Source organism: Carica papaya, chromosome 4, assembly GCF_054855325.1.
Source record: "Carica papaya isolate Zhongbai chromosome 4, ASM5485532v1, whole genome shotgun sequence".
NCBI classification, from domain to species: Eukaryota; Viridiplantae; Streptophyta; class Magnoliopsida; order Brassicales; family Caricaceae; genus Carica; species Carica papaya.
In genome coordinates, this window is record NC_142312.1 from 17,882,938 (window position 1) to 17,955,026 (window position 72,089).

General features: G+C 35.4%; 1 protein-coding gene, 1 long non-coding RNA gene and 2 pseudogenes across 2 annotated transcripts; 2 read left to right on the forward strand and 2 right to left on the reverse strand.

Moving 5' to 3' along the window:
• Window positions 1-8,974: 8,974 nt before the first annotated feature.
• Window positions 8,975-9,574, forward strand: LOC148266345 (uncharacterized). The gene is made up of 2 exons (XM_088219091.1): window positions 8,975-9,004; window positions 9,257-9,574. Exons 1-2 carry the CDS (start codon window positions 8,975-8,977, stop codon window positions 9,572-9,574), a joined length of 348 nt encoding a protein of 115 aa, XP_088075217.1.
• A 5,673-nt stretch (window positions 9,575-15,247) lies between these two features.
• LOC148266346 (uncharacterized) lies at window positions 15,248-17,762 on the forward strand. The gene is made up of 3 exons (XR_015818768.1): window positions 15,248-15,345; window positions 16,656-17,459; window positions 17,567-17,762. It is a non-coding gene; the product is annotated as an uncharacterized LOC148266346 (long non-coding RNA).
• Window positions 17,763-18,221: 459 nt separating this feature from the next.
• Window positions 18,222-35,537, reverse strand: LOC148266347 (uncharacterized; annotated as a pseudogene).
• Window positions 35,538-39,975: 4,438 nt separating this feature from the next.
• On the reverse strand, window positions 39,976-43,461 carry LOC148266348 (uncharacterized; annotated as a pseudogene).
• Window positions 43,462-72,089: the final 28,628 nt, after the last annotated feature.

Sequence of the window (72,089 nt, forward strand, 5' to 3'; positions counted from 1 at the left end):
CAAGGTCAATTGTGGACGAAAGGAAGTTGTCTTTGAACCCGCAGATTGGGTTTGGGTTCATATGAGGAAGGAAATATTTCCCAACAAAAGATAGACAAAGTTACACTCTCATGGAGATGGTCCATTTCAAGTCCTTCAAAGAATCAACAAGAATGCCTACAAGTTGGACTTGCCCGGTGAGTTTGGAATTAGTAATACTTTCAATGTTTCTGATCTCTCTCCATTTGAAAATGATGCAGGACACGATTCGAGGTCGAATCTTTTTAAGGGGGAGGGAACTGATAGCGATCAAATGCACAAAAGCTCAAATGTTGCTAATCAGGAAGCTCAAGTTTGTGAAGATGATAATTTGATCAACATTGCTGGTCCAATAACACGTTCAAGAAGAAAGAAAATGCAAGCCTTGAAGAATTTGATTAGCACAAGTCTTTCACTAGAATGCTCCAAAGCCCACAATGCGAAGTCCAGAATTGTGAATTTCATGACCATTTTAGATCATGGGCCAATAAGGGCTAATGGATCATATTGGGTTGATCAAGATAATCATTTTGGCCCATAATATGGCCTAAAATTAGTGCAAAAGCATGGCTGGTTCAAGACTGCACTCTTTTATCAATTCTAGTCAACAATAATGGCTTGACTTTGAAGTTGAAGGACATCAATAAATCTGATCATTTATGAACAAGATTGGTGTCTTCAAAAGCATTAAAACTCCTCATTGGATGATGGAAAATCAGCATGGAGTAAAAAGAAGTCAGCCTTGGAAAAATGAATTCAAAGAAGACTAGAATCCCAAGTCATTAATTAGTCTTGAATTTTTCTTTATTAGTTTCTATTTCCAAAGTTAATTTTAAGTAATTTACTTTTGAATTTCATGCTCCCTATGACCTATAAATAGGGATGCATTCTACTTGTAAAAATCATATTGAAATTACATACTTGTTAAAGGTTTTCCTTAATTTGCTAGTCTCTTTAAGCTAGTTTGGGTCTTGCAAGTTGCTTGTAAAACTTAATAGGTTTATCAACTAGGATTCTTCCTCCTAGTTGTGGCACCTTGGCCTTTTCTTCTTTCTCTTCTGTGATTCAAAGGTGATAGGTTTAATATACCTATTATTGTTGGGTTCATTAGATTTAGGGGTGGGTAACAGTAATTCAATTTTTCTACCTTTTTGTTATTCAAAGGTGGTAGGTTTGATATACCTACTGTTGTTGGGTTCAAATAGGTTGGGTTGGGTTGCTTAGAAGATTTCTATAATTCTTTCTTTTGGTGCAATTCAAAGGTGTTGAGTTTGATATGCTCAATGTTGTTTAGTTCATCCAAGATTGAAGATTGGCTGAACTAGATCATCAAGGAACAATCTTAATCAACGGGTAACCGTTGCTATCAGATGAAAATGCCTTCCCTGGAGATGGTAGGAGATGAGATTTGGGGTGTGAAGGATTAACTTAGGAAGCTTGTAAAACTAGAGGGTGGTGTAAAATTCCTAACCAGTTCGCATAAATGGGTACGTCCATTAAAAAAATGTTGGCCCTGCCAATGGTATAATCAGTTACAAAACGGTCGTTCTGATGTTGAGAGTGTCGAGAGTGGGGTCATGAGCGGATTTACCTAGAATAATGGGTAGATTGTAGATGTTCTCATACCGTTCTTTCTCTAAATCATCTTTGAAGATGAGATGTCTGCAGAGGTTTATTTATATTGGTTGGTGGACGGGTTCGCCTCGTCGAACCCGGGCCCTCTTTGGTATTCTTTCAAGAGTTCCTTCTTCTTCAACGACTACACTATAGGAGGTGGTGGAGGGTCTTGGGATTCAGTTGGTTGACTCGATCTGCCTTCTAGAGTGGTGGTGCGGGGTGATAGGGAGTCAAAAACATCTATAATGGGGCTTCAAGTTGGTGAGCTGGGGGGTAGTGGAGCTATTATAATTAGTTGGTGAATATGGAATTTAAAGCACGAAACTTGTAATTCTATAATAGAACCACCAATTATCACCCAAAATACTCTAATTAAGTGAAACAAACAATTTTGGATGAAAACAAACTCAATTGAGGTGAGTTATTTCCAAACAGCCCCAAAAATTACATAAACAATCTCAACCAAATAAACAGCCTTGAAACGAGTTTTTCTTTTAAATTTTAAATGTATTTGAATGTTATATGAGATAAATAAAAAGAAAATAACAGCAGCTGTGTCAATTACACAAGGTAGAATATGTGGAAATTTGTTTTGCACAATTAAGTAAATTAAGCTAATCTGATTTTTTTTTTGCTGAATGCAAATTTGTCTCTTTTTTTTTTTAAGAAATAATGAAAATAAAGACAACAAAATAAGGATAGACTAATTTACTTGATGAACCAATGCTCTGATACCAAATGATGCGGAACCCCAAGACCCTTGCTTGAACCTTAGAACTCTTCAATCGGTTTAGAACGGAATTTAGATCACAAGTAAAAAAGGAATCAAATTTGTTCAATCACCCAAATGGTAGAAGTTAAAGAAATCCCAAGAAAGATAAATGATATCTCTTGAACCCAATCCAAACAAGCACCAAGAAAAATTGGAATAGGAAATCAAAATTGAAATACAAGTGATAACAATTGTATTCCAAATCAACACCTTGTGCATAAAGTGAAAAGAAAGCCAAAACACTCTCAACTCAATTCTGAAATATTTGATTACAACTCTTGATGTCCACAAAAAAGAGTTCCTTTGGTATTTATAGCCAAAGAAATCAATGATAAGTTATAATACAATAACTACAATTGTAACTACCACAATGACTAGGTTAATTATGTGGTAATTACAATTGTAACTCCAACAATAACTGGGCTAATTATAGGCATGTAATTGTTATGTAACTCCTGATAACTCCAATCTTCTTAACCAACGCCACTAATTGTTTGTGGCACCATATAGTTATGGGTTCATTCTTGTTATTAACTAAGATAAGACTTAAGCCCAAAATGAGTTATACTTAACTATATGGGCTTAATTAACTTAAAATAAAATAAAACAATCTAAAGTACTTAAAACAACTCAACTAATCCAGTCCATACATAAGGCTTATTTATCCATTATCAATAAGACTCAAACAAGCCCAAATTATCCCAAATCACTTGAATCCAATTAGAGTTACGAATTTGGGCTGTTCAAAAAGCTCATATTTGAACTTTCCACAATTGGCCAGCCCATCATCCACATGTTTTTGAGTAAAAACTTGGAGCAACTCTTTAAGCTTCTTTGCCCAAAATCTTGTTACTGGTCCGCTAAAACTTTCCAGGTTTGGAACTGTATTTGTGTTTACATCATTTGAAATTTGCTCCAAGTCACCTTCTGATGCTCTTTGAGTATCTTGAGTGTTTTTAGCCTTGTTTGCATCACCCAACTTAGTGGGAGCTATGTTGTGACGAATATATCATACTGTATGTGCTATATGACGATCGATATAGGGAGTGATAGAATAATTCCCTACTTTGTCACTGTGTGAAACCTATAGACTCTTGTGTCCTCCTTGTATGATACCCTTCGACTTGGAGCTATCACATGAAGTCAATATTTGGTGTTTCTACTTTAATATGTTTCTAAGGGCCATGACCTATACGGTCTAGCAGAACATATTAGGAAAGCAGTTAAGTTGTGATGGATTATCATCAGTGTTTAAGGAAGAATTTTTCTGACATCGTCACATAAGCCCGGACAGTTATATTTTGTATATAACCAAATAATATTATTATAGCATAGAGGGATAATGTATGCTAACGATGATGTTCAAATGATCTAGGGTATTATAAATATGAAAATGTTATATTAGTTAGATGGTGACTTAATATAACACTACTTGCTGCCTTTTGGTCGCACACCGCATATCCTGTATGAAGCGTGAGAGATATGTTGATGTAGTAGTATATTTTGGTTAGTGTGGTTAAGTGGGAGATGTATAAAATTAGAAATGTCCACAACTATTCGTAAGTATTTAAGAGAAATCCTTATTGTAAAAAGATGACTCTTGGTGGGTATATAAGAGAGAAAAATTATTTCAATTTAATTAAGGAAGTAGATAACATCCAGAAAAAAAAGCATATTACCATTGTCTCTCTCACGTTTAGTTAACCCATAAACAGACTTGGATTTTGGGTGGAATATTACCCGGAACTCTAGCAGCATCTGGGAGAAAATAAAAGGCATCAACAAATAAGGATCATGAGCAGAAAAGCAAACATCTTGTCCTATTGCTTCCGCATTAAGATTAATCCTAATTTTCCAACAAATCAAAATATTAATAAGGTCTCCTAAGTCCCCCAAAAAATAAAAGAATGACCTTAATTAAAAAATTTAGAGTTTAAAACCATATATCCTTTATACAATCAAAAGATAAAACAGTAACCTTTGAGAGTTGTAGTGTTCATCTCTTTCCATATAACTCAAGAAGTTGCCAAAAGATAAGACCAAGTTGTCTATTTTGCTGCTTAGCATTGGGGATACGTCGTGAAGCCTAAGTTCCTCTTTGATCAATGTAGCCACAACCTACTTATCCCCAGCAAATTGTGAACTAAACTCCAAAATTTATTAACTCCAGGAAACTAGAGTAAGACATGATTGACTGTCTCTATAGCTCTTTTGCATATGTAGGACCTATTCAAAATCACCTTCCCTTTTCTGATGAGATTGTTAAGAGTTTAGATACAACCCCTAGCCGCCTCCCAAGCACAAAAAGCCACTCTTGGAGATGCCTTAATCTTTCAAATTAAATTCCATGAGAAATCTTCCTCATTCCTATCATTCCTCATCAAGAAGGCATGATAAAACTTAACTCAGAAGACCTACCTGCACTAATCTTTCAAGTAGGATCATCCAAGGCTTTTAAAGAGCCTAGTTGTACCAAGCTTACAAACTCTTTAATCTCCAAGTCATTAAGGAACCTTAATGACTACATGGCTTGAACTCTTTATTGCAGATCAAAGTAAAAAATAGAGGGAAAATGTTGATCCAAGGATCTGTCCTAGCCAATCATCCAACCAGAATCTCACTTTTCATCTATGAATCATTAATTACTTTTGGTCATTTCTTCCTTACTTTCATATGGTAAGAAAAACTTTTAACGATGTACTTTGAGAAATCATTAGATCTTAAGCTACATAGAGCACAACCAGCAGCATCCGTAGGTATATATATCACCATTGCATTATATGAAATTTGACAGCAGTGGTAAGTAACACTCAAGAAAACTATAGTGAAATCTTAATTTAAAGTTTCTTTAACAATCACAAAAGAGAAGGAAATAATAAATAGGGAAAACATGCTAACCTGTTGTAGAATGAGAGAACAGTGCACAGAGGAAACTGCTCTTTGTAATAACTTGTCACATGTTTAGTGACCTTACCAATTCCCCTAATCTTGGCATATATTTGGTAGTACAAATAATCAGAATTGCATATTACTAAAATAATTCCATAGCCATGTAGTCATAATAATCATAATAATACTAATAATTCAAAAAAGTATATTTCTTTTGAGAAAAGATATGTATATCTGATGCAACTAATAAATAGCATATAATACCTTTCTTATGGGAAGAGAAGATATAAATGTCATGACAGCTATTCGGTCATTTGGCAAAAGAACTGTCCATTTGGCTTGTTTATATCAGAAGATACCTAAGTGAGAGAATAACGAGTATAAAATTAAAAGTCCTCAAAAAAGACAATCTATACAACAAAAAACATTGTAATTCACAAAAAGCAAAGTAGAAACTTATATTTGACAACAACTAAAACTTATAAGTGGCCGTTAAATAATAGTCTCCAAAAAAGAAAGAATAAGAAGTATCAACATCAAGTAGGATTTGGAGGAAGATTGATGGAATTCTATGAAAAAATGCAAAACATATATAGATCACATGCACTAGGTATTCTTTACCCATTTTCTCAATTTCAAAAAGAGAAAAATTCACAATGTTTAAACGATCAAGAACATATGTCCTTGCAAGATAAACTTATTTTACAAGATAGAAAGTTATATGTATCTAAGGCAAGTGTGACATCCCAAGTACTAATTAAGGCAAATAGGTGTCAGATACTGATTCAGAATAACAAGTGCATGATAAAATTTATGCAGCAGAATAAAATTATTATAAATCCCTTATAAATGGATATGAGTTCTAATACAAACATATATTGAGGCCAAAAGTGGCTCCAAAATACAAAACAAAACATAAGAGCCACTTTTTTTACTATGCTATTGGACTCATTAGAGTGCGGGAACAGTCATGCACTTAGACTTGTGGATCCACGGGTTCCACATGACTTCCAAGGATAGGTCAGCCTGCCATTCTTCACTTTCTTCCTCATTTGGAAGGGGCATGGAAAGAGTGAGTTCCATATGCTCAGTAAGGAAAATAATATTAAATTAACATCGTAAGATTTAAAAAGTTAATTATTTTAACTTACCATTTAACCTCATCGTCTACCTATGTCACATTATAGAAAATCATTTATTTGTTAAGAAAACAATACATTAATACAAACAACCAAACATATCATGCCAAATAATAGAAAAAATTAAATAAATCATGAAATGCTCAGATTTTTATGTCATGCTTCACAAAGTCATTACAACTTCCATCTCTGAGAGTAAATACAGATTTCTAACTACTTAAGTGGAATGACCAGATTATATACAGATACGACAATTTGCTCAGGCTCATTTTCAGTTGGCCAAACCATGCTACGATCTATGACCACGGTCGTACCAGCTATAGTGGCCCTAATATATATCTACAATCACGACATTACTTGGCCACAGGTGACACCTACAGATAGTGTAATACCACTCTCATCAGAGGGTATGCCATCATCCATTAGGACTAATCCTCTCACGTCTTTCTAAAGCAGATAGGGGAGGAAAAAACAGATACCCCAAAGAGAAAGGGAACAAATATTCGTTAGAGATAAAAAGCCTAACGAGACACTTGATGCAATATGCATGTCAATACAGATACACTTCAGACCATACAGGCTTTATTCCACTTTTCTCTTTTTCTTTTCTTTTATACTTTTTACTGTTACCGATTACATATTATATTTATTACATGTAAATTCATCAAGTGTTTGCAATTCAAATAGCATGCTTGAAAACAAGAACAATTTGACTTATCTGAACACAGAGGCATACAAAACAAAAAAAACAACAATCATATTAATTTAGTTTATCTAAAAATACTCCTTAAGATGTCAAAAAAAATACTAGATTCATTACTGAAACCTTGATGTTTTCTCCTTCACCATTCTTCTTTCTTTCTCATCTTCTCTCACTAGACTACTATGTCTCTCTCTCTCTCTAAATTTTTTAAAAAATGGAAGAATAGAAGTGTGGAGAGGAAGAGAAGGGGAAGGGCAATTTATAGAGTTTTGGAAATGTCGGATTCATGCCAAGTGGCGAAATCCCGTAAAGAGAGGAGAAAAAGATGCTCAGTATGGAAAATGAGGGAGGAGGGCCTCCTCCACCGGCGATGGTAGCACGCCTCCTGAGGTAGTGGTAGCGCATTGCAGGCTAGCCTGTAGGCGCACAAGCCTCCTATCGCGTGGACGACGAACACACAGTGTGCGACGCTTGTCTGCGCACGAAGTGACGCACAGACGCCTGTCTGCGTGCAACCGAATGCGCACAGGTCCTGACCTTGCGTCGTGCACGCTATGCGCACATTCGCGCGCGCATAGTGCTTAGCATCCGTGTGGGCAATTTGACTCCACGCAGGATTTTCTTCTCGATCTTCGTAGTTTTTGATTTTTTTCTCAATATTTATATTTGATTTAAATGAGTTAGACTTAAAATTAAATTAAATAAATTAAAATAAGATTAATTAAAATAAAATTAAATAAATAAAAAAATCAACCAAAATTACGAAATATGATAAATATCAAGTAGCGTAAATTAATTAAGTTTAACGTGGCCAAAGGCCCGAATAAGAATTTCTAAATCATTTAAGAATAGTGATTGGCGGGGTGTTACAGCAAGCAAGCAATTTGGTGCTACTCAAGCATTACATGTGATGCAGAACCTGAGATGAACAATGCCATCCAAAACCCCGCATATACATCAACAACCAGAAACTAAAAACTAAGTAAACCCCCCTTACCTGAATATATGACATGATAGGATAAAACAATCCCCCTTCAAACTTACAATAAAAAATCTAGACCTCATAATTGGTTGTGGAGATCATAGACCAACAACATTGGTTTGCCATTTAAAAAAGGGATTACTCAAAGTTTCCACAACTAATAAAAAGCATCCATATCTACATGTAGCCAAATCCTCGAAAGATCACATGTAGTTTCTAGCTCTAAAATTTTTAATCTCCCACCTGATGATGAATCTTCCTCATAGACTCGAGAAATAATGTAAGGATTTAATGTTAGATGTTATTTGGTAATAGGATTATAAATTTTAGTGATTAATATTGTTAAGCCAATTAAACCAATAATGCAATCTCTATTATGCATTTGAGTTCTGTATATTTCAACTTCTAAAAGAAGCTACTCCCTTAAGCCATTGACAGAGAGAATTCATATGATGAAAAACAAAAGCTAAAATAAAATAAATAGAAGAATGATTTTATTATGTATTTAAGAGTTATTAGTAATGGATTATTGGGGGTTTAGTTAGCAATTATAGAGTAGTGGATTAGTGGTGTCTTAATCATGAAGTAGTGGCTATAGAGTAGGCGTCTCTTAATTTCAACAATTATATATCAATGGGTTAGTGGTTTTCTTTGTGAGTTAGTGTTTATTTATTTTTTGTAACGTTTGTTTATTTTTATCATATTTAAGTTGACTAATTTCATCAGTAAAAATCATTTGAGTTCAGATCAATTTTTCTATACAATTTGCCTTACTCTGTTTCTACATCTAGTATCATAGTAAAAAAAAGAAAAAAATGGCAGGTTTTTTTGTTGTGCAATAGCAGTAGACATCCATGGCGTTAGAGAATAGTTATGTGCAACTGGCAAACCCTCGTTTCGATGCTATTATGATCATTGGAGCATGTTGATGGAGAATTTGCTCTAATCCAAAGAATACCGAAGTGTCGTGGAAAGAGGAGTGCTTGAACCAACCCCTCGAGTGATGTTGATGGAAGCTCAACAGAAAAAAAATAGAAGAACAAAAACTAAAGGATCTCAAGGCAAAGAATTATCTATTTCAAACAATTGATGTGCTATTTTGGAGATGATTTTTTAAAAAAGATATTTATAAATAGATTTGGGATTCTATGAAGAAAAAATATCAAGGCACAACAAGGGTGAAACGACAGCAGCTTCAAGCCCTTCACAAACAATTTGAAATTCTTCACATAAAGCACAAAGAGTTTATTGATGAATATTTCTCAAGAACGCTAAGCATAGTAAACAAGATGCGTATTCATAGTGAAAAAATCAAAGATGTTGCTGTGGTGGAAACGATTCTTAGATCAATGGCTCCAAAATTCTCTTATGTTATATGTTCTATTGAGGAGTCAAAAGACCTTGATGAGCTTTCAATTGATGAATTGCAATGTTCATTATTGTTGCATGAGTAGAGAATGACAATAGGTTCAACTGAGGAGCAAGCCTTAAAAGCTTCAACTCGTAGTGAAATTTTTACAAAAAGAGGATCAAGTAGCCATAGTTGAGGTCGTGGACGAGGAAGAGGTAGAGTTCTAACACATCAGAATCTCGAACTAGAGGCAAAAGAAATGATCACTGCAATGAAACAAAATTTAACATGTCCAATATTGAGTGTTATCACTATCACAAATTTGGTCATTACAAGCCTAAATGCTCTGCAAACTTATATTCCAACAAAAAGGAGTAGTCCAACTTTATAAAGAAAGAAGAACAAGAAACCCTTTTGATGAATTTCCATATCAAGGAGGACAAGCATGAACCAGATGTCTGGTATTTGGACACAGGATATAGCAATCATATGTGCGGTAGTAAGTCATTTTTCTCTTATTTAAATGAATATTTTCATACTAATGTGAGTTTTGGTGCTCATTCTAAAGTTAGTGTCATGGAAAAAGGTGATGTTCAAATCAGGACTAAAGAAAACAATATTGAGACAATATCGAATGTCTTTTATATTCTTGACTTGAAAAGCAATTTTTTAAGTTTGGAACAGCTGCAAGAAAATTGTTATGAAGTTACAATCAAAAGAGGAGCTTGTGAAGTCTAACGATCCTAGAAAGGGTCTAATTGCACATGTCAAGATGAAACTAATAGGTTATTTCTATTGTGAATCCAAACCATCCAGACTTGCTTTATGACCAAGATGAACAATCCAACATGGCTTGGGCATTTTCGTTATGGTCATCTAAATTTCAATGGATTGAAGACTCTTTTTCATAAAAACATGGTGATTAGCTTGCCTTAGAGTGTTCCCCCTTCTAAAGTATGTGAAGCATGTGTTGTTGGCAAATATCACCGAGAGCCATTCCCAAAAAGAAAGGCACGGGGAGCTAAAAAAATCACTAGAGTTGATTCACTCTGACATTTGTGGTCCTATTAATCTTGTATCAAATGACAAAAAGAAATATTTTATTTCTTTTATTGATGATCATTTTCGAAAGACATGGTATGCTTTTTGCAGGAAAAATCTGAAGCTTTAATGACATTTAAATTTTAAAGCTCAAGTAGAGAATGAAGCTGGGATAACCATTAAAACACTATGCACTGACTGTGGTGGTGAATACATGTACCATAAATTCACAAAATTTTACAATGAGTAGAGAATTTGGAGGCAAATGACAATAGCTTATACACTTCAAAACAATGGTGTAATAGAGAGGAAAATCGAACCATTCTAAACATGGTTAGAAGCATGGTGGCAGATGAAAGAGTTCCAAAGCAGTTCTGGCTAGAAGAAGTAAATTAGAGTGTTCATATTTTGAATATCCACACCACACTTATTGTTTAAAATATGACACCTAAATAAGCTTGAAGCAGACATAGACCAACCGTTGATTATTTTTAAATTTTTGGGTGCATAACATATGCACATATTCCATATGAGAAGAGAAAGAAGTTAGATGAAAAAGGCAAAAAATGTATCTTTCTTCGAATAAGTGAACAATAAAAAGCTTACAATACTGTTCAATCTAATCATAGGTCACCAACAAATACCTGTGAATTTTGAAGAAGAAAAAGAAGCAAAAATGTAGGGACAAACTACTCTCTCTAATGTTTACCAACTGCAATAGCAGCTATGATAATAATGATACCCAAATAGTAGGCGAAAGTTCACGATCTAAAAGAATTAGAAAGAGACCAGTGTGGATGTAGGTTAGTGGTGTTCAATTTGATGATACTCTTGCTCATTATGCTTTATTATTAGAGTGATCCAATAACATTATAAGAAGTTGTCAAAGATACAAGATGACAAAAGACAATGGATGAAGAGATCAAGTCTATTGAGAAAAACAACACATGGGAACTGACAAAACATCCGAAATGGAAAAAATCTATTTGGTTGAAAAGAATACTCAAGTTTTTGCATTATTTCAAGTAGAGGCCTATATAGATTTATTGTGACAATAACTCAGTTAGTAAACTCTCCAAGAATCCAGTTTTACATGTTAGAAGCAAACATATAGATGTGAGATACCATTTTCTTCGTGATCTCATAAATGAAGGAGTCATTAAATTGGTTTATTGTCAAAGTAAAGACCAGATTACAGATATTCTAACCAACCTTTTAAGTTGGCTACATACATGAAGCTACATATTCTACATGGTATTTGTTCGATTTCTAATTTAAACTGGTTGTATAACATTCAGTTTAAGGGAGGGAATGTTAAGATTTTATTATATACTTAAGAGTTATTAGTTATGGATTAGTGGTGATTTAATTTAGTAGTTATGGAGTCGTGGTGTTTTAATCATGGACTAGTGGCCATGAAATAGTGGTCTCTTAATTTCAGCAATTATAAATTAGTGGGTTAGTGGTGTTCTTTGTGGGTTAGTAGTTATCTATTTTTTGTAACATTTGTTTATTTTTATCCTATTTAACCTAACTAATTTCATTAATAAAAATCATTTGAATTCATATCAACTCTTCCATACAGTTTGCATTGCACTATTTCTACACATAATCCATGCAGCTAAATGATTAACAGTTCAGACATAAGGCACATATGTGAATCCATTTAATTAGAAATAGTAAAATAAATTTACATCAACCACTAAGGCAACACATAACTTAAGGAAGAAGTAAGTCCATCCAACTTAACATTTCTATACAATATATTACTTGCTTAAACATGAAAAAAATTACATTTGATTCCAATGCCTGAAGTGCCAGAGGTTTAATGAGGTAGCCACAAAACCTTTGTTCCCTCTTTTAGAGTTATAAGAGTTTATCATCTTCAATAATGAATTAAAAATGCCAAATTCCTTCTGTTTCATTTGGTTCTCTTTGTTTGTTAAAATAATGGTAGTGTAAACGGAAGCATGGCAGGAATTATGCTCAATTGAACTTTACCTTTTGATAATGAGAAATGTCAGCTGTTGTAAGTTTCGCACACCTGGCGTGCGTGTCCTCTATTTTATGCCTTTAAAAGTTGTCAACACCATATATTCCTAAAAAATCCTAAATCGACTCAGCAAACCTTAATGTTCAAGACCCAGGGGAAAAGTTAAAATTAAAAAAGAAGCCATGGAAACATGTAGAACAAATTCGAGTTAATTTAGCCATTGTGTTATCAAATGTGTTTTACTCAATTTTTGGGGATAACTAAGCAATCATTTTTTTTTTAATTTTGTAGGAAACCAAATTGTAACCTAAGTTACACTTTGTACCCACTTGTAGAGCACTTCCTTTAGAGCAATCACCCAAACCATATTAGGGAATGAAAAACATAGATAAACAAATAAAATAGAAATCAAATTGCAGAAATTCTCAACCAATATCAATAGGGCCTTTATCCACTAATTGATAGCCTTTCATTAGAAAAACCACCCAACCTTTATGGAGAAGTGCAAATAAACAAATCAAGTGGTATAAATTCCAAACCAAGATCAATAATGTAATTAACATACTAAGGCAATCTGTTGACAACATACTAATATTCTTTAGTCGAGGAATTCATTAATTAAAAAGATTCACTATAGTTTTTTAAGAGGAAATGAGATAGTCATTAGTGTGACGATTTACAATATTTTACATGTCTTGTTCCGGAGAGCACCAAGAAGATTACATTGAGAAAGAAAGAGAGTACATTTGTCTTAAACAATTTCCATGCTCGAAAACTTCCTAAATACTTTATTATAAGTATCAAGCTTAGTGACTATATAATTTATCAAATAGCATGAGAAGAATTATTTTTCAAGAAATATTGTTCAGCTACACATAGACCAAAACTAACAATGCCATTAGCAAGATAAAAGAAAAATAGTAAAGCACTTATACTAGATGCAGAGAGGCCATTAGAACCAAATTAATGCTCACTTATACTAGGCTTTGGAGCTTTCCTAAGGCTAAATAAAGCTTTCTTTGATTTGCAAACATAATGAGGAAAATCTTTATTAACAAAATTTTGATATCAAGACATGTAAACAACCTCTTAAAGATCACCATAAAAGATGAATCTAAATTTCTTTTTTTTTTTTTTCTGTTTCCTAACTCGTAGAAATTGCGTTGCACAAAATAAGTTAAACAATTGTAAGTTTCCAACTGGATTATAAGTATTAACGTAATCTATACCTTTAATTGATTTTCTTGAGAATAAGCCTTGTCTTGTGCCTATCAACATAACTATAAGGATTTCTTTTAATTTTGTAAACTATTCATTTCCAACTAAGTCACACTTGAAAGAACAAGGAAGTGCATCCCATGTTTGGGTTTCTTTTTTTCTTCATTTTATAGAAAGATATGGGTTCAATAGGTGTAATAATGACTATATGGGCCGGTCATTTTGCTACTGTACAAGGGTGGGGGGACATGGAATGAGTGTAGGCATATGGATCAAACGTAATTGGGAGAGAGCTTGTAATATGTAAGATCCGTAAATAGCTTAAGGTATGGACTTACCATGGGAGAGGATGTTTTCAATATGGCACTACGAGTTTGAATAGTATTTAAGGGCACAGTGATAGGAGAAAAAAATACTATTATAATTAAGACCATAACTAAGAAATAGTATAGTACTTGAATAATTGCAATATAATAGTTATACAGAAAAGCTTGTAGTAGATAGTCAATCTTGGGGGTCAGCTACGTTTGGGCTAGGAAACACAAGTTCGACAATGTAGATGACAAATTGGAAGACTACCTTATTTAGGAATAACAATGGACTCAACTTTAAGTTATATATTAGTCAACCCAAACCTAACATCCAACCCAAGCTCAACATATTTATTTAATTTTATATGCTCCACTCAATTAATCCAAGACGTGTAGGAAAAAAGATATGCCTAACCTAACATGAAATCAATATTTAAATTACCATACCTTTTCTAGATTAAAAAGCTATACATTGTAAATATCTATAACACATAAAAAAATCTCTAATAATATTCTTATACATGCATATGAACAAAATAGGTCCAAGAATTAAACTTTAAAACATGACTCCATTTGATGAAAGATTCATTTTCCCATAATTTCCACTTGACCAGAATTTACATACAAACTTTTATTGAGGAATGATGAAATGAGGTAGTATAACCAAGCTAGTACTATTGGAAGAAAAGAAGAGAGCCAGCACTAATAGCTTCTTGGGAATTATAGGAACTACTCCCAAATTGAGAGTTCTCAAGATGAATCTATCCCAGAACAAGTCTAAAACAATGACAAATGGATGGGGGTCTCAGCCTAGGAAGAGATGATACCAAAAGGTACCAAAAAAGATAGGATATCGAGCCTCACTCTTGAGGAATGACCTGACCCAAGAGTCCCAACCCAAGAAGAGTTCTAGGATGTCACCTAAGTTTGGGTACTCATGGGTACGCATTGTTGGATTTTTCTAATGTGTGGGCTTAATGTGGACCTTAGTATGTGTATCAGGCTGTCAATTTAATGAGCTCGTTTAAAAGTGATCAAATATGGTTAAAAAATATTGGACTTTAATATATCTAGTTTAAGTATGGGCTTGTAATGTGCATATACTATTTTTGTAATATTCTCATTTTATGATGGGCGAAATAGAAATTGCAAAAGTTAGTCGATATAAAAGGAGATTATGGTTCTCGAATCAAAAGGTGATAATTTTATTTTTTTGAAATCCCGTTACAAGAAAAAACTAGTTTCAAGGCGTCATATTGATTCAGAAGATCCTACCGCCGGACATGAACAAATCTTTTGTGATGGATTTAGGTACGCTTCCGATTATATTTCTCTTTAATTCAGTACGAGGATGTATGTTTAATTTTTACAGATCTACGAATTTGAAAAGAAATATTGTTCTAACAATTGGTATCAGAGTCATTTCTTTTCTCTTATTGAATTTTTTTGGGAAGGTTTTTTTTTTGTTATGTAATTTTGGATTTTAGATTCAAAACTTTAGATTTTGGATTCAAAATTTTAGAGTTTGGATTCGATTTTTGTTTAGTTGAATAAATATATATATATAACAAAATTAAGAAATATATATATTAAGAAATTAAGTATTGTATATGTATATATATAGATATATTTTAAGCATGTTTGTGTGTATATATAAATATATAAAATAAAATAAAATAGAGCAGTGGCTGACCACCACTGCATGAGGAAGACAATCCGGTGGTTTACAACCATTCGACTGCCAAATTTAGTCCGTAACGGCTAAATTATATATTTATATAATTTAAAAGGCAGCCATTATAGATTGTATGAATTTAATTTACTATTTAATTTTCTATTCAAAATTAAAAGGGTAAAGGTTTTTTGGTTGATGGATTGTTTATATTTAAGTTTTAAAAGTTATAATTATGTGGGCTTGGTCCACAAGAAGAGAAAAGGTCTAATCGGCTGGCCCAAAAGCCTGGCCCATTTGGGATGGGCCAACCAGTCCAGACTCAACCCAGTTCGAACCCAACGGGTGTTGACCCAACCCGGTTAATGGTCAATGCTTGACCAGTCAACGGTCAACTTTTGAAAAAAAAATATTAAAGAGTGTTTTTTGGTCATTTTATGGTTGATTTTCTTCCTAATTTAGTTTAAATTTGGTTTTAATTTTGAATTTTAATATTGGTATGTGCATATATATATTGAAATAACTTAATTTACACAGCATGTCACCAAAGTGACCCCTCTTGTAGATAATTTAATTTATTTTATAATGTAAACAGTTATATGGGTGTAATTTATGTAAATGTTAATCGGCCTAAAGGAATGTCAATATTTAACATTATTGCATTCCATTTTTGTGATAATGAATATGTGGCAGTTATTTAGTATGACATATGAACTTTAAATCAGCCCAAATGAAGGTTTATTGTTTGATGTATTTCTACTGTCTGTATTTAATTACTATTACAGCGTACCACTTACAAGTTAATATTCTATTCAAAGATAGAGTGTTAATGGAGTGCTCGGTATCTTGATATGGAAATATACTTTTATTTAAAATTCATTATTAAATTTTATAATATATAGTTTTATGTGAGTATTAATTAATTTATTTTGATATGTTCTATGTTCAGCTTTCTCTTTTACTGGAAGAATCACCGCAAATGTTAATTTCATCCCAATGTTGAACGACACAAATTTCAAGCAATGGAAGAATAGTGTTCGACTTGTACTTAGAGTTATGGATCTAGATTGGGTTTTACGGTTTGATCAACTCAATCCGATTACTCCTTAGCACCCCTAAGGAAAAGGAGTTTAAAATATGAGATTGGTCAAACCGTACGAGTATATTGGTTATGGAACATGCAATTCTAAAGGTTTTTCGGGACACTATGTCTGATGAGATCACAATAGCTAGAGATTTCTATCATTCTCTAGAACAACATTTCGCTAGAAGTAATAAGGCCGAAGCATATACACTTCTGTCGACTCTTGTTTCCATGAGGTATAAGGGAAATGGAAATATTAGAGTACACATAATGGAGATGTCACATTTGCATGCAAAACTCAAAGTGCTTAGAGTGGAATTGTCAGAAGAAGTACTTGTGTACTTTGTTTTGATTTCTCTTCCACCATAGTTTAATCATTTCAAAGTGACATACAACTGTCATAAAGAATCTTGGAATCTGAATGAACTCATTTCACATTGTGTTCAAAAGGAGGAAATGCTCAAGTTTGAGAGGACAGAGAGTACTCATTTAGTAGTGATCTCAAAGAATAAAAAGAAGAAGAAAAAGCAAATAGGTAAATTTGTTACGGTTCTAGTACAACAAAAAAAACAACAAAAGGCTCAGACGAAAAATGTTGTTTTTTCTGTAAAACTCCAGGACACCAAAAGAAGCAATGCACTAAGTATCATGCATGGCGCGTAAAGAAAGGTATGTGTCTTAATTTTGTTTGTTCTAAGGGTAATTTAACTTTTGTACCAACATACACCTAGTGGATAGATTCTGGTACCACAACTAACATTAGTGTGTCTATGTAGGGTTGCCTCCATTGTCGCAAGCCAAGTGATGGTGCTAGATTCATTCATGTGGGTGGTAGCAAATCAGTTGAGGTGGAAGTAATTGACAAATTTAGATTGTTGTTAAGGACTGGATTTTATTTAGATTTAGAAGAGACTTTTATTGTACCATCATTTAGATGGAATGTAATTTCTATTTCTGTATTAGACAAATTTGGTTATTCATGTTTATTTTGGAAATGGAAAATTTAGTCTTTTTCTGAATTCAAATTTGGTTGGTTCTGGTTCTTTATCAGTGCATGATAATCTTTATTTGCTTGATACAATTGCTTCTTATAATGAATCCTTGTATGTTGGTACAAGAGGTATAAAGAGAAAAGTAATCAAGGAGGATTTTACTTCTTCATGGCACAAGAGATTAGGTCACATTTCCTATAGAAGAATTGAGAGACTTGTGTCAGACAGAATTCTAGCGCCCCTTGATTTTTCAAATTTTGAAAGATGTATTCATTGTATCAAGGGGAAATAGAAAAACATTAAGAGATTAGGTGCTCATAGAGTTATGGACGTATTAGAACTCATTCATACAAATATTTGTGGACTGTTCCTTCTGCCTTTTTGGAATGGTCAACAATATTTCATAACTTTTATATATAATTATTCAAGATACAGCTACCTATATCTCATTCATGAAAAGTCTCAATCCCTGGATGTGTTCAAAAGTTTTAAAGCAGAAGTTGAAAATCAACTCAATAAAAGGATTAAGGCTGTTGATTTGACCATGATGGTAAATACTATGGTAGATCTGTCGGATCAGGTGAACGGTGTCCAGGGCCGTTTGCTTGATTCCTAAAGGAATGTGGTATTGTCCCACAGTACACCATGCCAGGTTCTCCTAGCATGAATATTATTGCTAAACAGAAAAACAGAACACTTAAGGATATGGTCAAGAATATAATCAGTCATTTTACAAGCCTGAATCACTATGGGGAGAAGCATTAAAGACCGCAACATATTTACTCAATAGAGTTCCAACTAAAGCAACTACAAAGATCCCTCATGAGCTTTGGACGGGCAAGAAGCCTAGTTTGAGACATTCGCACATTTGGGGATGTTCAACTGAGACTAGGCCTTATAGGCCACAAGAAAAGAAATTGGATTTCAAAACTATTAATTGTTATTTTGTTGGTTATTTTAAGCGATCCAAGGGTTACAAATTTTATGATCCCACTATTAAGATAATTTTTGAGATGGGAAATGCCTAGTTCTTTAAGGATGTTGAGTGTGTTGGGGGGAGAAAGAGTTCGTGACCTTGTTTTTGAAGAGGAATTAATCGATATTCTTATTTACTCAGGTGCTCTTGACAATGATTAGGATCAGGTCCTTATACTTAACAATGTCATAGTATTTCCCGTTTCTATTCAGAAAACTATTCCTAAAGCATAAACTTCACACCCTCAAGAACTTATGTCATTAAGAAGATCCACAAGAGAGAGGCGAAGTGCAATATCAGATGATTATATTATATATCTCCTAGAACATGATTTTGACATTGGCACAATGGAAGATGATACTATCAACTTCCATCAAGCCATGAAAAATTCTAACTCTAGTAGGTGGATTGATGTCATGAATGAAGAGATAAAATCTATGAAGGACAATGACATTTGGGATCTTCTCCCATTGCCTACGGATGCGAAACCTATTGGTTGTAAATAGATATTTAAGACCAAATGGGATTCGAAAGATAATGTGGAGAGGTACGAGTCACATTCTGATGCTCTTTGAGTATCTTGAGTGTTTTTAGCTTTGTTTGCATCATTCCCCCTCCCCTCAAAAGGATTCGTCCTCGAATCAATTCCTGCATCAATTTCAAAAGGGGATAAATAAGATATGTTAAATGTAGCCGAAACACTATACTCACCTGATAGGTCCACTTTGTAGGCATTTTCATTGATTTTGGCTATGATTTGAAATGGACCATCCCCACGAGCATCCAACTTAGATTTCCGTTTTGATGGAAATCGTTCCTTGCGCATATGGGATGCTACTTGTTCATTTTTCTTTTCAATGTTCTGCCTTGCTTTTTCATGAATTCCTTTAACCATTTTTGCTTTTCTTATATCCATCCAAATTAGAAATGTCACTTATAGGAATAGGCAACAAATCAAGTGGAGTTAACGGATTAAAACCATACACAATTTCAAAAGGAGAAAACCCAGTAGAAGAATGTATACTCCGATTATAAGTAAATTCAACAAATGGTAGCATATCTTCCCAAGTTTTAACATTCCTTTCAATTAAAGCACGTAATAATGTACCAAGTGTTCTATTTACTACTTCAGTTTGACCACCCGTTTGTGGATGTGAAGTAGTAGAAAATAAAAGTTTGGTCCCAAGTTTGGACAACAAAACTCGCCAAAAGTGGCTTAAAACTTAACATCCCTATCGGACACAATGGTTTTAGGAATGCCATGCATTCTAACAACTTCGCGGAAAAATAAATTCGTTATGTGTGTGACATCATCTGTTTTATGACATGTATAAAGTGTGCCATTTTGGAAAAACCATCAACAACAACAAATATTGAGTCTCTGCCTTTTCTAGACCTACGCAAACCCAACAAAAAATCCGTAGAAATATCATCCCAATGATGTGTAGGAATGGGTAATGGCATATATAATCCATGTGGTTGAACTCTAGACTTAGCTTGCCTACATGAGATGCACCGCGCACAAATTTTCTCAACATATTTGTACATATTAGGCCAAAAGAAATTTTCATGTAAAATGCTCAAAGTTTTACCAATCCCAAAATGTCTCATTAAACCACCACTATGTGCTTCACGAACAAGCAACTCCCTAATAGAACTATTAGGCACACATAAAAGTTTTGAAATACCGCATGTTCACAAGCCACATAAACATTTGAAAAATCACTATCATACACATACAATTCTTTGAAATGCTCAAATCCCAACAATTTTGTAGAAAGAGTAGAGATAAGACTGTACCTTCTTGAAAGCGCGTCAGCTACCGCATTTTCTTTTCCTTGCTTATATTGGATCACATATGGGAAGGACTCTATGATTCTACCTATTTTGCATGTCGTTTATTAAGCTTGCCTTGCCCTTTCAAATGCCTCAAAGATTCATGATCGGTGTGAATCACAAATTCTTTTGGTAACAAATAATGTTGCCATATCTCTAATGCTCCTACCAAAGCTTTAAAAACTCTTTGTCATAGGTAGAATAATTCAATTGTGCACCATTGAGCTTCTCACTAAAGTAAGCAATGGGTCTTTTATCCTGCATAAGAATAGCACCTATCCCAAGCCCAGAGGCATCACATTCAATTTCAAAAGTTGAATCAAAATTAGGCAATCTTAATAAAGGCGCATTACATAACTTTTCTTTCAGTAAGGAAAACGCATGTTCTTATTCTTTTCCTCAAACAAACCCCTTATCTTTTTTCATGATTTTAGTTAAAGGGGCAGCAACGACACTAAAATCTTTTACAAATCTCCTATAGAAACTTGTCAAACCATGAAAAATATGCACCTCACTTACACTTTTAGGTGTCAGGCACTCTTGAATAGCCTTTACCTTTTCACTATCTACCTCGATTTCTTTTGCACTCACGACATATCCTAAGAAAATGATGCGATCAATGCAAAATGTACATTTCTTCATGTTAGCATATAGTTGAAATTTGCGCATTGTGTCAAACACTTGCCTCAAATATATGACATGTTCATCAATAGATTTGCTATACACAAGAATGTCATCGAAGTAGACAACCACAAACTTTCCAATAAATTCACGTAAAAACATGGTTCATTAAACGCATGAAAGTACTTGGCGCATTAGTTAAGCCAAATGGCATAACCAACCACTCATATAACCCTTGTTTGTTTTAAAAGCCGTTTTCCATTCATCTCTTGGTTTCATTCTTATTTGGTGATAACCACTTTTAAGATCAATTTTAGAAAATACACAAGCACCATGCAACTCATCTAACATATATCAAGTCGAGGTATTGGGTGTCGATATTTTAACGTTATTTTGTTGACGGCTCTACAATCAACACACATACGCCAATTACCATCTTTTTTGGGTACTAATAAGACGGGCACTGCGCATGGACTTAAACTTTCTCAAATGTGCCCCTTTTGTAAGAGCTCCTCCACTTGCCTTTGAACCTCTTTGGTCTCCTCGGGATTGTTCCTATAGGCTGGTCTATTTGGTATGGCAGCCCCGGGAATGAAGTCAATTGATGTTCAATCCCTCTCAAAGGTGGTAACCCTGAGGTAGATCATTAGGAAAAACATCGCTAAATTCTTGCAAAACTTCAACCACAACACTTGGCAAAGAAGGGTCAAGTTCGTTAGTTGAGAAACAAGCTTCCTTGTACATGAGTACAATAATTGGCTTGTTAGAAAATAAAGCTTTCCTCACATCTCTCATTTTAGCATAAAAGCTCATTTTCTTTCCCTCATTCTTTTCTATGGTCAAATGCATCTCTCTTTCTTTTTCCTTTTGATCTTCATTTTTCCACTCTAATTTTTTCTCACTCTCTTTTCTTTTCTCTTTTTCTTTTTCTCTCGGTCTCTCTTTGTGCAAATTCATCATGGGACTTTTCAAGTTGCATTTGGTCTTCAAAAACTTGTTTAGAAGTTAAAGGAAGAAGAGTATACTTTTTGCCCTATTTTCCTACCATGTACCTATTGAGATACCCATCATGCATCACTCTCCTATCCCATTGCCATGGTCTACCCAACAAAATATGACTAGCTTGCATAGGAACTACACCACAATCACCTCATCACTATACTTCCCAATAGTAAAAGGCACCCTCACTTGCTTATTAACTCTCACCTCCCCACTATTGTTAAGCCATTGCAGCTTATAAGGTTTATGATGTTTTATAGTTTCCAAACCCAGTTTATCAACAAATAAGGTACTAGCCACATTTACACAACTACCCCCATCAATAATCATGCTACACAATTTTCTATTCACTAGACATCTAGAATGAAAAATATTCTCTCTTTGCAACTTAACCCCCTCATCATCAATCCTTATTTGCATATTCAACTTAACCCCCTCATATAGTTATGGGCTCATTCTTGTAATAACACTAAGACAAGACTTAAGCCCAAAATGAGTTATACTTAACTATATGGGCTTAATTAACTCAAACTAAAATAAAACAATCCAAAATACTTAAAACAACTCAACTAATTCAGCCCATACACAAGGCTTATTCATCCATTATCAATATGACTCAAACAAGTCCTAATTATCCCAAATCACTTAAATCCAATTAAAGTTACGAATTTGGGCTGTTCAAAAAGCTCATATTTGAACTTTCAACAATTGGCCAGCCCATCATCCACATGTTTTTAAGTAAAAACTTGGAGAAACTCTTTAAGTTTCTTTGCCTTTGATCTTGTTACTGGTCTGTTGAAACTTTCCAGATTTGGAACTGTATTTGTGTTTACATCATTTGAAATTTGCTCCAAGTTACCTTCTGATGCTCTTTGAGTATCTTGAATGTTTTTAGCCTTGTTTGCATCACTGTCTTTATGATTGATAGACGGGACTGTTTGGTGATACATTCAAGTATTGATAACGTAGTTCTAAGTACTCCTATGGTTATTAACGCATAGTTAAGTGTCACATAAAGCTCAAATGGGAGATTGTTAGATTTTTCTAACGTGTGGGTTTAATGTGGACCTTAGTATGCGTATCAGATTGTTAATTTAGTGGGCTCTTTTAAAATGATCAAATATGGTTAAACAATATTGAGCCTTAATGCATCAGGTTTAAGTATATGCTTGTAATGTGCAGATACCATTTTTGTAATATTCTCATTTTATGATGGGAAAAATAGAAATTGTAAAAGTTAGTCGATATAAAAAGCAGTTATGGTTCCTGAATCAAAAGGTTGTCATTTTATTTTTCTAAAATCCCATCACCAGAAAAAACTAGTTTTAAGGCACTGTATTGATTTGGAAGATCCTACCGCCGGACGTGAACAAATCTTTTGGGATCGATTCAAGTACGCTGTCGATTATATTTCTCTTTAATTCAGTACAATAATGTATATTTAGTCTTTAAATATCTACGATTTGAAAAGAAATATTGTTCTAACACGCATGTGTCACCCTTCACACATACGAAACATAGCCTCTGACACGCTGGCATTCCACCAACATGGCCAAAACTATGGAATGCACGAATCGCGACATCCGTATGCCCCACAACAAAGCACGGAGCAAGAAAGGTCTTCGTCATGTGTGTAAAGCCTCCCACATGGGGACGTGCTCACCCGCACATGCGGGAACACTACCCGTGTGACACAGCACACCGATCGTGTGGACGAACAACTCCGCATGCCCCTCGCATTAGCTAGCATGTGCACAACATGCACAAATGCACAACAGGTCGGGTGCCCAATGCCCGTGCCCATTTAAGGCATCTAACACAAGCACACATCCAGAGCACAGATGCCTAGGCCTAGCACACGCCCACGCCTACGAATGTCCAAGCCAAGAAGGTCAAACGCATGCCAGCACCTAGTCTGCGTGGATCCAACCAACGTAGTAGGCTCACTCATGCGACCCACGCAAGCTCTTGGCGTGACCCGTGTCTCCCACCTAGGTCGACCCGCAGGCCTATCCTAGCTCAACCCGCACCCCCCAGCGGATTGACTCGTGCACCCGAGTTCGGTGAGCCCGCAACTTAAATTCTTCTTGGATTCTCCCTCTTCAATTCACCATGTGTTTTTCATGGAAAACATATGGGATAATTTTTTTTAACCTTTTTTAATATTAGTTTATTATTATTTTAATATACAATCTATCCCCTAAGATTATTTAATTAATTATTTAAACTTTAGATTGGGATAGATTAATATTTTATTATTATTTTAGGATAGAATTTTATCTTTCAATTATTTTATTAATTTCTTAATTATTTATAATCGTTTAAAACTATCCTGCGAAAAGCCTATATAAAGGCATTTATCGATAGGTTGTAAACATATATTAAGAAGAATAAAAATTGAAGCTTTTGCTTTCTTGAAGAATTATCTTAGCTAATTTCTTTAGCATCTTTAAGTTCTTCAGAAGGTAAGGAGCTTTCAGAAGTCTTGTTAAGCCAATAAGTGGGGATTGGCTTATCGGGTAAGTATGTGGTTTCTTTCTTTTCCTTATTTTTACTTCCCTAGTTGCACCTTTAGGTGTTGTAGATTTAAGTAGAGTCAGGGGTAATTTAGGCAGTTAAGTTTCTATATTGCATGCGTTGGTGAAGGTTATAGGAGTTGATTTGATCTTCCTCGTTCCCTCCCGCATCAAGTTGTATGTTAAATTGTCATCTCTAGCCTCATCAAACTTAGCATGGTGCACAATGTACAGTTTACTCATTCTACTCTCCCGACAATGATATAATGGTAGTTATTGGGATAGATGTAGGGAGAAGATGTGAAAGAAATTTTGTAATTTTTGTAAGGTTTAAGAGAGAAAGAACTTGACATCCAAAGACATAAAAGTTAGAACAACTAGGGGATTGTTTAAAGAGCATTAAGTGTGGTGGAATTCATGTTTAAAATTAGGAAAAGGTGAACATTGATAATGAAAACAACATATTGATAACTCACACTATTGTTATTATTATTATTATGATGATGTAGCCAAAAGTCCATTTTGAACTTAATTTGAAACTAGATACAAACCTTTTTTGTTAATTTTAATTCTCAAACCATATTGATAGCTCACACTATTTTTGTTCTAAAACTCCCAAACTAACCTAATCCAACCATTCTTTAAACTCAATGGAAGTCAAAAGTCCAAATTCAAATTAACCGAGCCCAAACTCCTTTTGTTTTTTATTAATCAAATACCAGAACCCAGTCCAATTAAATAACCCAAAAGTCTTAAACCCAATTCCTTGTAATTATAAACCGAATAAAGAAAAATCAACCCTAGCCTATTTCTTCTACTCAGCCTAGCTGTTACCCATCATTAAACCACTAAAACGACTCCATTTAGGAGACTTCCCTTTCTTCTTCTTCTTCTTCTTCTTCTTCTTCTTTGCTTCTTCATGAAGAGGATGGAAGACAACGAAAGAAGGAGATCCAAAGCTTCAAACGAGGAAGTCAAATGAACCAAAAGTTTTTGAAAATATTGTGTAATAGTTCTTAAGTTCTCTTTTTCCTTTTTTATTTTTTAAATCTTCAAAAGAATCTTAAGTCCTTTTCTGATTTAGTTATGAATTTAATGTAAGAGACTTATTCTAGCTCAAATTTTTTGAATATTTACTATACTTTAACTGGGTTATTTCATGTGGAGAAGTTGATTTATTCATGGTTTAAAATTTAAATTTAAATAATACTTACAATATTTAATTTGAATAACAATTAATACGATATTATATAACAAAAAAAGTTCTACACAATAACGTAACAAATAATATATAAACTATGAAGTACCTACTAATTGACAATATTTTAATGTACAAATAAAATATATATTACCATAACATATTACTTTGATTAATTAACTAAAACAAATGTTTATCATGACATATAAACAAAACATAATAATATATTATCATTGTTATCTAAATCTTTTATGCCTATTTAATTAAAGTTTGTGACAAACTAATGGTTTTGTTTCTAAAATAAATGGTCAAGTGTATTTCTATTATTTGAGATAAAAGAATTGATCATTTATAAGAAGTACAAAAATTTAAGAGTCCAATATGCAATTAATTTAATGTATAAAGTTAAATTAAATATAGAAATTTATAAAATAAATTTAAACGAATCATTTTTCTATGATTAAGTCTCTTTAACTCAAATTTTAGTTAATTATACCTTTGAATAAATTAAAAAAATATAAATACAGATATTGTAAAATTGTTAAATTTACATTTAGTGGTATATAATTAACTTAAATTTGTGTCTTTATTTTTTTATGCATTATATGCAACTGCTGTTATTTTTGGTTTACAACAAATGCAATTAATAGATAATGTGGATGTTAAAAAATTAGGACCAATTTTAATGCGGAAGCAATAGGATAAGATGCTTTCTTTTTTGCGCAAGGAGAACGATCCTTAATTGTTGATGCTCTTTATTGGCTCTATATTCTACCACAAGCTATTAGAGTTCAAGATAATCTCCACACCCCAAAGCCCAAGTTTGTTTATAGTTTAACTCAATGTGAGAGAGAGAATGATAGTATGTTATTTTTTGGGTGTTCTATTCTTTTTAATTTTTCAAAAATAATTTTTTCTCCCTCATATGCTCACCAAAAGTAATGTTTTTCATAAAGGGTTTCTCCCTTATAGGCTCACAAAGAGTTGTGACTTTTTACAAAGGGTATTGTGGTCATTCCCAATTTTATGCAACATCTCTCACTCAGCTACACAAGCCATACTAATCACAATATACTACCACATCAACATATCTCTCACACTTCATACAAGAAAGTAGGTGTGCGACCAGAAAGCAACAAGTAGTGTTATATTAAGCCACCATCTAACTAATACAACACTTTTTTATTTATAGTAACCCAGATCATTTTAACATCGCCATTAACACACATTGTCCCTCTATACTATAATTATATTACTTGGTTATATACAAAATATAACTACCTGGGCTTATGTGATGATGTCGGAAAGATTATTCCTTAGACACTCATGACAATCCATCTCAACTTGACAGCTTTCCTAACATGCTCCGCTGGACCGTATAGGTCGTGGCCCTTGGAAATATATTAAAGTAGCAACACTGAATCTTGACTTCATATTATAGCTTTAAGTCAAAGGGTATCATACAAGAAGGACACAATAGTCCATAGGTTTCACATAGTGATAAAGTAGGAAATCATTTTGTCACTCCCTATATCAATCGTTATATAGTACATACAGTATGATATGTATGTCATAACATAGCTCCCACTAAGTTGGGCATGTCATAGGTTTCACACAATGATAAAGTAGAAAATCATTTTGTCACTCCCTATATCAATTGTTATTATAGTACATACAGTATGATATGTATGTCATAACATAACTCCCACTAAGTTGGGCATGTCACTCTTTTATGTCATGCAAATCATAATTCCAGATACTACTCAAGTATCTAACTCGAGCCACTTGATCAACATACTTAATGTGTGACCTGACACTCGATATTCAGCTTTAAGGCTTTAGTATGAAATCGAGTATATTTCATACTCGATTCTCTAGAGTCTCATCTTACACTAACTAAGGCAACTATAAAATTTTAATATTTTGTCATTAATACAACACAGGTATAAAGACAATCCATATTACACATACTTAATGCCAATATGATTTAGTCTTATCCTACCCATTACTCAAGTGTTAGGGAGATCACCCATACGATAGATCGATCATAAAGCCTGGTGACATTATTACTTGCCTAATCATGTAATTATGCTCATGAACATTTCATAAGAAAACAACAACTTTTATTTCATAAATGATCAATACACAAAAATATATGTCCATTACATATCAAATCCTAATAAAAAACTGAAGCCTATGCAAACCTAAACTCTTCACATGACCTCGAAAAACATCGCTAAGTATGGGCTTAATAAAAGGATTAACAACCATTTTGTTAGTGGATATATACTTAACATCAACCTCCCATTTCTTGATGGTGCCTTGAATAAAGTGATAATGCCTCTTATTATGCTTGGTTTTCCTATGGAATTTCATATCTTGAGCATATTGGATAGCTGCAATATTGTCATAATGCATTTCTACAAGTTCATCAACTTTAGGAGCGATGTTGAGATCCTGCAAAAAGCTTCTTAACCAAATTGACTCTTGTACAACAAGACAACTAGCATCATACTTTGCTTCCATTGTAGATAAAGTAATGCAATCTTGTTTTTTACTACACTAAGGTATGACACCTCCACCAAAGACAAAAACATATCATAAGATCGACTTAGACTCATCCCAGTTGTCGCCTTAGTCTGCATTTGAATATTCTTTTAACCTTAAGTCCCCTCATTGATAACAGAGGACTAGGTTACTTGTACCACGAAGGTAGTGCAAGATTCTCTTGACTACTTGCCAATGAGTAAGTCCAGGGTTGCTTTGATAACGACTTACCAAACCAACCACACAAAAAATGTCTAGTTGTGTACATAACATGACATAAATCAAACTACCTATTATATTAGCATAAGGAATGTTGCTCTTTTTCTTTTTCTCTTCATCTATCTTTGGGCACTGGTCAAGACTTAAGGTTACACCCTTCTCAATAGGAGTATTAACGGGTTTGGAGTAACGCATCCAAAATCTTGCCAAGACTTTCTTAATATATGCTTCCTGACACAATCCTAGAAGTTTCTTGGGACGGTCTCTCATTAATTCCACGCCAAGGACAAATTTGGCTTCACCCATGTCCTTAATCTCAAAAACGAAGGACAACCACTACTTAGTGGCATTGATCATCTCCATGTTATTTCCAGCCAATAGTATGTCATCAACGTGTAAATAGAGAAACATAATCTTCGTCGTTGTTTTCTTAGCATACACACAATGGTCTTCATCTACCATGGATAAGCCAAACAAAGTAATGGCTTCATGGGATTTGAAATACCTTTGTCTGGAAGACTGCTTGAGCCCATATATGGATCTTTTAAGATGACAAACTTTGTTTTCTTGACCTTTAATGACAATCCTAATAGGTTGATTCATATATATCTCTTCCTCAAATGTACCATTGAAGAAAGTAGTTTTAACATCCATTTGACACAACTCCAAGTCCAAATGGACAACCAGGGCTAGAAGGAGGCAAATAGAGGCAAATCTCACCATAGAAGTAAAAATCTCTTCATAATCTATACCTTCAATTTGGGTAAAACTTTTCGCCACTAGTCCAGCCTTAAACTTTTTAATTGATCCATATGCTCCATGTTTTATCTTGAAAACCCACTTGTTTCCAATTGATTTATGTTGAGGCAAGAGATCAACTAGTTTCCAGACCTTATTTCTCATCACTGAGTCCATCTCATCCCTCATGGCATCAATCCACTCTTTACTATTTGGTAATTCATAGCCTCCTCAACGGAGGTGGGTTCCTCAATTTCTAAAGGAGTGTAAAGTAAAATTTCTCCTTCGATTTAAAAATATCGTCGGAGAATTTTTTCATGTTCACTCCTTCAAATTCTAGGATCTTTATCACCTACCTGACTAGATGATAAATCTCTCCCATTGTTCCTTATTGGCTTGGGATTTGGAACTTTAGGACTAACCTCATGTTCCAAGCTCGGATCTTGATGACTAACCCCTATTTTTTAGTGGATTATCATTTATAAAATTATCTAAGATAGTTGGATCACTCCCACTATCTCTTTTATTTGGTGGAATATCACTATTATTCGTGACTTGCTAGGTTCTTAATACCTCCCTCTCACCAATATGTAATTGCATGTCTTCCTATAATCCGTACAATTTGAGATTTCCTTTTATTTCATCAGTGATTGGGAACTCATCCTCAAGAAAATAACATTACGAGAGTCAATTTTGGTCATGCCACCATTTGGGTGTTCTCAAAACATTACATATCCTTTTGAATATTCGGGATATTTAATGAACACCATTTTAGTTGCTTTTGAACCTAGTTTTTCGTGCTTGTGAGTTGGGTTATACACATAGCCTGCCGATCTCCAAGGACTTAAATAATCCAAAATGGACTTCTTGCCATTCCATAACTCATATGAAGTGACGGGTATACGGTTAAGAATGTAGGTTGTTGTAAGCAATGCATCTCCCTAAAAATTATTAGAGAGGTTGACATGTGCCATTATCGATCTAACAATGTTTAGTAGTGTATGATTCCTTTGCTCTGCAACATCATTTTGTTGCGGAGTATGGAAAATTGTAAGTTGCCTACGTATACCATTTTTCTCACAATATTTTTGAAACATATAAGAAAGATATTCACAACCACGATCAGTTCAAAGAGTCTTTACTTTTTGATCCATTTGATTTTTTACTTCCGCTACAAAATGTTTAAACATATTTAGTGCTTCATAACAATGAGATATTAAATACACATACTCATATTGTGAATAGTCATATAAAAAAGTGAGAAAGTATATGCCATTATGATGTGAATAATGGCAGAAGGAATCCTTGACTAGTGTTGTGAATCATCGACCCATTCCTGGGTCCTTATAATTTCCCATCTATATTATAACCACAGCCATGGTGCTACATATACCTAACGAGTATCCTCTCTCGTAAGAAGGAATGTCGATCATCACAGGGAGGGGTTCGCTAACACTTATTCAATTGGGAGAAAAATAAAAAACCCCTCAGAGATAGCGGTCGAATGGATTCCTTCCTTCCTTTCACTTGTTTAACTCATGTTGATAACAATATTATGTTTCTTTCATATGCATACTACATGTTTAATGCAATCACTTCTGAATCCATTCAGGATTCCACATCTCACCAAGCTCGAAGGCTCATATCCAACCCGAAGGCTCACCTCACATATCCGGCCCGAAGGCCCATTTTACTCGAACTTGACCTTCAGGTCATCCTCTTTGATGCGGAATCCCAAGATCCTTGCTTGAACCTTGGAATTCTTCAATTGGTTTAGAACGAAATTTAGATCACAAGTAAAAAAGAATCAAATTTGTTCAATCACCCAAATGGTAGAAGTTAAATAGAACCCAAGAAAGATAAATGATATCCCTTGAACCCAATCCAAACAAGCACCAAGAACAATTGAAATAGGAAATCAAAATTGAAATACAAGTGATAATAATTGTATTCCAAATCAACACCTTGTGCATAAAGTGAAAAGAAAGCCAAAACGCTCTCGACTCAATTCTGAAATATTTGATTACAACTCTTGATATCCATAAAGAAGAGTTCCTTTAGTATTTATAGCCAAAGAAATCAATGATAAGTTACAACATAATAATTACAATTGTAACTCCCACAATAACTAGGCTAATTTTATGATAATTACAATTGTAACTCCAACAATAACAGGCTAATTATAGGCATGTAATTGATATGTAACTCCTTGTAACTCCAATCTTGTTAACCAATACCACTAATTGTTTGTGGCACCGTATAGTTATGGGCTCATTTTTGTAATAACGCTAAGACAAGACTTAAGCCCAGAATGAGTAACACTTGACTATATGGGCTTAATTAACTCAAACTAAAATAAAACAATCCAAAATATTTAAAACAACTCAACTAGTCCAGCCCATACATGATAGCAATAGTTACCCGTTGATTAAGATCGTTCCTTGATGATCTAGTTCAGCTAATCTTCAATCTTGGATAAACTCAACAACATTGAGCATATCAAATTCAACACCTTTGAATTACACCAAAAGAAAGAATTATGAAAATCTTTTAAGCAACCCAATCCAACCTATTTGAACCCAACAACCGTAGGTATATTAAACCTACCACCTTTGAATCACAAAAAGGTAGAAAAATTGAATTACTGTTACCCACCCTTAAATCTAATGAACCCAACAATAATAGGTATATTAAACCTATCACCTTTGAATTACAGAAGAGAAAGAAGAAAAGGCCAAGGTGCCATAACTAGGAGGAAGAATCCTAGTTGATAAACCTAATAAGTTTTGCAAGCAACTTGCAAGACCCAAACTAGCTCAAAGAGACTAGCAAATTAAGGAAAACCCTTAACAAGTATGTAATTTCAATATGCTTTTTACAAGTAGAATGCATCCCTATTTATAGGTCATAGGGTTCATGAAATTCAAAAGTAAATTACTTAAAATTAACTTTGGAAATAGAAACTAATAAAGAAAAATTCAAGACTAATTAATGACTTGGGATTCTAGTCTTCTTTGAATTCATTTTTCCAAGTCTGACCTCTTTTTACTCCATGATTTTCCATCATCCAGTGAAGAGTTTTAATGCTTTTGAAGACACCAATCTTGTTCATAAACGATCAGATTTATTGATCTCCTTAACTTCAAAGTCAAGCCATTATTGTTGACTAGAATTGATAAAAGAGTGTAGTCTTGAACCAGCCATGCTTTTGCACTAATTTTAGGCCATATTATGGGCCAAAATGATTGTCTTGATCAACCCAATATGATCCATTAGCCCTTATTGGCCCATGATTTGAAATGGTCATGAAATTCACAATTCTGGACTTCGCATTGTGGGCTTTGGAGCATTCTAGTGAAAGACTTGTGCTAATCAAATTCTTCAAGGCTTCTTGCATTTTCTTTCTTCTTGAACGTGTCATTGGACCAGCAATGTTGATCAAATTATCATCTTCACAAACTTGAGCTTCCTGATTAGCAACATTTGAGCTTTTGTGCATTTGATCGCTATCAATACACAAGGCTTATTCACCCATTACCAATAAGACTCAAACAAGCTCAAATTATCCCAAATAAGTTAAACCCAATTAAAGTTACGAATTTGGGCTGTTCAAAAGCTCATATTTGAACTTTCCACAATTGTCCAGCCCATCATCCACATGTTTTTGTGTGAAAACTTGGAGCAACTCTTTAAGCTTCAGAGCTTTTGATCTTGTTACTGGTCCGCTGAAACTTTCCAGGTTTGGAACTCTATTTATGTTCACGTAATTTGAAATTTGCTCTAAGTCACCTTTTGATGCTCTTTAAGTATCTTGAGTGTTTTTAGCCTTGTTTGCATCATTCCCCCTCCCCTCAAAAGGATTCGTCCTCGAATCAATTCCTTCTTGAAAGTGCATCAGCTACCATATTTTCTTTTCCTTGCTTATATTGGATCACATATGGGAAGGAATCTATAAATTCCACCCATTTTACATGTCGTTTATTAAGCTTGCCTTACCTTTTCAAATAATGCTGCCATGGCTCTAATACTCTTACCAAAGCATAAAACTCTTTGTCATAGGTGGAATAATTCAATTGTGCACCATTGAGCTTCTCACTGAAGTAAGCAATGGGTCTTTTATCCTGCATAAGAACAACACCGTTATTTTATTGATGGCTCAACAATCAACACATACGCCAACTACCATCTTTTTTGGGTACTAATAAGACGGGCACTGTGCATGGGCTTAAACTTTCTAGAATATGCCCCTTTTGTAAGAGCTCCTCCACTTGCCCTTGAAGCTCTTTGGTCTCCTTGGGATTGTTCCTATAGGCTGGTCTATTTGGTATGGGAGCCTCGCGAATGAAGTCAATTTGATGCTCAATCCCTCTCAAAGGTGGTAAGACATCGCTAAATTCCTGCAAAACTTCAACCACAACACTTGGCAAAGAAGGGTCAAGTTCGTTAGTTGAGAAACAAGCTTCCTTGTACATTAGTACAATCATTGGCTTGTTAGAAAATAAAACTTTTCTCACATCTCTCATTTTAGCATAAAAGCTTATTTTCTTTTCTATGGTCGAATGCACATCGCTTTCTTTTTCCTGTTGATCTTCATTTTTCCACTCTAATTTTCTCTCACTCTCTTTTCTTTTCTCTTTTTATTTTTCTTTTCTTTTTCTCTCGGCCTCTCTTCGTGCGAATTCATCATGGGACTTTTCAAGTTGTATTTGGTCTTCAAAAACTTGTTTAGGGGTTAAAGGAAGAAGAGTATACTTTTTGCCCACTTTTTTACCATGTACCTATTGAGATACCCATCATGCATCACTCTCCTATCCCATTGCCATGGTCTACCCAACAAAATATGACTAGCTTGCATAGGAACTACATCACATGTCACCTCATCACTATACTTCCCAATAGTAAAAGGCACCCCACTTGCTTATTAACTCTCACCTCCCCACTATTGTTAAGCCATTGCAGTTTATAAGGTTTAGGATGTTTTGTAGTTTCCAAACCTAGTTTATCAACAAATAAGGAACTAGCCACATTTACACAACTAACCCCATCAATAATCATGCTACACAATTTTCCATTCACTAGACATCTATAATGAAAAATATTCTCTCTTTGCAACTTAACCCCCTCATCATCATTCCTTACTTGTGTATTCAAAGCATGCCTAGAAACCAACAATCTACCTTCCATAGGTGTTTCCCCATCACTACAATCCTCCAAAGGAGGTATTTTATCCTCCACATCACTCTCATAATCGGTTTCAACACCATCACCATGCATCACCATTACCTTTTTATTTGGGCATCGAGATGCAATATGACCAAAACCCAAGCATCTGAAACACTTGATATCTCTATTTCGAGGAGTTTGGGAGTTAGAAATACCTTTGTTTTTATTATCATTAGCATCTTTTGGCTTGGTTTTATCATCTTTTTTGAATTGGAGAGCCTTGTTATCTCCCTTCAATTTCGGCCTCCAATTGGGATTTTGGGCCGAATAAGTGTCAGCTTGCATTGTGTTCCCCTTTCACTTTAATTGTCTATCAATCTTTATAGCCATATGCACCATATTATCAATCTGCACATAATGTTGAATCTCTACAATGTTGGCTATGTCTCTGTTAAGGCCATTTAAGAACCTTGCCATAGTAGCTTCCCTATCATCTTCAATATTACCCCTTATCATGGCTATCTCCATCTCTTTGTAGTAGTCTTCTACACTCTTGTTCCCTTGTATAAGGCCTTGCAATTTTTTATGTAAGTTCCTATTAGTAGTGAGTAGGAACAAAGCGCCTTCTCATGATAGCCTTCATTTTGGCCCAAGTGGAAATAGGTCTTTCTCAATTTCTCCTTTTACTTATGATGAGTTGATCCCACCACACAATGGCATACTCTCCAAACTCCACAGCCGCAAGCTTTATCTTTTTCTTATCAGAATAATTGTGGCACTAAAAAATAAGGTCCACCTTGCTCTCCCATTCAAGATAAGCATTCAGATCATTCTTGCCTAGAAACGAAGGGATTTTCATTTTGAAGCTCCCAATGTTTTTATCAAGATCGTTTCGACCCCTACCATAATTTCGACCCTCATTGACCAAAGTAGCTTGGTCATCAATTCTTCTTCCACTTCCTCATCAAAAGGTGGTTTTGGAAGTCTTCTTGCTCATGGATTGGTTTGGGAAGCTTCCCCTCTCATGGAATTTAACTCACGTTGTTGTTTCTCTAGTTTCTCATTCATGTTGCTAATAGCTAGTTGAATCCTCTCAAATTGTTGTTGCATTGCTTTGAGGATGAATTCTTGATCTTTTGATGCCCTTTCACTCCCTTGTGGCTCCATCTTCAAATCTGAAATTTTAATGACAAACAAAATAGATTGCAACCTCACAAATCACTCAATTTTGGCTTTTACCCTCTTTTGAGCTCACACTTTCTTGCTTTTTACCGCTCAAGCAATCTTTTATAACTTTATACAAAAGGACCAAATCAAACAACAACTAGTTATCACTATGTACTCAATTTAAATTAGAGATAACAAAGAATTCCTAAAGAAACAAGATACACGAATTCAACTCTAGAAGCAAACTAGAACAATTTAAACAATGAAGAGCATACACTTGATATAGAAATAAGTGTATGATAATTTTTATGTTAATTAGGAAACAATGAATCAATATTATTACCTCAATATGTAATAAGAAGGAAATGGGCAGAAATATTAAATAAAAACTAAAAATGCAAGAAAAAAATGGTGAATCTGAAATTTAATGCACGAAACTTGGAATTCTCTAATAGAACCACAAATTATCATCCAAAACACTCAAATTAAGTGAAAGAAATAGTTTTGGATGAAAACAAATTCAATTGAAGTGAGTTGTCTCCAAATAGCCCCAAAAATTACACAAACAATCTCAACCAAACAAACAGCCTTGAAACGAGTTTTCCTTTCAAATTTTAAATGTATTTGAATGTTATATGAGATAAATAAAAGGAAAAAAACAGCAGGTGTTTCAATTGCACAAGGTAGAATTGGTTGAAGCGTGTTTTGCACAATCAAGCAAATTAGGTTAATCTGATTTTTTTTTTCTGAATGCAAATTTGTCTCTTTTTTTTTTTGCAAGAAATAATGAAAATAAAGACAACACAATAAGGATTTACTTGGTGAACCAATGCTCTAATACCAAATGATGCGGAACCCCAAGACCCTTGCTTGAACCTTTCTAACTCTTCAATCGGTTTATAACGGAATTTATATCACAAGTAAAAAATGAATCAAATTTGTTCAATCACCTAAATGGTAGAAGTTAAAGAGAACCCAAGAAAGATAAATGATATCCCTTGAACCTAATCCAAACAAGCACCAAGAACAATTGAAATAGGAAATCAAAATTTAAATACAAATGATAACAATTGTATTCCAAATTAACACCTTGTGCATAAAGTGAAAAGAAAGCCAAAACACTCTTAACTCAATTCTAAAATATTTGATTACAACTCTTGATATCCACAAAGGAGTTCCTTTGGTATTTATAGCCAAAGAAATCAATAAGTTACAACACAATAATTACAATTGTAACTCCCATAATAACTAGGCTAATTATGTGATAATTACAATTATAACTCTAACAATAACTAGGCTAATTATAGGCATATAATTGTTATATAACTCCTTGTAACTCCAATCTTGTTAATCAACACCACTAATTGTTTTTGGCACCATTAGTGTGGAAAAATGAAGATCAAAAGGAAAAAGAAAGAGAGATGCATTCGACCAAAGAAAAGAATGAGGGAAAGAAAATGAGCTTTTATGCTAAAATGAGAGATGTGAGGAAAGCTTTATTTTCTAACAAGCCAATTATTGTACTCATGTACAAAGAAGCTTGTTTCTCAACTAACGAACTTGACCCTTTTTTGCCAAGTGTTGTGGTTGAAGTTTTGCAGGAATTTAGTGATGTTTTTTCCCATGATCTACCTCAAGGTTTACCACCTTTGAGAGGGATTGAGCATCAAATTGACTTCATTCCCGGGGCTGCCATACCAAATAGACCAACCTATAGGAACAATCCCGAGGAGACCAAAGAGCTTCAAAGGCAAGTGGAGGAGCTCTTACAAAAGGGGCACATTCGAGAAAGTTTAAGTCCATGCGCAGTGCACGTCTTATTAGTACCCAAAAAAGATGGTAGTTAGCGTATGTGTGTTGGTTGTAGAGCCGTCAACAAAATAACAGTAAAATATCGACACCCAATACCTCGACTTGATGATATGTTAGATGAGTTGCATGGTGCTTGTGGATTTTCTAAAATTGATCTTAAAAGTGGTTATCACCAAATAAGAATGAAACCAGGAGATGAATGGAAAACTGCTTTTAAAACAAAACAAGGGTTATATGAGTGGTTGGTTATGCCATTTGGCTTAACTAATGCGCCAAGTACTTTCATGCGTTTAATGAACCATGTTTGACGTGAATTTATTAGAAAGTTTGTGGTTGTCTACTTTGATGACATTCTTGTGTATAACAAATCTATTGATGGGTATGTCATGCATTTGAGGCAAGTGTTTGACATATTGTGCAAATTTCAACTATGTACTAACATGAAGAAATGTACATTTTGCATTGATCGCATCATTTTCTTAGGTTATGTCGTGAGTGCAAAAGGAATCGAGGTAGATAGTGAAAAGGTAAAGGCTATTCAAGAATGGCCGACACCTAAAAGTATAAGTGAGGTGCGTAGTTTTCATTGTTTGACAAGTTTCTATAGGAGATTTATAAAAGATTTTAGTGTCATTGCTGCCCCTTTAACTGAAATCATGAAAAAAGATAAGGGGTTTGTTTGGGTAAAAGAACATGCGTTTTCCTTATTGAAAGAAAAGTTATGTAATGCGCCTTTATTAAGATTGCCTAATTTTGATTCAACTTTTAAAATTGAATGTGATGCCTCTGGGCTTGGGATAGGTGCTGTTCTTATGCAGGATAAAAGACTCATTGCTTACTTCAATGAGAAGCTCAATGGTGCACAATTGAATTATTCCACTTATGACAAAGAATTTTGATTTCCTATTTCAATTGTTATTGGTGCTTGTTTGGATTGGGTTCAAGGGATATCATTTATCTTTCTTGGGTTCTCTTTAACTTCTACCATTTGGGTGATTGAACAAATTTGATTCTTTTTTTACTTGCGATCTAAATTCCATTATAAACCGATTAAAGAGTTCTAAGGTTCAAGCAAGGGTCTTGGGGTTCCGCATCACATGTCTTAAGGGTCTGGCACATGCCTTGGGTAAGGCTTATTTAGCAGCTTCAAAATTTGGCCTTTTCTTTTTCTCCAACACATGAATTCCTTGTTCCAGCACTCCAATCACTACAAAACTCATGTTAACTAAGAGAGAAATGCTATAAATGGATTGGAATAAATAATGCTTAATAAATTCAAGAGAAAAAGAAATGGGTTGCCTCCTATTAAATGCCCTTCTTTACTGTCCAAGGCTAGACTGTGTTTTGCTGCTGGCAGGTGTGTGCCTCGGGTAAGTCCAGGGTTATTTCTTCAATATAATTTGTGTGGAAAACTCCTCATAAAAAGGCTTAAGGTGGTGTCTGTTCACTTTAAAGATTTTTTTGGTGTCAAGACTTTTGATTTCAATAACACCATAAGGAAAGATGTTGGTGTCAATGAACGGACCTATCCATCTCGACCTTAGCTTCTTCGGGAAGAGCTTAAGTCTAGAATAAAATAGAAGGACCTTTTGCCATATTGAAAACTGTTTCTTGGAAATATTTGGTCATTGAATGTTTTGGTCTTCTCCTTATAAATTCTGGAATTTTCTTTGGCCTCATTCCATATTTCTTCCAGCTCTTGCAGTTGATACTTCTGATGCTCACAAGCTTCTTCCAACTTCATCTTACAACTTTTGATAGCCCAATATGCTCTATGTTCCAGCTCAATAGGCAGGTGGGATGCTTTTATGAAGGCTAGTCGGTATGAGAACATCCCAATATATGTCTTGAATGTTGTCCGATATGCCCATAGAGTGTCATCTAGCCTTATACTCCAATCCTTTCTGTTTGGTTTGATAATCTTCTCTAGAATGGATTTGACTTCCCGATTGGAAACTTCTGCTTGTCTGTTGGTAGGTAGTGGATATACAATGAGTGACATGGTATTTTTTAAAAAGAGCCTCCACCACCTGATTATGAAAATGGATTTTTGAATCACTTATCACTACCCTTGGAACTCTAAACCTCACAAAGATCTACGTCTTTAAGAATTTAATGATTGTTTTAGCATCATCGGCTCTTGTTGCTTTTGCTTTGACCCATTTAGAGATATAGTTTACTGCCAACAAGATGTAGGTATTACCGAATGAAGATGGGAACAGTCCAATAAAGTCAATGCCCCACACGTCAAAGATATCGCACACTAAAATGAGTGTTAGCGGCATCTAATCTCCGCGGCTGATGTTTCTAGTATGTTGGCAATTCTCACATGTCTTGCAGTAGGTGTATGCATCATGGAATAGGGATGATTAGAATATACCACACACTAGCACCTTCTGAGTCATTCATTTAGGTCCGAAGTGCCCCCCACATGCATGCAAGTGGAAACATTTGAGGACAAAGACAACTTCGATTTCTAGAATACATCTCCCGATCACCTAGTATGCATAATGCTTCCATAAGTAGGGGTTGTCCCATACGAATCCCTTGCTTTTTTTTTATCTTTTCTTTTCTAGCCCTTGCATCAGCTGTTAGCACATGGGTAACAAGAAAATTAATGATGTTCGTGTACCATGGGGTTTCTTGTTGAACTAAAAAAAATGTTAATCCAGAAACTCATTATCCAACGGGGAAGATTCCCTATTAATGGCAATCAGCTAAGGTGGTATGCTACTAAATTCCCCATTCCCTTTTTATCCCTTATCTCAAGATCAAACTCCTGGATAAGAAGTATCCATCATATCAACCTCAGTTTTGCCTATTTTTTCTTCAGTAAGTATTTCAATGTTACATAGTCAGAGAACACAATCACCTTTGTTCCCAGCAAGTATGATCAAAATTTTTCTAAAGAGAACACAAAAGCAAACAGTTCTTCCTCTGTAGTAAAATAATTCATTTGGGCACTGTCAAGGGTGTAGGAGGCATAGTAGATTACGTGTGGATCTTTACTCGTTCTTTGCCTGAGTACTGCACCCACTACTTAGTTGTTTGCATCACACATTATTTCGAATGGTAGATCCCAATTTGGCGACTGCAAGATGGGTGGTGTCACTAACTTCTCTTTAAGCACTTCAAATGCTTCTTTATAAGATCCATTAAAGGTGAATTCTGCTTCCGTTTGCAACAATCGACATAAGGGTTGTGTTATCTTTGAGAAATCATTGATGAATCTCCAATAAAAACTGGCATGCCCAAAGAATGAGCGTATTTTTCGTACACTTTTTGGTTAAGGCAGCGATTTGAGGACATCCACCTTTGCCTTATCAACATCTATTCTCTTTAAATACACTACATGCCCCAAAATTAGTCCTTAGTCCACCATAAAGTGACATTTTTCATAGTTGAGCACCAGGTTGGATTCAATGCATTTTTTCAACACCTTTGTGAGGTTGTCAGGGCATCATCAAAGGAATCTCCATAAATCATGAAATCATCCATGAATACCTCTCTGCTTCTTTCAACAAAATTAGAAAATATGCTGACCATGCATCTCTGAAAAATGGTAGGTGTGTTACAAAGGCCGAACGACATCTGCCAGTAAGCAAAAGTCCTAAAGAAGCATGTAAAAGTGGTATTTTCTTGGTTTTCAAATGCGACTGGAATTTGGTATCTAGAATATCCATCTAGATAGCAGTAATGGGTTCTACCAGCCAATTTTTCCAGCACTTGATCAATGAAAGGCAAGGGGAAGTGGTCTTTTCTTGTAGAGGCATTCCACTTGCGATAATCAACGCAAACTAGCCATCTATTCTACACTCTTGCTAAAATTTTCTCTCACTCTTAATTTTCTATTATGGTGACCCCTATTTTCTTTCACACAACTTGAATCGAACTCATCCAGCAGTTTTAGAACTTCTTTCTTCACTACTTCCATCATTGGTGAGTTCGAGTGCCTTTGTGCCTATCTATTGGGTTTACCATTCTTTTTTAGTAGAATTTTGTTCACACAAGTGGAAGGTGAAATCCCTTTGATATCAGCAATCATCCAGCTATCTATTTCCTTGTGCTCACAGAGTACCCTTACCAGTTTTTCCTCCTCTACTTGGTTGAGTTTGTTGAAGGTTTTCACCGGAAGAGTCTCTCCCTCGTCTAAAAATATGTACTTGAGGTGTTTGGGCAGTAGTTTTAAATGTACCTTGGGAGCCTGCAAAACTGAGAGTGGAATTTTTGCGTGAGCAATTGGGAGATCTAATTGAGGAGTCATACCTTTTACTTACTTAAAGGATTTCAACTCAAACATGGCTTCTTGCAAATCTTGGCCAGCTACATGGTTTTCTTCCAGTATCCTTAAGTTATCAGCATTTAAATCATTGCAAAGTGTAATGTTCACCTCATCCCCATGGCTTAGATTGAAGTATTTTTTATTTAGGACATCCATGGTATCAATGCTACCTACACAAGATAAATCACAAGGATATTTCATTGCATCATACATATTAAACCTTACCATTTCACTGTTGAATTCCATAGTAAGGCTTCCATCTTGATCATCTATTTTTGTTCTAGTGGTACTGAGAAAGGGCCTACCTAGTAGGAGATCAGAAGAATTTGGAGACTTATCATCCTCTATATCCAACACATAGAAATCAGCCGGAAAGATAAAGTTGTCCACTTGAACTAACACATCTTTTAAGACTCCTTTAGGGTAGACAATAGATATGTCCTCCAGTTGGATGATGACTCCAGTTTTTTTCAGTTGTCTAACACTAAAATTGGAGTGGATGGACATGGGCATCACATTGATAGAAGTTCCAAGATCGCAAATGGCCTTCCTTATGCTTAAGGTACCTATTTTACATGAAATGGAAAACATACATTGGTCTTTGCATTTGGGAGGAAATTTTCTCTATACGATAGCTGAAACGTTCTCCCCCACACTTACCCTTTCGTTGCTACACAATTTCCTCTTGTTGGTGCACAATTCTTTTAGGAATTTGGCGTATCTGAGTATTTGTTTGATAGCATCAAACAGGGGAAGATTGACTTCAACCTTGTGAAATGTCTCTGAGATCTCTGTCCTCTTTTTCTATATTTGTTTTAGAAAATCTCTGTGGGAATGGTGGTTGGATTGGATACAAATTGGGCTAATCAAAACCTGTTTCAACTGGAAGGTTACTGCCATCTATTGTTGCCTTAGGAGCCTTACCCAAAGCTTCTGGTTCTCTTTCCTTTTCTAAGCCTCGACTAAGGCTTGTTTTGACAGGGGTCTTTTACAGTCCTTTCCAACTTTGCAAGGTGATTGCACTAACATTTGGCCTCGGGTTCACTTCTATATGGGAGGGTAATTTTCCTTAGGATTCCAACCTACTCATGGAAGTCACTAATTGGCTTACTTGAGTCTCCAAATTTTGGATGCTAACTCTTGTTTCCTATTGAAATCATTGGGTGTTAATAGTAAGTGATTTAACAATTTCTTCGAGAGACATAATATGTTTTGGAGGTGTTGCTTGTGGTGGCGAGGGTGGCCTATTTGGATATTGTTGGTAGTTTTTTTGTTGTGCTCCATAGCTAAAGTTTGGGTGGTCTCTCCATCCGAGGTTATAGGCGTTGGAAAAAGGGTCATATCTTCTTTGTAGTTGGTTTGGGAAACCACTCACAGCATTGACTTGCTAGTGATTGTCTTCTTGGAGTGTAGGACACATGCATGTGGGGTGTCTTGAATGTACACAAATTCCACACACTCTTACTCGTTGGGTGCTCTCTGTAGCCATGTTCCTCATCAAATGAGTTAATTCAGAATTTAAGACTCAAGGGGAGAGATACTTACTTTATTTACTCTCTGATGATTGTCACGAGTGGAGCTGAATTGCTGGGAAGTAGCTACCATGATTGCTATCAAATCTTTGGCTTCTCAAGGTGTTTTGTTCACTATGACACCGCCACTAGCTGCATCCAACATTTTTTTTCGTAGGTAACAACCCTTCATAAAAGTAGTGGATGAGAGATTATTTAGAGATGTCATATTGTGGGTAACTCGCACACAATCGCTTGAATCATTCCTAATAATCAGGGAGGATCTCTGATTCTCTCTCCTTGATTTTGCATATTTCTCTCCTTATTCCAGCAGCTCTAATGTGGAAAAAATTTATCTAGAAAAATGTTTACCATATCATTCCAAGTAGTAATCGAACTAGGAGCTAAATAAAACAACTAATCTTTAGCTGCATCATCCAAAGAAAAGGGGAACGGTCTCAATTTTATTTGTTCTTAAGAGATTCCTTGCGTCTTCATGCTCAAAGCACACAATATGGAATTCCTTGAGATGCTTGTGCGGGTGTTCAATCTCCAATACTTAAAAATTAGGCAGCAAATGAATCAACCCAGATTTTAACTCAAACACAGGTTCCAAGGCTGAAAAAGTAATGTAAAGGAGTTGTTAGTTGATAAATGGTGCTGCTAGCTCCCTCAAAGTGCATTCCTCGGTCATTTACTCTATTTCTGCTTCTCTTTTGGCGACTGCACTGTTGTCTGCAAAGATAGTGTCCTGCTGACACGTTTGTCTCTTTAGCTAGGTCTGTTTCTTTAAACCTTTTGCAGTTTTCTCAATTTCCAGATTGTAAAGAGAGGTTCTTCACAATCGGTCCTGATCATAAAAAGGAAAAGAAAGTAATTAGTTAATCACAATTCCTTGGCAACAATGCAAAAATTTGGTGGGTGTTGAATCCACCAAAAATAAATTCTTAATTAACTAATAAAATAATATTGTAGTAGTGGTAAGAAGGGTCGAGTCCACAGGGAATTGGAAACAAATTTTTCTTTCTTAAACAACGAATAAAAAAATAAGGGGGGTTTTTATAGAATCTGATATACAAAATATAAAATAAACAATAAGCAGTATTATATTAAACAAACTCTTGGCTATAAATTAAAAATTAAAATAATTATAAAAAGAATTCCTATTCAACAAAATAACTAGCTTATGTAACGTAATTAATCATAGATGAAAGGATTCGTTTTACCCAAAATATGAAAAATTAGTTATAGTTGTCGGAAATGTTCCAACAACTAATCTTTATTTCTAAACCAACCAAGAAACGTTCATTAGTTGGGTTTTCATTGCCAAGTAGTCCTGAGAATGTCCATAGGATTTAACTTGTTAACAGCCTTGAGAGATAGAAGGACATAATTCAAGGTGTCATATTCATCCATGTGAACTAGTCAACTAGATTACTTACCTCCTCAATGCGGCACTGATCGCTAGTTGATGCTGGAACCACTCAAATAATTATAAATTTAAGGGTTCGACTAGCTGCTTGCAGCTTCTCTTCTTGTATGATGGGCCTTGTTCAAATGGATTCAAAATAACAAATATATAGGTGTAAGAAGTAAATAAATACCAGCTCTTAAGTAAAACTAAAATTAATTCGATTACATCTCATAAATACATTGCTGAAGTTCGTTAAATCTATCAACTAGAAAATGAGTGAGTTAAACTCAGGGTGGGCTTTTTAATACAAAAGAGTTCTTAGGAATTAAAAAAGAGAAGAGGTATGAAGAAGAAGAGGTGCAACAGCAGGGAAATCTACCTTGAGTGGCATTTGGCAGAAGGGAAGATGCCTGTTCTGCTTGGCAACCCATTTTTTTATATCCCAAGAAAGGCTAGGGTTTCTTTTTTTTTTCTTCATTTCTAGTTTTTCCTTTATTTTTGGCACATCCCTAGCTTTCCAGATTGATCTCCATGATTTTATGTCCTCAAATCTTGGCATGAGTAAGATCTATTTTGATTTTAAATACGTGCCTTTTTTTTTAAATCGACTACTACACGCGACTCTTATCTTTGCCCAAGGCTAAGTTATCTGGGGCAGGACACATGCCTTTTCCAAGGCTTGTTTATGGACTGATGACTCTTTTCACGAACTCTTCATCTGTTTATGTTGTTTTTTCTCTTTTTGTCCTTATATTTTGTCCTGCAACAAAACATAGAAAATAGTTCATATTCGATAGTATACCATCAAGTTTAATAACTTATAAATGGGTGATAATAATGTCTTTTTATGCACTATCACCTTAACATAATTGATCACCCAAATTGGGCGCTCCACCACAAGACCCTGCCACAGATGAATACCAAGGGAGTCTTCTATTCCTTCTCTTTACTTTTCTCCTATTTTTTTACTATTATTTTGTTCTCTATTTCTATTTTCTACGTATTGATTTTCTTTTCCTTAACTTGCATCACATTAGGGACAATGTGTAGTTTAAGTGTAGGGGAGTAGCGTCCTGCATTATGCATTATGCATCCTAACTAGTTAGTTTTCCTATCTGTCACATCATTTCAAGTACACTGGCTACATTACACACATTTTAATTTGAAGTAAAACTTAAATTAATTCGATTAGATCTCACAAATACATTGCTAAAGTTTGCTAGATCTATCAACTAGGAAAAGGAGTGAGCTAGCCACTCATGGTGGGCCTTTTAATATAAAAGAGTTATTTGGAATTAAAAGAGAGAAGAGGTATGAAGAAGAAGAAATACAGTAGTAGGGAAATCTGCCTTGAGCGATGTCGAGCAAAAGGGAAGATGCTCATTCTACTTGGTAGCCTGCTTTTTTATATCCCAAAAAATGCTAGGGTTTCCTCTTTTTCTTGATTTGTAATCTTTCCTTGATTTTTGACACATCCCTAGCTTTACATATTGATCTCCATGATTTTCTATCAACAAATCTTGGCTTGAAGAAGATATGTTTTGATTTTAAATGTGTACCATTTTTTCTTTTTAAATTGACTGCTACGTGTGGCTCTTAGCCTTGCCCAAGGCTAAGTTGTCTGGGGCAAGACTCAAGCGTTGCCCAAGGTTTGTTTCTGGACTGATGACTCTTTTCACGAACTCTTCCTCGTTTCATGTTATTTTTCCTCCTTTCATCCTTATATCCTGTCCTACAACAAAACATAGAAAATAGCTCAGATTAGATAGTATACCATCAAGTTTAATAGCTCAAAAATTAGTGATAATGATGTCATTTTTAGGCACTATCACCTTGACACAATTGATCACCCAAACCAAGTGCTCCACCACACAACCCTGCGACAGATGAACACCAGGGGAGTCTTCTATCCCTTCTCTTTACTTTCCTCCTTTTTTTAGTCTTATTTTGTTCTCTGTTTCTGTTTTCTTTTTATTTATTTCCTTTCCTTAGCTTGCATCACATTGGGGACAATGTGTAGTTTAAGTGTCAGGGAGCAGCATCTTGCATTCTGCATTATGCATCCTAAGTAGCTAGTTTTACTATCTATCACATCATTTTAGGTACACTAACCTTGCCCAAGGTTGACTACATTACACATGCACCTCCAACAATTTTTTACTCCCACCCTCTTATCTATCTCTATCATTTTAAACAACTCAAATGGGATGTTCCAAAAACCAAATTGCACTTATCACCATCACCTAGGAACTGCAACTTTTTTTCATCTATTCTCACATTGAATGGCTACTTTTAATTATGTATATGAAAAGTTGACTTGTGTGGGAATTGGCTACGCAAAAATTTAATTTTCTCCCATTTTTTGGAGTGAATGCCAATACTTAGAATGAACCCAACTACAAGTTTTCCATATTTGTGTGCTCAGAATTCTATGGTTCATGTATAAGATTATTCGAAAAAAAAAAATCAGCCTAATTGTGATAAGTGAGATGGAGTGTAAAACACACTCACTTTTGAAACATGTTGAAGTAATAACGTGAGATGGAGCGTAAAACGCATTCAAAATATTTGAAATCGCCACTAATTGAGTAACCGGGTGCATTCATCACAAATGTTTGTCCTCGTGTAAAAAAGTTGGCAAAAATTTCTATTTTAGCATGAATCAATTACTTGAAATCTTAATTCTAGACTAGTTTGGTGACAGTTCTACTAGGTGCGACCTAATCAAGCTATTTTTTCCATTTTGATATAGGACAATAGATGGAGCTTAAGATTTGGAGGAACAACATAAAATAAGAACGAAAACTGCAGAACAACCATCTGTCACAGTCTTAGCCTTGGGCAAGGCTTAGACCCCGCGGTAGAAGCATACTTTGGCCCACGCATACAAGCCTTGTCCAAGACTTACATCTCAGCATAAAGGGGTAAACACAACAAACCCTTGGGCATAGCTTGCAACAAAGGTAGTAAGATGGGACCCAAATTATACTCAACTAAGCCTTGACCAAGGCCAATATGACACTTAAGTTTAAAAGCCCAACGTACAACAGAAACAAGCCTTACCCAAGGCTTGTGTCGTGATCTGCAAATTACTTAAAGAAAAGGTGGGCTTTTTAAAAATCTAAAAAGATATCCTCTTTGCCAAGATTTAATGGCCAAAAATCGTGAGGAGATTGTTTTGGAAAGCTAAGGATAAGCTAAAATCAAGGAAACAGATCCTAGTCAAAAAAAGAAAAGAAAAAAAAACCCTAGCTCCCTTTCGGCTATAAAGTGGCGGCTGTCAAGCAGAAAGACATCCCTTTTCTTCCCGAAGCCTCTGACAGCTACTGCTGAAGATTTCATTCTTCCCTTTCATTCTTTTTCTTCCTTTTCGAACCATTAAAAGAACTCTTTTGTATTGAAAACCATAATGAGTGGCTAACTTGCTTTCTTTTTCTAGTTGAGATTTAGTGATCTCTAGTGATGTATTTGTGGGATCGAATTAGTTTAATCTATATTTTATTTAAATCTTAGCATTTATTTAATTTATTCACTTATACATATTTACTGTCTTGAACTCGTTTGAACATGGCCTGTTGAACGTTGTGAAAGGAGTAAGTAGCTAGTCAAACCTCTCAAATCCATAATTATTTGAGCGGTTCCAATACCTAGTAGTGATTAGTGTTGCACTAAGGAGGTAGGCAATCTAGTTGAACGGTTCACGTGGATGAAACTGGTAACTTGAAATAGGTTTTTTTAGTTCTTAAGGCCATTGACAAGGTAAATCTTGTGAATGTTCTCAGGAGTATTTGGCAGCAAAGACCCAACTAATAAATATTTCTTAGTTTATTTAGAAATAAGGAAAGATTGGTTTTTAGAACGTTTTGACAGCTATAACTAGTTTGTTATAGTTTAAATAAAATATATCCTTGCATCTATGATTAATTACGTTACTGGAGCTAGTTATTTCATCAACTAGGAATTCTTATTATAATTATTTTAATTTCTAACTTTTAACCAAGAGTTTATTTAATATTATTCTGTGACATCCCAAATACAGATTAAAGTATAAGGATGCCAGATAGAGAAACAAATTATGAGTGCATAATAGATAAATATATGCAGTGGAACAAATAAGTACAATCCCTTACAAAATAATAATAGAGTTCCACACAAAATTAAGGCAGAAACAAAATTAATTCAAGCCTCTACAAAAGATGGACTCATCAGAGTGCGAAACCATTATGCACTCATAGAGGCTCATAGATCCGTGGTACGTCAGCCATTGGTTCCTCAGTATCTTCTTCATTTAGAGGGGGCATGAAAAGGGGTGAGTTCCATATACTCAGTGTAAAAAATAATAATTAAATAACATCATAAGATTTCAAAGGTAATTAAAAATACCTTATCATGTCATGTCAATCAAATCAATCATTTTGAAAATAGAGAAAATCAAACAAATCATGATATGCACTATCTTTCAGTTTGTTCTTCACGCGAAGTCGTTCTGACTTCCATCTATTGAGGACAATATGGATTTCCGATTACCCATGTGGAATGACCAATTTATTTCATTTATAACAATAATTTGCTATTTGCTAAATCAACAACACATTTACAGCTTGCCAAACCATGGCATGATCTATGACCACGGTTGTGGCAACCACAACGGTCCTACATGTTAACTATGGCCACAATTATACTTCCCCAAAGGTACCCCCTACAATCATATCACGTCAACACTCTCGTCAGAGAGTAAGCTGTCATCCACAGGGAACGATCCTCTCACATCTTTTTAGACAATATGAGGGAGAAACAGAAATCCCTCAGAGATAAAAAGGCTAACGAAATACTTTATGAATTATGCATGCCAATACCAATAAATATTTCTCATGCAATATTTATCTCAATCATTTTTCCATCGTCAATTTCATCACATATCAATATTTATCTCAAGTATTAAATCATTTAAATTACACATGCAAATAATAAAATCATATACATTTATAAAACATGCATTAAAACGCAAAATCACTTCGTTTTAAGCATAATATTTAATCCCGCAATCATAAATTTAAACTTGATTAATTTTACTTTAGAAATCCTCCTTACAATGTTTAAAAGTAAATACTAAAATTCCTTACTGAAATCTTAGTGTTTCCTACGCCTTTTCTTCTTCTCCTCCTCTCCCTCTCTCTCTCTATCACTCCCTCTCTCTCTAAAGCTCTTTGATGGATGAAAGAATGAAATGGAAGTGATGAGGAAATGGTGAAGTGAGGGTCCCTATTTATAGAAAATGAGGACCATTAGATTTGCGCCAAGTGGTGAAATCTGGTGAAGAGAAAAAAAATCAATAAAAAATGTGAGATGTGATGACCGACGAATGTGACCAATGGATGGACGACGTGATATGACGACAGTGCAAAAACCAGAGATGCACTACCTAAACAATGGCAACACGTTTCCCAAGCAACAACGGCGCTCACCACTCAAAGGCGGTGCATGATGCCCAAGTGGGTGGTGCGCCATGCCCGGGGCAGTGCATGCTACCCCAGCCTACCGCGCGTAGCCCTACTATGTGCATGCCTCCTGCTTGTAGGCCAACCATGTGGACGACATGGGCATGGGGTACGCAGAGTCGTGCACCCATCTGTGTGCGATGAGATACGCGTGCAAACCATGCCTCGCACCCCACATGGATGGCACGTGCACATAGTGCGCATGTCTTGTGCTGGCCACATGTGCACACACAAGTGCGACACGCAAAGACCACGGGGGCCCATACAAGTGATAACAATTGTATTCCAAATCAACACCTTGTGCATAAAGTGAAAAGAAAGCCAAAACACTCTCAACTCAATTCTGAAATGTTTGATTACAACTCTTGATGTCCACCAAAAAGAGTTCCTTAGGTATTTATAGCCAAAGAAATCAATGATAAGTTATAATACAATAACTACAATTGAAACTCCCACAATAACTAGGTTAATTATGTGATAATTACAATTGTAACTCCAATAATAACTAGGCTAATTATAGGCATGTAATTGTCATGTAACTCCTTGTAACTCCAATCTTCTTAACCAATACCACTAATTGTTTGTGGCACCATATAGTTATGGGCTCATTCTTGTAATAACACTAAGACAAGACTTAAGCCCAAAATGAGTTATACTTAACTATATGGGCTTAATTAACTCAAACTAAAATAAAACAATTCAAAATATTTAAAACAACTCAACTAATCCAGCCCATACACAAGGCTTATTCATCCATTATCAGTAAGACTCAAACAAGCCCAAATTATACCAAATCACTTAAATCCAATTAAAGTTACGAATTTGGGCTGTTTAAAAAGCTCATATTTGAACTTTCCACAATTGGCTAGCCCATCATCCACATATTTTTGAGTAAAAACTTGGAGCAACTCTTTAACCTTCTTTGCCTTTGATCTTATTACTGGTCCACTGAAACTTTCCAGGTTTGGAACTGTATTTGTGTTTACATCATTTGAATTTTTTTCTAAGTCACCTTCTGATGCTTTTTGAGTATCTTGAGTGTTTTTAGCCTCGTTTGCGTCACCATTGATCTTAGACTTGATCATCACTTGGCTAGCCATCTTCACCACCAAATTTGACATAGACGACACTGACCTCCATATTGCCTGCCCGCAAGCCACCTTAGATATACGCACCTTAGACTACATAGGCCTCCTAAAAATGAAAGATGGCAGTCCCTGCTTTATATACTTGGGCCATTCATACCATGTCGCAAACGAATCTACAAGCTGCATGACCAACAAGCACAATAAGAACCAGGCCCACCTTCCCCCAACTTCCAAGAATTCATGGATCGCACCATGCTGCACATTGGGATAATCGAGGCTAAATTACACTCCATGGACTTCGCCCTCCATGAGTTGAATGAGAAAATAGAAGCCTTGTCGTAGCTACTAACTTAGAGTGTCCAATCATCCACCCCAAGCGCAACCAGTGACCACCAGAGGAGTTTCTTACCACTTTTCCTTTCACTTTACATTCATTTTCTGTAATTTTATTAATAATTTATGATTTATTCACACTCGTTTATTTTTTTTTTCAAAACTCTTTACTTTGACTTCATTACCTTTTGCCTTGCAACTCACTCTGAAGTGTATGCATGGCCTTGCCCAAGGCTTCGGCCACATGAATCATGACCAAACGTTGTTTCCCAATGCACCCCACCTCCAAGTCACGAAACCAGGGGGGTAATCTATCCTTTCATTTTACTTTTAATTCTTTATATTACATTGGGGACAATGTGTAGTTTAAGTATTGGGAAAAGGCCTTCTGCATTCTGCATCTTAGGTAGTTAGTTTTTCTTTTTAGCATTTCATTTTGAGTAAGTTTTGCCACACAACACCTACACTTCCAAATAATTTTTGACTCCAAACTTCACAACTTTCCCTATTATTTTTAAACAACTCAGATGGGGCAATTCAAAAATTGATTTGCACTTATAACCATGTCCTAAGAACTGTAGTTTTTTGTCATTTTTTCACAACTAAAATAGTTATCTTTGGTCATATATATTAAGCATGGCGTGGTTGAGGATCACTTATTCAAAATCGAATTGTTCTTATCTTTGAGTGAATACCAATGTCTAGAAAAGAACTCTACTGTAACTTATTTGGGTTGGCATATTTAGAATTTTATAGTTCATGCATAGTATTTCAAAAAAAGAAAAGAGATAGAGCATGCATAATAACCTACTCCTCTAGTCACTTAAAATGGACATTAATTGAGTAATCGGGGCCATTCATCACAAATGTTTATACTCGCATCAAAAGGTTAATGACATCTCAAAGCACTATGAGTAGCACTAGTACCCATTTGAAATTATGACCAGCTGAATAATTAGGGCCATTCATCACAAAATTTTTGCTCGTGTCAAATGGTTTGACATTTCAAATAAGCAATAAGTGCTCAAGTTAGTTACAAATAGGCTTTCTATTTTCCGTATGGACCAATTGCATGAAACCTCTATATCTAGATAAGTTCAGTAGTTGTTTTACTATGTATTGCTCTTCACTTATTTTTATAATGAAAAATTGCAAAATTCTCTCATGTCGTGTTTGGATGTTGTCAAAATGGTTATTTATTGGTGTGGTTCCATGAAACTCAAGCTTACAAATTAGTAGTAGATGGTTATTCTTACAACTTAAGGATTAAGATGTAACATGCGGGTTGTGATGAAATGACCATAAGTAAGTGAGTTAAAGGTGAAGAGATGGGCATCGATGGAGTGTATTGTATAGTGCTTGAGGGCAATCAGAAGATAAGTGTGAGGGAGTTTGATAATGCCTAAAAACGACATCATTATCACCCATTTTTGAGTTATTAAACTTGATGGTATGCTATCTAATCTGAGTTATTTTCTATGTTTTGTTGCAGATTAGGACATACGGATGAAAGAAGCAAAACCAACATGAAAAGAGGAATAGTTCTTGGAAAGAGTCATTAGCCGAAAAACAAGCCTTGGGCAAGGGTTGTTTCTGGGCCCAACAACTTAGCCTTGTGCAAGGCTAAGAGCCACGTGCAGTAGTCAATTTAAAAAGAAAAAAAAGGGGCACGTTTTAAAATCAAAACAAATCTTATTTAGGCCAAGATTTGTGGACACAATATTGTGGAGATCAACCTGAAAAGCTAGGATGTGCTAAGAGTCAAGGAAAGATTACAAATCAATAAAAAGAGAAAACCCTAACCTTTTTTAGGATATAAAAAAGTGGGCTACCAAGCAGAACATGCATCTTCCCATCTGCTTGATGTCGCTCAAGGCAGATTTACCTATTGCTGCACTTCTTCTTCTTCATGCCTCTTCTTTCTTTTAATTCCCAAAAACTCATTTTTATTAAAAATCCCACCATGAGTTTATAGATCTAGCAAACTTCAGCTATATATATTTGTTATTTTGAATCCATTTGAATGGGCCCAATCATACGAGAAGAGAAACTGCAAGCAGCTAGCCAAACCCCTCAAATCTGTAATTGTTTGAGTTGTTATGATACCAAGTAGCAATCAATGTCATATTGAGGAGGTAAGTAATCTAGTTGACCGGTTAATGTAGAGGAATCCAATAACTTGAATCAGGTCCTTTTAGCTCTCAAGGCTATTGATAAATTAAATCTTGTGGACGTTTCAAGGACTGCTTGGTAGCAAAGAACAAATTAACGAATGTTTCTTGGTTGGTTTAGAAATAAGGAAGGATTGGTTGTTGGAACATTTCTGACAAGTATAACTAATTCACCATATTTTGAGTAAAATGAATCCTTACATCTATAATCAATTACGTCACTAGAGTTAGCTATTTCGTTGATTAGGAATTCTTCTTATAATTATTTTAGCTTCTAATTTACAGCAAAGAGTTTGTTTAATATTATTCTGCTCATTATTTATTTTATATTTTGGGTATTGGATTCTACATAATTCCCCTTGTTTGTCTTTTTTATTCGTTGGTTAAGGAAGAAAATTTTGTTTCCAATTCTTTGTGGACTCGACCCTTCTAACCACTACCATAATATTATTTTATTAATTAATTATGAAATTATTTTTGGTGTATTCGACACCCACCACAAGGCTTCAACTTTTTCATTCAGTTCGTGCAAGGAATGCTCCATGGCATGCAGGGTGCCATCAATCATGCATATGTACAGCATGGTGTGGTCCATGAATTCCTTGAAGTTGGGTGGTGGAGGAGCTGGGGTTATTCCTCCCGCCAGTTCTCCTGCGGGATTTCTGTCCTTTTTTTCATTTTTTCCCAAAATCTTTTTAAATGATAAATAAAATATAATTTTTCTACAATAAAACAAAATAATTAATTTAAAGAATTATTTAATCCAAATAAAATACAAAATACAATATTCATTCAAAAAATACGAAACTAAGGAGTGGAAATGGCCTTAAGGCCCCAAAAAATAGGAGTTCGCATTAAAAATTAAGCACGAAGGTTTTTCGGGGTGTTACATTCCCCCCATCTTAGAAAATTTGGTCCCCCAACTTTTTTATGAATAGTTCAAGAAACTTCTCTTGCATTTCGCTCTCTAACTCCCACATTGCCTCTTCCGGAGTGTGGTGTTGACACTACACCTTCACCATAGGAATCCTCTTGTTGCACAAAACCTTGTCAGTCCAACCAAGGATTTCTGTGCAAGCTCCTCATACGTCATATCAGCTTGAACCTGCATCTCTTGATGAGGAATGATTTGAGAAGGGTCAGGGGTGGTACTGTTTGAGCATGAAGACATAGAAAACATCATGCAAACCCACAAAATCTTGGGGCAAAGCAAGGCAGTAAACCACGGGTCCAACACGTTCCATGATTTGAAAAAGTCCAACATAACGGGGGCTTAACTTTCCTTTCATACTGAATCGCATTTTTCCTTTGTTAGGGAAGATCTTAAGAAAGACTTGATCACCAACAGCAAATTCCATGGGTCTTCTACAGTTGTCGGTGTAGCTTTTCTAGCGACTCTAGGGGAGTGGCTAAGTTCCTTCCAATGATAGAAACTTTCTTGATAGTCTCCTAGATGTAATCAGGTCCTAAATGATGCTGGTCCTCGACTTCATTCCAATAAGTGGGAGAACGGCAGGGCCTATCGTAGAGAGCTTCATACAGAGCTGTGCCAATATTGGAATTATAATTGTTACTATAAACAAATTCACAAAAGAAAAGGTATAAGCGCAACATGTCTTTTAGTGTCTGGATGGTACGTTCAGACTGGCCATTAGTATGGACCAAGTGCTTCTTGGAAGCTGTCCCAGAAATGAGAGGTGAATCGAGAATCTCATTTTGACATAATAGATGAAGGGACATCGTGGAGTTGAATAATCTCCTCGACGTACAGGCGGGCTAATCTACTAGTGGAATATGTGGTTCTAATTGGTAGAAAATGAGTGGTCTTGGTTAATCTGTCAATAATAACTCATATTGCATTGTGATCGAAACAAGTCCTGGACATATTGGTCACAAAGTCCATGGTCACATACTCCCACATTCATTTCAGAATAGGGAGGCCTTACGACAAACTGCTGGGTCTCTGGTGTTCTGCCTTAACTCATTGGCAAGTAAGGCATCAAGAGACATAGTCGACAATGTCCTTCTTCATTCTAAGCCACCAATATTGATGCTTCAAATCACGGAACATCTTGGTACTCTCGGGGTGGATAGACAGTTTGGAGGCATGGGTAGCTTTGAGAACATCCATTCTAAAAGTGACAGGATGTTATCATCCATGTACACATTTTATCATCCATGAGCCTAAAATTAGGAAACTCTTTAGAAGTAAACTTACTCAAATTTTTGATGATTTTTAGGTTGGTGGATTGAGCTGCCCAAATCTTCATGAAAATATCAGGCAAAGCTCATATTTGTACGAGGTAGGCACCATTGCCATAGTGGTTAAGGTGGAGTGTCTATATAGCATCAACTAATTTCTAACTAGAAGCCATAGTTTGGGCCAACAAAGTCGACTCATTCCAGCTCAAAGCATCTGCGACTACATTACCTCTACCAGGGTGGTAGATAATCTTACAGGTGTAGTCCTTCAGGAAGTCCATCTAATGCCTCTGTATCATATTCAATTCCCTCTGTGAAAATATATACTTCAAACTTATGTAGTCATAATAGATTTCAAATGTCTGACTGTACAAATAATGGTGCCATATCTTCAAAGCAAAAACTATGGCCGCCAACTCCAGGTCGTGAGTAGGATAGTTGCACTCATAGGGCTTCAATTTTTTGGATCCATAAGCAACCACCCGACCATGTTACATCAAAACACAACCTAAACATATGTGAGATGCATCCTAGTAAACTTGAAATATTCCAGTATTGTTAGGGAGAATCAACACTGGAGTAGAGGTAGGATGATACTTTAACTCAGCAAAACTTTCATCACATTCGTAATCCTATATGAAAGGTACATTCTTCCTGGTGAGACGGCTTAATGAAGCTGCAATCTTGGAGAACCCATCGATGAATCATCGGTAATAACTTGTCAAACCAAGAAAACTACATACCTCAGCAACATTTGTTAGTGAGTTCTAGTTAATCATTATTTCAACTTTGGATGGATCCACAAAAACTCCTTCGCCCAAAATTACATGGCCAAGGAAGGAGACTCGATCCAACCAATAAGAGCACTTGCTAAACTTAGCATACAGCTGGTTCTGGCGAAGGATTTTTAATACCTGAGATAAATGGACTGCGTGTTCCTCCAGGCTCTTAAAATAGGATGTTATCAATGAACATGATGATGTACTGATCCAGTGTATGTCAGAAAACCCTATTCATAAGATCTACAAAAATAGTAGGAGCATTAGTTAATCCAAAAGGCATAACCTTGAATTCGTATTGACCATATCGGTATCAGAAAATAGTTTTTAAAATATCTTATTCTTTGACCTGCAACTAGTAGTATCCCAATCTAAGATCGATCTTTAAGAATACCGTAGCGACTTGCAACTAATAGAAGAGGTCATCAAAATGAGGTAAAGGATACTAACTTTTCATTGTTACACGGTTGAGTTCTCTGTAATCTATGCACAGTCGGAGGAAGCTGTCCTTCTCTTTCACAAATAATACCGGGGCACCCCAAGGGGAATGACTGAGGTGGATGAATTTTTGACCAAGAAGTTCAGAAAGCTAGTTTTCCAATTCTGCAAGCTTAGTACGACTCATGCGATAGGCAGGTTTTGAGATAAGTTGAGTTTCAAGAAGTAAATCGATAAAAAACTCTATCTCCCGTGGGGGAGGCAAACCAAGTAGATCTTCCAGAAAGACTTTTAGAAAGTTATAAAAAGTAAGAATAGTGTATACAATGGGATCACTATCCATATTCCTATTTATTCAGAGGTTAGATAATAGCAAAACTAGATTTTTTATTTCATTTTTGGTGATCACAAGTTTACAACTTTACTTTCACAGTTAATGATTGCCCTATATTTCTTTAACCAATCCCTTCCTAAAATAACATCAAATTTTGAAAAATCTAAAGTATTAGATCTACTAATAGTTCTACTTCTGAATCTTTTATTTTATAATTTTTATGCACAGAATGAGCTTCTAATAAACCCCTAGAGGGAGTTTCTATTGCTAACACTTCACCTACGAGTTCGGGCCTAATATATAATTTACAAGCAAATGAACAAGAAATGAAAGAGTGAGTAGCACCTGTATCAATAAGAGCTTTGGTAAAAATGTCATGGATAAAAAGCATACCCTGTATAAGAACAGAAGTGGCGAAGACACTGGGTTTATCAAGGTGGTACACACGACCTTGGGCTACTAGTCTGGCCATGTCCTTCGGTCGATGGGGGCAATACTTCACAAAGTGCTGAGTACTTCCACACTTATAGCAGACGTTGTTCAAACATCAACAGGGCTGATCACCATGCAAGCAACCACAATGCTGGCATAGTTGGGAAGGTCGGGTAGGTTATCCAATAGGTGGAGGTAGAGCAAGGGGGAGGGGCAACTCGAGATTGCTTATCAGGATGGCTACTAACTGGGTCAGGTAGTCTTCTTCTGAGTTGATGGGCTTGGTGTTATTTTTGTTAGGTATAAACTCGGGCGATGTGTTGGTACCTAGCCGAGATAAGGTCTTCAGCTAACTGAGCATGTTCTAACATTTCGACTTATGAGCTGGGTCTCACCATCGCAACCAAATCATAGATATCAACACAAAGACCCTTCAAAAACTTCCTACCTTTGCGACTCTCAAGGGTGACCATCAATGGGGCAAACAACTAGACAAATTAGGTTGCATATTAGGCAACTGTCAAGTTTTCTTGGTGGAGGTTCTAAAATTCCTCCTCCTTCTTCTCTCAGACATAGACTAGAAAGAAGTTCTCAAAGAACACATCCATGAAAACCTCCCAAGTGTTAAGGGTAGGTAGGACTTCTTTTTTAAACCGCCACCAATATTCGGCTTCACCGGTTAACATGAAGGCTACTAAGGGAATTTTTTGCTTCTTAGTTAGGTCGAAGACAGAAAAGTTTCTCTATCTCTAGGATCCAGGTTTCGGCTACTAAGGGATTGGGGCCTCCTTTAAAGTGGGGTAGGTTAAGTTTCCTAAACTCTGCTATGTTGTAGCAGATAGATCTCTCAATTGGTCAGTAGTCAGGGGCAGGAGGATGTTGGCAAGGGTTGGCGTGTTTTTGTCCTACGGCTGCGAATAGACCTTGAATGGCTTGGAAGAGTTCCGTAAACTCGGTCCTGGTCGGATGATCTTGAGCCTTAGGTCTTTCGGTACACTCTATAAAAACTCTTCCTCACGTCATTCCTACAAAAGAAAAGGAAAACACGAGTTGATGCTCTAATTTTAAAAGATAATATATTTTCTAAGTATCTTAGAAGGGTTTCCTAACTATAGCTTTAGTTGTAAGAGATTATTCTGCATAACTGCTTTGATATCATTTGTGATATTCCAAATGCAAATTAAGGCATAAGGGTGCTAGATACAGAAATATATTATGAGTGCATAATAGATAAATATATGCAGTGGAACTAATAAGTCCAATCCCTTACAAAATAATAATAAAGTTTCATACAAAACTGAAGCAGAAACAAAATTAATTACAAGCCTCTATAAAAGATGGATTCATCAGAGTGCGAAATAGTTATGCACTCATAAAGGTTTTTGGATCCATGGGATTCTCAAATACTTCAAAGGGTAGGTCAACAATCGGTTCATCTCTATCTTCCTCATCGAGAGGGGGCATGAAAAGAGGTGAGTTCCATATACTTAGTAAGGAAAACAATGTTTAAATAACATTGCAAGATTTTGAAGGTAATTAAAAATACCATCATTACTTACCATCAAGATTGATGTCAGGGTTCTTTTTTAATTATAAAAATAATTTATTTTATTAAAAAAACTTCAAATACATCATATTATAGTCATATCATGTCAATCAAATCAATCATGCTGAAAATAGAGAAAATCAAACAAATCATGATATGCATTATCTTTCATTTTATTCTTCGCGCGAAGTCGTTTCGACTTTCATCTACTGAGAGCAATATGGATTTTCAACTACCCATGTGGAATGACCAATTCATTTCATTTATAATAGTAATTTGCAGCTTACTAAACCAACAACACATTTATAGCTTGTCAAACTATGACACGATCTATGACCACGGTCGTGCCAACCACAGTGGTTCTACATATTAACTATGAACATGATCGTACTTGGTCAAAGGTGACCCCTACAATCGTATTGTGTCACCAGTCTCATCAGAGGGTATGCCGTCATCCACAGAGAGCGATCCTCTCACGTCTTTTCAAACAAGATGTGGGAGAAACAACAACCTCTTAGAGATAAAAAGCCTAATGAAATACTTTATGAGTTATGCATGCCAATACCAATACATATTTCTCATGTCTATACATCATTTCATGCTTAATCATTTTTCCATCGTCAATTTCATCACATATCAATATTTATCTCAAGTATTAAATCATTTAAATTACATATGCAAATAATAAAATCATATACATTCAAAAAACATACATTAACATGTAAAATCACTTTGTTTTAAGCATAATATTTAGTCATGCAATCATAAATTTAAACTTGGTTAATTTTACTCTAGAAATGCTCCTTAGGATTTTTAAAAGTAAATATTGAATTCCTTACCGAAACGTTGGTATTTTCTACGCCTTTTCTTCTTCTCCTCTTCTTTTCTCTTTAAATCTCTTGGTGGATGGAAGAATGAAATAGAAGTGATGAGGAAATGGTGAAGTGAGGGTCCTTTTTTATAGAAAATGGGGACCATTAGATTTGTGCCAAGTGGTAAAATTTAGTGAAGAGAGAGAAAGTTAATGGGAAATGTGAGATGTGATGACTGACGGATGTGATCAATGGATGGACGATGCAATGTGACGACAACACAAAAACTAGAGGCACATCACCTAAGCAACGATAGCACACCACCCAAGCCGGTAGCAGCATGCTGCCGAACTGGTGGTGCATGATGCCCAAGGGGGTGGTGCGCACTGGCTGAGGTAGCTCACGCTGGTCCAGCTTGCTGCATGGGACTGGTGTGCAAGCCTACTGTGTGTAGGCCTACCATGCGCAGGCCCACTACATACAACCCTCTTGTGTACAAGTTTACTGCATGGATAGCACACGCAAACCGCGCCACGTGCCCAATGCGGATGGGATGTGCGCACATTGCGCAAGTCCTGTGCTAGCCGCACACAGTGTGTGTAGCCTGTGTGGGTGAGATCCTTCTCGCAGGCGTTCCCGTGGGATTTTTGCTGTTTTCTCTATTTTTCTATGAAATCTTTTTAAAAGATAAATAAAATATAATTTTTTTACGATAAAATAAAATAATTAATTTCAAGAATTATCTAACTTAAATAAAATACGAAATTAAAATACTAAATACGATATTCAACCAAAAAATACAAAATTAAGGAGTTTTAACGGCCTTAGGGCCCAAATAAATAGGGGTTCACATTACAAATTAAGCATGAAAGATTTTCGGGGTTTTACATATTCTGTTATTGCTTATGTTATATTTTGAGTATTGGATTTTGCAAAACCGCCCTTATTTACTTTTTATTCATTAGTCAAGGAAGAAAATCAATTTCCAATTCCATATGAATTCAACCTTGCTTACTATTACTTCAATCTTATTTTATTGGTTAAATAGAAATTTATTTTTGGTGGATTCGACACCCATCAGTGAATGTAGAAATTGAAAAATCATCTTGCTTTTTTAGGGATTGAAGGTGAATACACGAATTGAAAAGTCATATTACCTTTACGTATTGGAGGTGAATGCATGAATTGAAAATTCATCTTGCCTTTTAAGCCCTAAAGATGGGTATAATTTTGATGAAATGTCACATTCACTTTTTAGGCATTGAAGTTGAATGTAGAATAGAAAAGTCACATTTCTTTTTTAAGCATTGGAAGTGACTATATAACGAAATAATGTCTCATTCATGAATGAGAAATAATTGGATGCACTTAACTTTTAAAAGTGTGACACCTATTAGTCATTTTTCTTGGGAGGAAGTGAGGTCACATATTTTTTTTTATTTCCTTATCTAACTTATTCCGATTAGTAGATAGGGACATCAAGATAACATAAGGTTATAATCACTTTTACACCTCTTTTTAGAGGATTGATTCTTAAAATCTATAATTTTTATTGACTCCTTATAAGTTTTTCTTAATTTGGAATAGGCTACCTTTTCAGGTTTTTCAATCTATCTTTGTTTTTCAGACTACCTTTTGCAGGCTTTAGGTTTTTTCCTCTCGTATTCATTTCTTCTTTTTTTTCTTTTTTTCTTCTTTCTTTTTTTAATGTTTTTATCTATTGTTTCTCGATGGTAATGCACTTGATTCGTAGTCCACAGATCCTTGATCCTTCTCCCTATAAATAGAATAGGAAAATTTTGGCTTTTTGAATATTTTGAACCATTTTTAGATAATAAAATAAAAACAAAGCACTTGTAGAAGGTTATATTTATCATAATATGATGGTCGTTTTGGAGATGTTTAAGTCCTATAATTTTGGGAAATGAACGGTCTCTGTGGGATGTATATGTCATATCCTTTTAGTCATGCTGGAAAACATCCTTCATCGGTTATGACCATAATTTTGATGTCCCCCTTGCATTATCTATCTAGATCTTGGCAAGAACTTCACAACTTCCTTCAAACCTTCTTTATTATTTCTAGGGTGGACTATCCTTTTTAGGTTCTTGACCTATTTTGTCTTTCCATAAGGTAGACAACCATTTCTTGGGTTCTTACCCATCTTTATGTTCCACATAATTTATTTTTATATTCTCTCTCTTTTTTTCTTTTCTCTCGATACTCTTTTTGGATAACTTTTTTAAATAAACTATCTTGGGTCATTTGTATTTCCAAGTAGATTTATCATGAATAGATCAAATATTTAAGTCGATGAATTATATTTTAACAATTGTGAAATATCAAACTAACTTATTAAAAATTTCAATTTCAAGTAACCTTTCTCCTTTCACATGATTAAATAATTCAAAAGTTCTCCTTTCTCATGATTAAATATTTTAAAATTTTATTAAAATATTAACTAATATGTACTTATTACTTGAAACTAAAGATGTGAAAACTATTAGTATAGCATTGAAGAGAAGAAAAAGCTTTTATTTATTATAACATTGAAATTCCCTTATTATTGCATACAACAACAATGCTTCCCACCAGTAGGATTTGGTACACATGAGACAGAGTTAGGATTTAACCCGAGAGCTGCACATGCAGATCGACAATCAATTATGTTATTACATGAGCCAGCAAAATGGCAACCACCATTAGGGTTCACCTCTTTCTTTAACACAATAAGATTATCGTCCTCATCAAAATTAACTGAATCTATTTTTGCATTAACATATACTTACTATTAAATTCTTACCAATGGAAATTGGTTCTAGGAAGAGATGTCCAATATGTATGTAAACTAATATAAAGCCTCATGTTTGATCGATATAGAGTTACATTTCTTAACACCTTTCCTTATGCTTATAATGAATAAGAAATGCCAAGTCATGAGGCAAAATTAGATCTATGTTAAATTCTTACCTAAAATTATATAGGGTTAGTAAGAAATATTCAACATGTATATTAACTAGTATAGATCTTTAACTGTCAAGGTGGGATTACTTCCCTTAACATATTATAATAGATTTAAAACATTTAAAAATTATGAGTAACTAATACAATCATAAAATAATAAATGGGAAGAGAAAGAGGAGGGAATACCATAAACTTGTGCAATGGAATGGGAAAATAACGTAATTGTAACCAAAAGAGCAGAAAACATGATAAGCTTTTGAGATGCCATTATATGTGTTGGTTGGGTGATCAGGAGCATGTATAGGGGGCTATGGTGCGTAGGTGGGCTTTATAGGGTTAATTCAATCCCGTGAGCATTAAATTTCAAATCATTTTTAGAGATTGTGTATCTACTTAATTTAGTGTGGATATCTCATTTTTTTGGTAATGTATCAATCTTCTTATAAGAAGATAATGCAAGCATTTAAACCAGTATCACTAGTCACATATACTCTTATATGTGTTTGGTATTTATTTTGACATATTAATCAAGCTATTAATTTTCTTTCTTTATTATTGATTTTATATGATTTAATTAATTTAATTGTTATATTAGTATTTATCCATGCATAGTAAAAATTTAAAATTACATTTGAATCATAATTAAAACATTGAAAGCTCTTTCTAAGAGAAAATATTTTACATTTGTCTTTATCTAACTATATCTTAAACATATGAGTTATTCTTAATAGCATTCATTTGAAAATTTTAGTTAAAATTCAGAAACAATCTTATTATCTTTCTAAAGATAGAAATCAATTGGAAATTAAAATTGAAATATAAACATTTTAAAATGAAGAAAAACATGGTATCAAAGAAATAAATCAGGATGTCAAAAAAGAAGTAAATCAGAGTATGAGAGAGTAAATAAATCAGGTGTTAGAGAGGAAATGAATCAAGTTAAAAGAGAAAACTATATCTTTTATACTTAATCGTCTATTTCATTTTTCATCCTAAAAAAGCTATACATTTAAGACTATAATATTCAATAGAATACACATTAATCAAAAAATTATTCTTAATATGGTATCAAAGCTTTAGGTTAAAAAATTTCTAAACTTTCTTATAAACCATATTTGTCGTGCATTGCCAAAATAAATAAAAAAACTAAAAGAGATTAGCCTTTATCGCCAGCCACCACTCTCTTGTCATCGTCCAACACATGATCGACGACCTATAACACCTGTCAGCCTTCATAATCAGCCTAGAAATAGCTGCATCTCACTTTACCATAGAGTTTCAAGATGCCATAATCGCCACATGCTTCATCTTTAGCTTATCTCTATTGCAAATCTTTAAATATAGACACGTGCGTGTTGACGTTGATTTACTTGTCACAACTTTTGTCGAGATCCAAGCCAGGTCGAGTTAATGTGGAATCATTGAATTGACTCATTAAGTTGACTCATTGAGTTGACTTAGTACAGAATTATGGATTTTCTCACCCAAATAAATTATTAGAGTAAAATCACAACATGACAACTTCAAATATTAGTAAATTTAAAGTGGATACTAAAAGACTAAGGGCATGACTTTAATCTCTAGAGCTAATCGTGAATTATAACACTCAATTCCTCATAATGACTAAACATTATGAAATATCAAAAGCATTAAACTAAGTCAATGCCCCCCCCCCCCCCCCCCAAAAAAAAAAAAAAAACCTTAAAACAAAATTTTAATTCAAAAGAGGAATAAAAGGATATGAAAATGATGAAACTCACGAATGAGTAACTGTGTTGAGCTTCAAGAAATGACCCTCACAACCATAATAAGTGACTTCTACCTCAAGGCCAAGCCAAGTCTAGGTGGATCGTTGAGTTGACTCAGTGTAGAATCAGTGTTTTCTTCATGTAGCCAAATTACTAGAGTAAATCCCAACATGAAAACTTCATATCTCAAAAAAATAGAATGGAGATTGAAATACTAAGGGCATAACTTGAGTCCCTGAAGAAATAAATAGCTACTAAATTATTGGCACACTCAACTGTGGCTTCTACCTCACATGAAGTAAATCCTTCAGATAAATTTTTTAAAACTCTTATATTATAAACTGAGGACCAACGTATTATATGACCACTATTGTAACACCCTGCTAACCTTCACACTTAATTTGTGATTGGGAAACTCCTATTTATTTGGGCCCTAAGGCCACTTAAACTCTTTAAATTATCTTGTAATTTTATATCACATTTCGTAAATTTAATTCGTATTTTTAATTTTATTCTGAAAATTATATTTTATGATTCTTATTATTTTATTATTCTATTATTCTATTTTTTTTTCACAAAAATAAATTATCAGGAGAAAAGATGAAAAAGGGGCAGAATCCTGCAGGAAAATGTTTGCGGGAAAAATCTGCCCGTGCAGGCATCACACGTCGCGTCCGCGTGCGCGCGTGCGGCTTGTGTACATGTCTCGTCCTCGTAGGGCATGAAGTTGGTCTGTGCGCGTGTCCCATTGCGTGTAGACTAGCGCGGTGCTGTGCGCCCTGTACATGCACCGTCCGCGCAGTAGGCCTGCACGGTAGGGCTGCGCGCATGGGCATGCGCTCTATAGGCCATGTGCACAACCAACTTGGGGAGGCGTGCTACTACCTCGGGTAGTGTGCCGCCTCCCCTTGGGTGCCGTGCGCTACCTTGGGTGATGTGCGTTGCCAGTTGGGTGGTGTGCCCCACTTTCTTGGGCCGTGTACTGCCATTAGTTGGGAAGTTCTTTCTCTGTTTTTCATGTTGCGTCACATCACTCTTTTCCCATTTAACTTTCTCTCTCCTCACCAGATTTTCCCACTTGGTGTAAATATAACGGTCCCCATTTCTTATAAATAGGGATTCCTCTCTTCCATTTTCTTGATCACTTCCATTTCATTCTTCCATCCTTCAAGAGCTTAGAGATAGAAGGAGTGATCTAGAGACAAAATGAGAGGAGGAGAAGAAAGGTGTAAGAAAACTTCAAGATTTTGGTAAGGAATTTAGTATTTCTTTTAAACATCTTAAGAAGCATTTCTAGAGTCAAAATTATAAAGCTTGAAATTTATGATTTACATGATTATGTTTAGTTATCCAAATGAAGCAAATTTTACTTAATAAAGCATTTTATAAGATCATATAAGCACTTGGTGATTTCCATGTGATTTAAATGACATGATTTTTGTGATAAATTTCTGAAATACGAAAAGAAAGCATGAAATGGTATGAAAAACATGTATATTTATTAACATATATAATGCATCAAGTGTCTTGTTAGGCTTTTTATCTTTGAGGGATTTTTTTTTTCTCCCTCCCCTATCTAGTCTGGAATGACGTGAGAGAACCGCTCTCTATGGATGACGGCGTACCCTCTAACGAGAGTGGTGATGTGAATTATCTGTTAGGGGTCACATTTGGCTAAGTATTGTCGTGGGTATAGACTATCTGATAGAACCACTGTGGTTGGCACAACCGTGGTCATAGATTGTGTCATAGTTTGGCAAGCCAAAAATGTGTCATGAGCAAATTACCAATATATATCTGACCTTGTCATTCCACATGGATAGTTGGAAATCTGTATCTGCCTTCAGTAGATGGAAATCGGATCGGCTTCGCAAAGTATGACATGAAAATATGAGCATTTCATAATTTATTTGATTTTCTCTATTATCAGCATGATTGATTTGATTATTGTGACTATGACATGATAGATCTGATGTTTTCTTCAATAAATAAAGTATTTTCATAAATTAAAAAAGGGCCCTAGCGTGACCCCTGATGATAAGTGTTGATAACATAATTACTCATTTTTAAAATCTTACGATACTATTTAAATATTATTTTTCTTATTGAATATATGGAACTCACCCCTTTCCATGTCCCCCAGATGAGGAAGATAATGAGAAACTGATTGCTCACCTACCCTTTGAAATATGTGAGGATCTCGAGATCTACAAACCTTAAGTGCATGACTTATCCCGCACTCTGATGAGTCCATTCACAAAGTGAAAGAAGTGGCTCTTTTTATATTTTGATATTTTGTATTTTGTTGCCATTTTTGGCCTCAGTTATATATGTGTAATTGAAACTCATATATATTTTGGTAAGGAATTTATAATAATTTGCTCAGTTGTATACAATTATTTATCATGCATTCGTAATTTGTTTTCGTATCTAGCACCCTTATGCCTTAATTAGCAGTTGGGATGTCACAGATGGTATCAGAGTAGTTACACAGACTAAATCCTTTACAACTGAGGCTGTAGGTAGAAAAACCCTTAGAATATATAGGAAAATAAGTCATCTTTTTGAAAACTAGACCATCGACTCATGTCTTCCTTTTTTTTTTTGTAGGAACGATGAGAGGGAGACCTTCTGTAGAACATACTGAAAGACACGAGGCCCAAGATCGTCCAACAAGGGCCGAGTTTACTAAAATCTTCTAAGCTATCCAAGGATTGACCGCAACTGTAGGACAGAACCAAGCCAACCCTTGTCAACACCCTTTCTTAGAATACCAACCAGTTGAAAGGTCTATCTCTCAAAACATAACGGAATTTAGGAAGCTTAACTTGCCACACGTCGAGGGTGGCCCTGATCCTTTAGTAGCTGAAGCTTGGATCCTGCAGATATAGAAGTTTTTCTCTATCCTGGACCTAATCGAGGAACAGAAATTCCCCCTAGTAGCCTTTTTGCTAACCAGTGAAGCATAACACTGGTAATGACTTAAGAAGGAAGTCCTACCTACCCCTACCACTTCGGAAGTTTTCATGAACGCGTTCTTTGATAACTTTTTTCCAGCCTATGTTTGAGAGGAGGAGGAGGAATTTCAGGACCTATGCCGAGAAAATCTGACGGTTGCCCAATTTGTCCAACTGTCTAGGTTTGCCCCTCTAATGGTCACCCCTAAAAGTCGTAAGTAAAGGTAGGAAGTTTCTAAAAAGCCTTCGTGTCGATATCTATGACTGGGTTGCGATGCTGAGACTCGGCTCATATGCTGAGGTGCTAGAACATACCCAACTAGCCGAAGACTTTATATCGACCAAGTATCAACGCATTGTCCGAGTCCCTACTCAACAAAAACACCAACCCTAACAACCCAGAAGAAGACTGCTCGACCCAGTAAGTAGCCATCCCAATAAAAGACCTCGAGTTGTCCCTCCCCCTACTTCACCTCCACCTACTGGACAACCTGCTTGACCTTCCCAACCATGCCAGCATTGTAGTCGCTCACATGGTGATCTACCCTATCGTGTATTAATCACACCTGCTATCGGTGCGGAAGCACCCAGTTATAAAGGACTGCCCTTAACGACTGAAGGACATGGCCACACCTATAGCCCAGAGTTGTGTGTATCACCTTGATGAACCTGGTGCCCTCCCTACTACTGTCCTTATCCAGGGTATGTTTTCTATCCATGATACTTATTTCAGAGCTTTGATCCATATAGGTGCTACCCACTCTTTTATCTCTTGTGCATTTACTTGTAAATTAGATATTAGACCTGAACTTTTAAGAGAAATACTAGCTGTACAAACTCCCTCTAGGGGATTACTAAAAGCTCACTATGTGTATAAAAATTATATGATAAAAGCTTCGAAAATGAAATATTTGTAGATCTAATACTCTTAGATTACTATGAAAATAAAACAAAAATCTACTTTTGTTAATTCTCTAATAATTGAATAAACAGGAATATGGATGTTGATCCTGTTGTGTATTCTATTCTTACTGTTTGTAACTTTTCAAAAGTTTTTCTTGAAGAACTACTCGACTTACTTCCACTGTGAGAGATAGAGTTTTTTATCAACCTACTTCTTGGAACTCAACCAATCTCAAAACATGCCAATCGCATGAATTGTATTGAGCTCTAGAACTAGAAAACTAGCTTTTTGAACTCCTTGGTCAGAAATTTATTCGCCCTAGTCACTCCCCTTAGAGCGCTCTAGTGTTATTTATGAAGAAGAAGGATGGCTCCCTCAAACTATGCATAGACTACCGAGAACTCAATCGGGTAACAATAAAGAACAAGTATCATCTACTCGTATCGACGATCTTTTTGACCAGTTGCAAGGAGCCACGGCCTTCTCCAAGATCGATCTCATATTGAGGTACTACCAATTAAGAGTCAAGGAAGAAGATATTTTGAAGACCGCTTTTCAGTGTCTATACGGCCTGTACGAGTTCAAAGTTATACCGTTTGGGTTAACTAATGCCCATGTTTCCTTCATAGATCTTATGAATAGGATTTTTTAGTATGCACTCGATCAGTACATCATCATATTCCTTGATGACATCCTAGTGTACTTTAAGAGCCCGAAGGAACATGCAGTCCACCTATCTGAAGTATTAGGGACACTTCGTCAGAATCAACTATTTGCTAAGCTCAACAAATGTTCCTTTTGGTTGGATCGAGTCTCCTTTCTTAGTCATGTAATTTCGAGTGAAGAAGTTTTTGTGGATCCAACCAAGGATAAAACAGTGATCAATTGGAACCCGCCCACCAACGTAGTGAAGGTATGTAACTTCCTTGCCTTGACAAGTTACTACCGACGATTCATCGATGGATTCTCTAAGATTGTTGTTCTGTTGACTTGTCTTGCTAGCAAGGGCATACCTTTTATTTAAGATTAGAATGTGGTGAAAGCTTTATGAAATTAAAGCATCCTCTTACTTTTGCTCCAGTGTTGATCCTCCCTAACAAAACTAGAAGATTCCAAGTCTATTACGATGCATCTCATATTCGTTTGGGATGCATTTTGATGCAGCATTGTAGAGTGGTCACTTATGGATCCAGACAGTTGAAGCCCCCTGAGCGAAACTACCCTATTCACGATCTGCAGTTGGCGACCATAATCTTTGTCTTGAAGATATGGCATCATTACCAATTTGGCCAAACTTTTAAAATTTACACTGACCTCAAAAGTTTAAAGTAAATTTCTCACATAGGGAGTTAAATATGAGACAGAGACGTTGGATCAACCTCCTGAAATACTATGACTACAAGATCATCCACCATTCGGTAGAGGAAATGTAGTCACAGATGCACTGAGTTGGAAGGAGTCCACTGTGTTGGCCTAAACCATGGCCTCCAGTTGGAAGTCAGTTGATGCTAAACAGGCACTTTGCCTCAACGACCATGGCAATGGTGCCTATCTCGCTTATATTTGAGCTTTGCCTGATCCTTTTATGAAGATTTAGGAAGCTCAGTCCACGGACCAAGAAATCACCAAAAATTTGAGTAAGTTCGCTTATGATAAGTTTCTTAATTTTAGGCTTACCAATGATGAATTGTGCTGATTTTGGGACCATATTTGGGTCCCTATTGCTGTCAGGATGGATGTTCTCAAGGCTGTCCATGCCTCTAAATTGTCCATCCATACCGAGAGTACCAAGATATAACAGAACTTGAAGTGCCAATACTGGTGGCTGAGAATAAAAAAGGACATGATCGACTACGTCTCTCGATGTCTTACTTGCTAACGAGTTAAGGTAGAACACCAGAGACCTAGCAGTTTGTTACAAGTCCTCTCGAAATGGAAGTGGGATCATTTATCCATGAATTTGGTCACCGGTCTACCTATGACCTATTATGGTCATAATGCCATATGGGTCATCGTTGATAGACTAACTAAGACTACCCACTTCTTACGCATTAGAACTACTGACTCCACCAGCAAATTAACCCGCCTGCATGTTGTTGAAATTGTTCGACTCCATAGTGTTCCCTCATCCATTGTATCCGATCGAGATTCTCGATTCACCTCCCACTTCTGGGATAGCTTCCAAGAAGTTGTTGGGTTTAGATTGTACTTCAGAACTACTTATCATTCTCAGACTAATGGTCCGTCTGAACGCACTATCCAGACATTAAAAGACATGTTGCGCACTTGCATCCTCAACTTTTGCGATAACTAGTATCTTTTCATGAATGAATTTGCTTATAATAACAGTTATCATTCCAGAATTAGTATGGCTCCGTATGAAGTCAGAAATCAGCGTTGTTTAAGACCTGACTTCATCCAAGAGACTATCAAGAAGATTACTATCATCAGTAGGAACTTGGCCACCGCCCAGAATCAATAGAAGAGTTATGTTGATAATTGTAGAAGACCATTGGAATTTGCCATCGGTGACCATGTCTTCCTCAAGATTTTTTCCTACAAGGAAAATTACAGTTCGGGAAAAGAGGGAAGTTGAGCCCCTAATATGTAGAACCTCTTCGAATCGTGAAGTGTGTTGGACCCGTGGCGTACCGCCTTACTCTACCCTGAGAGTTTGTGAATTTACATGATATTTTTCATGTCTCTATGCTTAAAAGGTACCACCCTAATCCTTCTCATATCATTCCTCACGATGAGGTGCAGGTGCAAGCTGATATGAAATACGAGGAACTCCCTGCGAAAATTCTTGGTTGGACCGACAAGGTTTTACACAACAAGAGGATCCCCATGGTGAAGGTGCAGTGATAGCACCATATTCTGAAAAAAGCGATGTGGGAGTTGGAGAGTGAGATGAGAGAGAAGTTCCCAGACTTATTCGTGATAAATTTGGGGGACCAAATTTTCTGAGGTGGGGGGAATATAACACCCTGCTAACCTTCGCAGTTAATTAATAATTGGGAAATTCCTATTCATTCGGGCCCTAAGGCCACTTAAATTCTTTAAATTATCTCGTAATTTTATATCACATTTCATAAATTTAAT

Excerpts from the sequence above, each read along its gene's own strand:
- LOC148266345 (XM_088219091.1), top strand. The coding sequence starts at position 8,975 with ATGGCGTTAGAGAATAGTTATGTGCAACTG. Across the intron at positions 9,005-9,256 it reads AGAATAGTTATGTGCAACTG|ATTTGGGATTCTATGAAGAA; the intron begins GCAAACCCTCGT and ends ATTTATAAATAG.